General features: G+C 38.5%; 3 protein-coding genes across 3 annotated transcripts; 1 reads left to right on the forward strand and 2 right to left on the reverse strand.

Annotated features, from left to right (window-relative positions):
• Positions 1 to 5,130: 5,130 nt before the first annotated feature.
• LOC104452101 lies at positions 5,131 to 22,159 on the forward strand. The gene is made up of 8 exons (XM_039314606.1): positions 5,131 to 5,272; positions 19,405 to 19,590; positions 19,993 to 20,049; positions 20,234 to 20,319; positions 20,557 to 20,628; positions 20,888 to 20,941; positions 21,379 to 21,526; positions 21,685 to 22,159. Exons 1-7 carry the CDS (start codon positions 5,131 to 5,133, stop codon positions 21,475 to 21,477), a joined length of 696 nt encoding a protein of 231 aa, XP_039170540.1. The 3' UTR covers positions 21,478 to 21,526; positions 21,685 to 22,159.
• A 17,487-nt stretch (positions 22,160 to 39,646) lies between these two features.
• LOC104452103 ((-)-germacrene D synthase) lies at positions 39,647 to 42,505 on the reverse strand. Its single transcript, XM_039315020.1, has 7 exons — positions 42,374 to 42,505; positions 41,628 to 41,916; positions 41,079 to 41,454; positions 40,595 to 40,813; positions 40,366 to 40,504; positions 40,032 to 40,280; positions 39,647 to 39,940 (listed from the first exon to the last, which is right to left on the reverse strand). The coding sequence occupies exons 1-7, from the start codon at positions 42,416 to 42,418 to the stop codon at positions 39,647 to 39,649; spliced, it is 1,611 nt and encodes a 536-aa protein (XP_039170954.1). The 5' UTR covers positions 42,419 to 42,505.
• A 20,804-nt stretch (positions 42,506 to 63,309) lies between these two features.
• On the reverse strand, positions 63,310 to 63,887 carry LOC104452104 ((-)-germacrene D synthase-like). Its single transcript, XM_039314607.1, has 2 exons — positions 63,641 to 63,887; positions 63,310 to 63,536 (listed from the first exon to the last, which is right to left on the reverse strand). Exons 1-2 carry the CDS (start codon positions 63,885 to 63,887, stop codon positions 63,310 to 63,312), a joined length of 474 nt encoding a protein of 157 aa, XP_039170541.1.
• Positions 63,888 to 72,089: the final 8,202 nt, after the last annotated feature.

Genomic DNA, 72,089 nt, shown 5'->3' on the forward strand with positions numbered 1-72,089 from the left:
TACCAACTCGATCATTTGCATTTTTTAGTATAAAACATTTGCATCCAAATACATGAAAGTATGAAACAATAGGCTTCTTTTTTTTTGAATAGTTCATAGGGGGTTTTTTTTTCCAGAATAGGCCTTAGAAAAACTCTATTTATAATGTAACATGCTGTAGAAACTGCTTCAGCCCAAAAACGTGAAGAGATGTTACTTTCAATTAAAAGAGTTCTAGCCATTTCTTGAAGTGATCTATTATTTCTTTCCACAACTCCATTTTGCTCTGGAGTATATGGAGAGGAGAATACATGCTGAAAACCAGATTCATCATAGAATTTTGTAAAAGCATGATTTTCAAATTCACCTCCATGATCTGTTCTTATACTCGAGATAACATACCATTTTTCATTTTGAACATTTTTAGCAAACTTTTCAAAGTAAGAGAAAGTTTCAGACTTACTTGTCAAGAAATATACCCAAGTAAATCATGAGTAATCATCCACAATTACTAGGCAGTATTTCTTACCTCCAATGCTTTGTGTTCTGGTTGGTCCAAAAAGATCCATATGCAGAAGCTGCAGTACACGGTTAGTGGAAACTTGATTTATTGGTTTAAAGGAATTTCTTACCCGTTTTCCCAATATACATGGTGTACATAGATCAGACTTTTGGTATGATAAATTGGGTAGACCACGAACAAGCTTCTTTGCTGAGATTTTGGCTATTTGCTTCATATTGACGTGCCCAAGCTTTCGTGCCATAAGTTTGCTTCGTCTTGGATTGAGATTAGACATTGTGATTCATCTGGTTTCACATCCAAGAGGTAGATATTTCCATGTCTTCGACCCATGAATGACCGAGTAGAATCTTTACTAATTCCTGAACATATTCCCTTTGAAAGTTGATTTTGAAACCAAAAGTATCACATAGCTGACTTATACTTTTGAGCAAATTGTAATTAAGCCCTTCCACTAAGGAAACATTGCTGATTGTGAGGTTTCCAATCTTTACTGATTCCAAATCCAACAATTTTTCCTTTGCTGTTTTCTCCAAAAGAGACTTTTCCACCATTTACTCAAACAAGCTTTATGAAGTAATTTGAGTCTCCTGTCATGTGTCTTGAGCATCCACTATCCATATATCATTTTACATTTTTCTTGATAGTGACCTGCATTTAAAAAAGAAACTCAAACCTTCTTTGGTACCCATATTTTCTTGGGTCCATTGGTGTTAGTATGATATGTGGTTTTTGTCCATACCTTTTTAACAGGTTTCCAAATCATAGGACATTCTTTTTCAAAATGATCTGCACTATTGCACTTTGAGCATCTGAGAGCATTGCGACTTACTGGTTTTACAAAGATCATTTTAAAATGATTTTTGTAAGCATCTCTTGTGGGTCTTTGTTTGATTCTTTCCTTCACTTTAGGAAAATCAATTAATTCAGCAGTCATTCCCAAACCAGATTTATTGAAATAAGGTCTTTGAACAAAGAGAATTTTTTCCAGTTTCTCAGATCCTATAGAAAATCTTTTGGAAATATTTGAGATATCACTTTTCAAGAATGCATTTTCTTTTAAAAGATTATCTTCACTTTCTTTAAGAGAAGAAACATTCTTGTCTAAACATTTCACTTTTTCTTTCAAAATATTTTCCTGTTGTTTTAGAGCAGAATTTTCCTTCTTGAGTTCGGAAATTCTTTTAAGAGAAGTCTTAAGACTAAAACACAATTCATCAATGTATTTTGAAACTTTAATAGGGATTTTGAAGTTACTTACCTCAAATTCGCTTTACGAATCAATCTGTCTCGGAATTTGAATCTGAATCCGATTGTGCCATCGGACATATATTGGCATAATCATCATCACTCTCTTCACACTCGTATCACTCCAGGGTTTCAGCTTTAAGAGCTTTTCGGTACTTTTCAGTCTTTCCTTTCTTCTTCCTCGAAGAGGACAGGTTGGAGTCCGATGTGTCCCTTTTTCTTACATTCAAAGCAGACTACATCTTTGTTTGATTCATCATCCTCAACGAGACTTAGTTTGTTGCTTTTGAAAACTTTGTTTCTTTGGATTGAATCTTCTTTCTTTTCTTTCAGCTTTCTGAATCTTCTTATCATGAGAGCAAGTTCCTCATCATCCATATCGTCTTCAGAATCTGTAACATCAGAATCATCATTAGATTTTAATGCAATGTATTTCTTACTTTTATGGTCTTCGTCTTCATTGATTCGTTCTACTTCATAAGATTGAAGAGTCCCAACCAACTCATCTACAGATAGTGGCATGATTCTTTGGGTCTCTCTGATTGAGGTCTTTATGTGATTCCAATTCTTTGGGTCTCTCTGAAGAGTCCACGCAGTAGCTTGTTTACTTTCATGGGATCAGAAATTGGTTGACCTTGATTTTCAAGACCATTCACGATTTCGTAAAACGACTAAACATATCGCTTATAGATTCTCCTGGTTTCATTTTGAAGGCTTCATATTGATCGAGGAGAATGTTGATTCTAGTCTCTTTCACTCGATCGGTTCCTTCATAGGTAATATGTAATCTATCCCAGACTTCTTTAGCTGTAACACAAGAAGATATTCTGTTATATTTAGTAGGGGATAAATCACAATATAAGGAATAAATTGCTTTTGCATCAAGAGCTTGTCTCTTGATTATCTCTTCCTGAGTCATTTCGCTAGACTCAACAGCATATTTTCCTCTTTCTAAGACAGATGCAGCTTTAGGAATGATTCCTTTTTCTACAACGTCCCATTCCAAAGGATCCTTTGATCTTAGGAATGCTTTCATCTTGTTTTTCCATATGTTGTAATCATTTCCATCAAAGTAAGGTGGTCTGGTATTGCTTTGCCCTTCTACTAGCCCTGGAGCCAACATACTAGCCATGGATCTTTAACTCTGAAGTAAAACACTTCAAACAAAGTGAGATACACAGGCTCTGATACCAATTGAGATAGCTAGTATAAGCACCTAGAGGGGGGTGAATAGGTGCACAAACAATTTCTCGAGATACGGAAGCGATTCTAGGCAAACGATAGAAAAGAAAATACGATCAAAGTAAAGTAAAGGTTAGGGAAGAGAAAATTGAACACGAGATTTATAGTGGTTTGGCTTATTCCAAGCCTACGTCCACTCTTCCGCACCGACAGCCCACCGGCTGGATTTCACTATGAACAAAAGAGAAGTTACAAAGATAGCTTTTCCTTGATTCCACAAAGTGTAGATGTTCTACCACACTTCCTCAAGGTTTTTCACGAATATAGACTCTCTTTTGTTTACAAGATTTTGCTCAACAAATGAATTGACTAAGAACAAGGAGCTTCAGACTTTGGAATTCCTCTATCGTGCACACACTCGAACAACTGGAACGTCTTCCTTATATACTCCTTCATGCCATCATACCCGTTGGCACTTACCAAATGAATTCCTCAAATCTACCCGTTGGACGGAATCAATTAGGAAGATCATTCGAGCTATTAAAGGAACATGTCGATAGCCCATCAATCATGTTCGCCCATACAATCAGGATCTCTCGGTTTCCATAAGTAGAACATTCCAAGTATACTTTGCCAATCATCAGATCCTTAATCTTCGAATCAATTATGATCAAATAAAGGATTCCGTTATGTCATATCCAGCCAAGAGATCTTCTCCAGTCGATAAGGCCACATCCTTAATGAAACATCCAGTTTTGGATAGCCTTTCTTCAATGGATCAGAAACTGTCAATGAGGATAGACTTTGAGTCTTGAGTCTGGCTGTCCGGAGGTCTTTAGACTTTAAATAGCAGAGTCTACAAGCCTTCAGACTAGACTGATGGAAACGTTTTGTCAACTTCAAAACACTTCAAGAGGATTTCTCCAACATGGGCGAAAAAATAAAGGCCATAAGCTAGAGTTGGTTCATATTAATGTATGGGGACCTGCTCAAGAACTCTCTTATGGTGATAAGAGATATTTTGTCACCTTCATTGATGATGCGATAAGGAAGACTTGGGTATATGCTCTTAGAGAAAAGTTAGAAGTTTTCGAGATGTTCAGAATGTGGAAGACTATGGTAGAAAAAGAGACAAGTTATTAAATTAAAGCTCTGAAGTCTAGTAATGGTAGTGAATACACGAGTAAGGAATTTGTAGAATATATGAGTTGAGAAGGCATACACGGGCTAAAGACCGTTCGTAGAATTCCTCAAAAGAACGGTGTAGCTGAAAGGATGAACATGACTATTCTAGAACGTGCGAGATGCATGAGGCTACACGTGGGTCTCCCGCTACACTTATGGGATGCCACAGTTGATGTAGCTGTTTATCTTATCAACAGAAGTCCATCTAGTACGTTGGATGGAGAAATAGTACAAGAGCAGTGGTTAGGTAAAAATATTAATTATTCACATCTAAAGGTGTTTGGTTATATTGCATATGCTTTGATTGACAAGGAGGATAGGAAAAAGCTTGATGCTAAGTCCTAGAAGTGCGTCTTTATTGGATATGGTGGCGACGAGTATGGCTATAGGCTTTGGGATTATGAGAATAACAAAGTCATCCACAGTCGCAATGTGGTGTTCCATGAAGAAAAGATGTACAAGGATTGTTAAACAAAGCATGAGAAGGTAATAGAACAAAAATATGTTGAATTGACAAAATGCCCGTGAAAATGTTTCCAGTAAATCAAAGTGCACTTGAAAGAGAGGTTCAAGATGAGCCTATTATCAGTGATGAGGTAGTTTAAGAGGAACATACTGATTCGGAGCAAATTAACGAGCTTGAAGTACTTGTATTGACGAGGTCTACGTGTGTGAGAAAGCCAAAAGTAATTTTTTATCCATCAGCTAATATTGTTCTGAGCCATGTCTTATAAATAGATTCGGCGGAACCGGAGACTTACGATGAGGCAAAGGCAGACATGTCTCACTTGCAGTAGGAGTGTGCTATGAAAGACGAGATGAGCTCATTACTTTAGAACAAAACTTGGGAGTTGACCAAGTTACCCACAGGTAAAAAAGCTTTATTAAACAAATGAGTGTACAAGATTAAGAGTGAAGCAAATGATAGTATTAGACACAAGGTGAGACTTGTAGTCAAGGGCTTTTCTAAAAAAGAAGGGATTGACTACTCTGATATATTTTCACCTGTAGTGAAAATGACATCAATTAGAGTTCTACTGAGTATAGTTGTAGTGGAGGATCTTCATCTTGAGCAGTTAGACATAAAAATAGCATTTTTACATGGTGAATTAGATGAAGAACTATACATAGCACAACTTAAGGGTTTTGAAGTCAAAGGTAAGAAGCACATGGTATGTCGCTTGAAGACAATCTTGTATGGCTTGAAACAAACTCCGCGGCAATGGTACCTAAAATTTGATGGTTTCATGAAAGAACAAGGATTTGTACACTAATCACTGTGTTTATTTTTGTAAGTATGTTGATGGTGACATTGTGTATCTCTCTTTATATGTGGATGACAGGTTGGTGGCTAGTTCCAATATGAAGAGAATCGTAGAAGTGAAAAAGATGTTATCATCATAGTTTGCTATGAAAGACTTGGGAGAGGCGAAGAATATTTTAGGCATGAAAATCATCAGGGAAAGGAAAAATAAGAAATTATGGCTATCGCAGGAAGATTATGTGAACAAGGTGTTAAAAAGATTTAACATGGACAAGGCAAAATCGGTTGCAACTCCTCTAGCGAGTCACTTCAAACTTTCCAAGGATATGTGTCTGAGCACTTAGGCTTTGAAAGATGAGACGGGGGTAGTTCCATATACATCAGCAGTGGGGAGTTTGATGTATGCCATGGTGAGCACGAGACTAGACATTGCACATGCAGTGGGAGCTCTGAGTTGACATATGCAGAACCCAGGCAGAGAGCATTGGAATGTAATAAAATGGATATTGAGATATCTAGCAGGTACTTCCAATTACTCACTTTGTTATGGTGGTACATATCTAAAATTGCAGGGTTATGTAGATGCAAATCATTTGGGTGATCGAGACAGTGGTAAGAGTATCACTGGATATGTCCTTACAGTTGCACGTACATCAATGAGTTGGGTATCTCAACTACAAAAAGTAGCGGCTTTATTGACGACAGAGGCATAATACGTGGCGATTACAGAAGCCTCCAAGGAAATCATATGGTTACAAGATTACATGGATGAGCTACATCGAAAATAGCTAGTCAGTACACTATGGAGTGATAGTCAAAGTGCAGTGTACTTAGCAAATAATGCAGCTTATCACTCAAGGACTAGACAAATCAAGAAGCATTATCACTTTATTAGATTAGCATTGAAAGATAATGAGTTAAAGTTACAGAAGATTGATGGCTCGAAGAATCCAGTTGACATGTTGACCAAGGTAGTAGATAGAGAGAAGCATATTTTTGTACTACTACCATTGGTGTTACTCCATATTGATTGATGAGGAGTATTGTAGAGACACAAGTTTTTCAACTACTATTTTTTTGAAGAAGATGGATGCAAAGTTGCTTGGTGCTTAGGTATATTTGTCTTCAAGTGAGAGATTGTTATAGATAAAGCAAACTATTTGTTTTAAGGGCTTTTTTTGTCTTTTCTATCATATTTACTTTTATGTTAAAAGTGATATCTTTATATTAGCGATGGTAAGACGCTAGCCGTCAAGACATTGGAAAAGAAAATAAAGAGACAAGAAAAAGAGAGAAGAAAAAAGTGAGTTTTTTCTTTACAAGAGTTCTTAATCTCTTTGTGCCATGATCTTTAGAGAAGATCATTGTTGTATTTCAACTTTTTTCGAAGTCTAGTGGATTCGCAGAGTGCCTCTGCGCGGAGAAATAGGCTAGGTTTAGGTGAACTTCGATAACAAATTTTCTGGCGTGTTCTTCTGATTCTGTTATTTTATTATTATATTATGCCTGGTGAATTGTTTGCGAGCGTTATTTTTCTGGAATCGATGTGCGATTTCGTAACAGATAGTAGTTCTCTGAAATTTTAAAGAGGTAATGATATTTTCCCTCATACATCCCAGAAAAATTAAGATTTCAAAGGCATAATTAATAGACTATTGATTCACAGTGACCAAATTTGTGTGACAACGTTTGGTCCAAACTTCACATCGGCAAGGGACTAACGAAGAGCAACGTCACATAATATTTGAGCTTGGTTTCAGAATGGGTGTAATTATCTCCATCGCTATATAATACATCCATCACCCACGAAAAATTTAGCATTCGCGTGAGAATCGGCATTAGGACTGCGGTTAGACAAAGAAACTCTTCATTAATGTCCTTCCATGCATCAATGACTCCTTTCTGTAGTTCCTCCCCAGCTTCTTGCTCTAAGACGCCATGGTATTTCATGAGCAACTCCACCGCAGATACTACATGCCCCCTCTTTTGCTCAAACTGTATGTCAAACAACATTGGTGTTTCTAGATTAAGTGGTGGTCGATCAAACTGTATCATATTTTTGGAGGATAATTATGTTTTCTTAACTTGGTGAGAGGCAATGTCATCCATGAGCCTACAGATGGTTTGTGCAGTCTTTACTATCTTGCAATCACCGATTGACCATTCAAGAGCATGTTCAGTGACCACATCGCCCATTCTCACAAGTGACGTAGTTGCTAACATTCCATAGCCGGTCGTTATCAGTTGAAGGGACATGTACTCCTCTAGTGTTGGTACGTAGTTGGTATGGAACCATTTGGCTTCCTGAAAGTATGCTCTTGCTAGCTTCTTCATCTGACGATGGAAACATAAACAAGAATGTTGGGTTTCTAACTAAAGATTGCCTTCGATGTATGTAAAGTGTACCAATGATGCTTACAACTTCTTTGGCATAGACAAGGCAGTATGATCTTTCTTTTGTGGCTAATTCATTCCCAATGTATTCATAGAGCTGGAGAAGCTCCTTATAATAAGCTTGCATATACACTGGCAATCCATCCATGGCATCAACTTCCCACTTGAATTCAAGTCCCAAAAAATGACACACTTGACTCTATGCAAGATTGATCAACTTCAAAAGTGTGAGAAAGAGAATGCGGATTCCATACTTCTAGATTGCTTCAGTGAGGAGCGCAAGTTCTTCCAATGTGCCGTAGACGTCATAGATATCATTGAGAATTGAAGTCAAGGAGATCACTTTGGTTAGTATATTTTTGGCCATGACAAATTCAAGCTCAAAATATAGTCCCGAGATCCAGAAGAACAACTCCACAATCCTGTCTCTAGCGAATGGGAACTTCCTTGGAACATCAATCTCCTTCCACCACCTATGATTATACGAACATGAGTGTAACTGAAAGGACTTTAGGCCGATAACTTCGCATATATAATACTTTTTTTTTCACTTGTAAAAGACTTTGGAAAACACTATTTAGAAGGGTAAATTGAAACTAGATGAATTAACCTTTGGAAAACACAATGAGAATAATTGATAGCTTGGGTGTTATAACATTATCGATAGTTCGGTATTGTTAAAACATAGTCTAGAAGCTAATTTTAGATTATGCTATCACACGAAGTTAATGAACCTAGTAATCTTGCCAAGTTCCTTCTGGTGTTGCTCTTGTAGTAAGTTGAAATCTAGTTTAGCCAAGGTGAACAAAACTTCATCGTGTGAAAGCTCCACTTGGTAGAGTGAAATATAATGCCTTGCCTCCAGCCTTGGCAATCCCTTGCAAAGTGGCTGCTCTAGGGCATGACTCACTTGTTTCAAGAGACTAGTGCTCATTTTTCTTTCATCAATTGATTCAAGGTGAGTTGTAGCAAAAGGAAGTGCTTCATCCAAGATAGAATCACCGCGACACCTTAAATGGCAAGCTTCATATAGGCTTAGCAATCCGCGTGCATCGGTGACAAGCGATTCTCGGAAATTCCCTTCACTATCCTCGAATTTGTTAAAGATCTCCGTGCAACCAACCAACCTGTAAAAAAGATGCAATCAATTAGAAATTAGGAAGGGGATATGCGTGATTAACGTTGTAGATTTTCTTGTATGTGTTTCTCCTGAAATTCGACAAAGCAATAGAAGTATCTTAATACGTATCTTATCGGATTGGTTCATTACATTTAAGACGTACCTGAAGAAACATTGTAACCTTGTTGTTGTAGCAATTGAAAGATAAGAGCGGCCATGTGAAGGTCATCTACCTTGAAATCTTCAAGATGAAGTTGAGAGTAACTTTTGTTGATTTGTTCTAATTGCTCATCTACTTCATGTTCAAAATGGTAGTCAATTCCCAAATGTTGGATCTGATCAATCAAGTGAAGCATTTGTGAAGGCTTATCCATGACGCCAGCCAGCATCTTCCTCACCTTTCCTTTCAGTTTCTTGATTTGTTCCTCCACTCTTTTAAGGAATTTGAACATCTGCAAATTGTACGCTATTTTCAATTTAAAGCAAGCATGAAATACTTATATTTTACAAAATAAACTTAGTTTTGATGGCCCCGTCTGTGAAACCTATTTAGGTTTTTCGATGTTCTACGCTCATTCAGATGACATGTGAAATTGGATCCATGAGAACAACGAGCATCCCAGAGGAGGGAGTCGATGCCATAATGAGATGTTTCTTGCAGCAGAGGACATACGGTGGTCGATGAAGCTTTAAGAGTGTTCTTTGGACTGAATAATTATTGTTGTTTTCCAAACTTCTTTATGTTGTCAGGATTTTCGACTGCATCTTTTTGTGCGGAGAAGGGAACATGTACATTTATGAGACCAATATAAATCATATATGCGATGTGGAGGAATTGAAGGAAATCGAAGTCTACAAAATGCAGTCTACAAAATGCAATTGCGAGAAAACAAAAGTAGAAGATAACAGAAGAATTAGTAACTGCTAAGTTGGAGTGGAAAGCATATTTAAGGAAGTAATCCCCCATATGCTCGGATGATAACCCGCGGATCGACGTTCAATCACATGGTTTGTTCCTTTATTTGGAGAAGAACGTAAAATTGCTGAAACCTGCGAGTCTAGTTAATTTTATAAAGAAATTTTAATATGCTCAATATCATAGACAGGCGTGGACAAGAATTTTTAGGCTCAAATTCACTCATTGATAAGGTCTATTATAGATTGAGAAAGCCTTGACTAGGCTTTAGACCATAGGTAATTGAGGCAATTTATATATACTTTTTTTGGAATTTCATATTTTATCTTTTCTCTATCAAACTCGGGTAATAATGCTTTCATATTCCTTACTATTTACCTGGCAAGGAACATGAAAGCAAAATATTGAAATCAAATAATGCTCTTTTATTCGGTGCAATATTCTCCCCGCTTTTGAGCGTCAATGTTAAATTTATAGCGGGAATGTCAAAATTTCCCTAAAAGCAATGTTTAATTACGTGGGGAAATTTTGTGTTATTCTAGATGAAGTGCATAGAGGGAAATGCATTTTTCACTTGCTATGCCACTGCTATTCACGAAATATGTATACATATATATAGTTAAGTCAGAAGCAATGTATTAAATTCCGACCATTGAGTAGGAGCTAGAGGCATATTTGAGGAAGTCATCCCCCATGTGCTTGGATGAAAATCTACTGACTGGCGTTCGACCACATGGCTTTTTTCTTGAGCTGGAGGAACAGATGGAATTGTTGAAATCTGATGAGACATTCTCTTCTTTTCTTTTTTTGGCTATCTCTAATGAGATTCTGGTGTCTGACCAATAGATAAAGAGCACGAGAGGCTTTTCCCCGAGTGCCAAAGACCTTATTGATGGGTATTTATAGGCAAGGAACGGCTTAGCAATCCTAGTAATTGCACCATTTGGGTATGTTATTTTGGGATTGTAGTTCCCCAAAATAACAATATGTGCCTAATGCTAGTGGCCTAGGTTATGCACCCGAGTACAGATGCATCATCATTGCGTTCTATCGGGCCAGTTAATAGACAACGTTTGACATGTGCACTATGGACAATGTTGGAAAGGTACTTTAACCTACGAATGGTGCTGATTGTCGGACATAACATGCATTCTGTGTTTCACTTCTCCACCGTTCATTTTCCTATTAGAATTTGGTCTTCCTCGTTTTCGTTTGTTGCGGACGTCTACTGACATTTTTCTCTCTTTTTTTTTTTTTGGCTATCTCTAATTAGATTTTGGTGTTTGACCAATTGATAAAGAGCACGAGAGGCTTTTTCGTGAATGCCAAGGACTTTATTGATGGATATTTATAGGCAAGAAATGGCTAAGCAATTCCAATAATTGCACTGTTATTTTGGGATTTTTCGTGCCGAATGCTAGTGGCCCAAGTTATGCACCTGAGCACGGTTGACTTTTAGTAAATGCATCATCGTGGGGGTTCTATCAGGCCGGTTGATGTACGGCGTTTAACACGTGTACTGTACAGAATTTTGGAAATGCTTTTTAACCTGCGAATGGTGCAGACTGTCGGGAGATATATTGGAAGCTGCGTTTTGCTTCTCCACCGTTCATTTTCCCATCGGAATCTAGTCTTCCTTGTCTTCGCTAGCTGTGGACTAGAACGTTCTGTACTGCATATTCTCTATTATTGCACTAAGATCAACTACCAGCCTGAGTGATGTGAGTGATTTACCAACACCTTTTCGCTTTCACGGCCCCATGCGGTGCTGCAACCTCGTTAAGAATGGAGATATTTACCGCGTTGTGTGGATCCTGACTTGATTCTGAATTAAAATGTGAAGATCGTTCCTATGAACGTCTACATCACTTGTGGTCCACGTGCGCGCTCAACCTTACCTAGTTTATCCTAGGCAGCAATACTTCATTTTATGTGGTCGTGGATTGGCTCGTTGTTCTTGGTCAAGTCATTCACGTGATCCTCCCTTTATCTATTTCGCACTCGAGAAAGTTGCCTCTAAATTAGTAGTTTTACGTCTTCCAATTGATTTTCACGTTGCTTTTAAACAGTTTGGCCCTATTTGATGATATTTTTATTTATTTATTTTTTTATTCCTTTTTTCCTTAGATCAGAAAAAGAACAAAAATCTATTTAGTAATGCCAACCAAATTTTCTGTTCCCCGAAACAAATTAGTAGCCAGAAAATAAATTTGAAATAAAAATAAGAAGTAGAAAAAAAAAATCCACGTCTTTGTTCTTGGAAACACAAAAAAAGAGAGGTTATTTTAGAAAAATAAACTCAACATAACCTAATATTTGTATTTACACAATCGACATAATGTTCAATCTCCTGACCTGATATGAGTTCCCATTTTTCGGAATAAAAAACAAAATAAAGAAAATAAAAATTCAAAAATTTAGGAAAAAATTTAGAAATTAGATGTTGAGTAGTTTTTTTACTAGATTTTAATGTTAACTTTCGTTTAGAAATAGTTTAGCATAAAAAATGTAAAAAAAAAAAAAAATTGATAAAAATTGGATTCAAGATTGAATAAGTTTTTAGGGCTTTACTATTGGATTTTGAATGTCGTTTTCCTTTAGAGACAATGCTAGATCATGAAAGCTTGGTGGCTCCAAGCAACTTTTACTATTCTTTTCAAAAGATCCATACACCTGTTTTATTGTAATGTTCAAAGATTTACCATCAATCTCCTCATATTATAAGTTATAAACCAACATAACTCTCTATTACTATTTTCGGCTATTCATCATTGACTAATTATTATGTTGGATTTTCTTAGGTTATTTTATAATATCTTGATCAACTAAATCATTACAAAAGCCTAGTATTATCCAAACAAGAAATGTTAAGTCTCTTTATAATTAAATAAAAAAATTGGGATTAGAAATTTTTAGGTCCATGTCAAATGCATTTTTGTTCTTTCTCTATTTCGGGAATATAAATTTCATGCAGTTAACAAACATGTTTTTCTTCTTAGAAATTCATCCAGAGAATAAAAATAAAAATAAAAATAAAAATATTTATGAATAGAAATTATTCTCAAGAATAGAGATATTATTAAACACACCATAAATGCCAATCAAGAGGCTAAACTCTAGAAAGTTCATTTGAATGTGTGGAGAGATACAGTTACGGGGACTACATAGACCTCAAGGCCATCATAGCCATGGAAGAAGCTGGTCCTTATCTTAAATGAGGGATTCCCTTGTTACGCTAATAATGAATTCTACATGGCCAAGTCCTTATGGGAAGAGCTTTCATAGGGCCCTCCGACCTAGTAGCATCGCTCTCTCGGAATTAAAATCACAATGAATGACAATAGAGGAAGATGACTTTAAGTATGTGGTTGAGAAAAAAATGTGTTAGCACACCAGCCCTTGTAGGTGTACCTAAAGTTATAGAAAAAGATGTTCGAGCAATATCTCCTCTACTTCATCCTTGACCTTTACCTTGATAGTGACCTTGGCCTCAATCTCGACCACAATCTTGATTAGTCTTTCGAATTTGCATGGGATCTCTACTTTGCTCCTTCTCATCTCGTATGGTCAACTAAGTTTGGAGCACTTCCTCCACTTGCTCATGCTTGTTTGTTTTGAATTTTACTTCATGGCTTGACAATAAAATCTAGAAAATCAGCGTTCGTCATTGCATCTAAGTTTTTGGACTATTTGGATGCGTTTGGTAATGATTATGTTTTCGGAAACAATTTCTAATCATAAATGATTCTTTTTTTTTATTATGTTCCCGGGAATAATTTCTAAGCATTTTAAGCCATTTGGTAACTATCCAATATTTCTAATTTTGAAATAGAATTGCGTGTAGTATCGCTTCAAAATTTCTACTCCAAATTATTTTCTTTTAATTTTAAAATATATTTTTTTACATTTTTACTTTTTCTTTTCTTTTCTTTTCTTTTCTTTTTCCTTTCTCTCTCTTATTCTTCTTCTTTAAGTGCAACGACCGGCCGGATGAGGGACCTCACTGGAGCGTCACCGGCCCTCAGCGAGGCCGGCCCTTGTCAGCTGATTCTCGCTGGTGACCAAGAAGGCCTCGTTGGGGTTGGGTGAGGCTCGCCTAGCCATCAGCGAGGCTCGCCTCGCTAGATTGCAAGGCTTGCCCAGCCCGTGCGAAGCTCACCCAGCCCCACTGAGGCTGTTTGGCCACCGGCGGGATGGGCGAGCCTCGTCGGTGGCTAGGCTTGTCTTCGGCGAGCTCGTCGGATCGATTGCCGGCGATCGGTGGCGGTGGGCAGCGAACGGCGGACGGTGGACGGCGGTGGTTGGTAACCGCGGTGGTGGCAGTAGATGAATAAGAAGAAAATGGAAGAAGAAGAAGAAGAGAAAATATGGGCTTGATTCTTAGATTTGTTCCTAGGAACAAAAATCAACTTTTTTTTTTATTCTTGATTATATTCCAAATCTATTTCTGGGAATAAAAAAATAGAAATTTGTTCTTTGTTCCTAGGAATAAAAATTGTATCAAATGCGATTCTGTTCCGAAATTACTTCCGGGAACAAAAAAATAGAATCTAGCACTGTTGGGATGGTTACCAAATAGGCCCTTTGATTACAACACTAATATGATTGTACTTCTTGTCTAAGGACCATAAAATCTTCTCAACAACTCAAATGTCTAGAACATTTTCATCATTTTTTTCAATCTGGTTAACAATTGCAAGAACTTTTGTGAAATAATCAAGAATCAATTCATATTTTTTCATATGGATTACTTCAAATTCGCCTCTCAAAATTTGAAGGCGTATGTTCTTGAAGTTGTTAAGGGTCTCCAATGCCTCCTAAGAAGTAGTACCGTTCGACAAATTCTCGAACATCAAATCATCTAAAGTTTAATAGATGATTAATAGGGCATATTAATCTTTTGCTTGAAACCTTCTTCTGATTTTGACTAAAAGTAGCCTTGTCCTTTACTTCATGATAGCTTGTGTTGACAAGTTCCCATACACCATGGGTGTCCGGTAGCGCTTTCATTCTAACAACCTAATTACCATAACTTTTTTTTGGTAAGATGAGGGTATTGATGTGACATCCGGATTTTTCGCTCAACAAAATAGCAAGTCCTTGATGCCTAATGATGCACGCCACGTTAACAAGCTTGTTGTCGGACTATGCTATTCACATTACATCAAGTCGTCATCGAGCAACACCATATCCATCTCATTTAAGAACGCGTCTACGTCACCGAACTATCGCCACTACTCATCATCAACAACTCCGACGTCCGTTTTCATTGAGCGTTGTCACACCGCTCTCCAGTCAACATTTTCTTTGGCAATTGCGAGAATCGCTTGACTGCCTGCTCAGACGGTTAGCAAATTCATTGAACTTTTCTTTGTGGCACAAAGACCACAATCGGCGTGGGAACAAATTCCCTTTCTTTCATTCTCCTCCTCCCCGTAAAACATTGAAGCCGTCGCCACGTCTCTCCTCCGTCACACGAAGATTCCTGAACTTCTCCCCTCGCTGCCGCATCTGCTGCGAACAAGTGACACATTTCCATAGTTAGCAAGAAATTATGAAGACCGTTGACCACCCCACTGTTGGGAAAATATGGCTTTGAATTGGATAGAATAATGAAGTTGGATTGAGTAATCAAGTCAGACTTTGAGGTGTGATATTACTTTCTTGAAGGATTTATTTACCCCACAAAGTTGCTAATAGTCACCGGAAAATTTTCTTCAGAATACAACAAAATTTCAAATGAGAATACTAGATAGTAATTCTAGTATTTCTCTAGGGTCTCTCATAGAAAACAATTGGAAACAATGACTGTAATTTCTTTCGAAAGAAAACGAAAAAATGAAAGAAGATATGTGTTTGATCTCAAAATAAACGTACTTATCTTTTTCTTTTGAATAAATGCAACTCTTCAAAAGGTTGCAAAAAAAAGAACAAAGGCAACCTTTCGAGAAAGGTTGCAAAATGAACAAGTACGTCTCAAAGATTACATTAAAAAGACATAAAAAAATGATCGTCGATTAGTGCCAAATCTCGTTCACGTGTGCACTCACATCTTTTTGATGTGGGATAAGGCACACTCTTCATTTGTTTTATAAACAAACTACCAACAATCCTCCACTTTTGTTTATAAAACAAAAACAAGAAATAAAACGTTAGAAATATACATCTAAAATTTTCATGAGATTAATATACATGCATAAAGGTTTCTTTCTAGTTAAACCTTTAGTTAGTGCAAGTATTTCAAAGCTCTATCAAAGTGACAAGTGTTGGAGAAAACTTCCTTGCGTGTTTTGAAGCTGACAAAACGTTTCCATCAGTCTAGTCTGAAGACTTGCAGACTCTTTAGTCAAAGTATGAAGACCACTGGACCGCCAGACTCAAGATTTAAATTCTATCCTCATTGACAGTTTCTAGACTGTCGAAGAAGACTTATCTAGAACTGGGTATTTTGTTAAGGATTTGATTCTATCGATTGAAGAAGATCTCTCGGCTGGATATAACATCTTGGAATCTATTATTCGTTTTGATTTCAATTCGGGTAATTTAGATCTGTTGATTGATGAAGCATGCTTGGAAGGTTCTACTTATGGAAACTTAGATCCTGATTGTATAGGCAAGCATGATTGATGTGCTATCGTCATATTCCTTAAATAACTCGAGATCTTCCTAATTGATTATGTTTAACGGGTAGATTGGAAGAGCTCATTTGATAAGTGCCAACGAGTATGAATGCATGGAGGAGTATATAAGGAAGACGTTCTAGTTATTGAAGTGTGTGCATGATAGAAGAATTCTAAAGTCTGAAGTTTCTTGTTCTTTGTCAATTCAATTGTTGAGCGAAAACTTGTACTCAAAAGAGTGTTTATACTTCTGTGAGACCTTGAGAAAGTGTAGCAGAGTCTCTACACTGTGGAATCAAGGAAGAGCTATATTGTAACAACTCTTTTGATTCTTAGTGAAATCCAGTCGGTGGGCTGTTAGTGCGGAAGAATGGATGTAGGCTTGGATTAAGCCAAACCACTATAAACCTTGTGTTTTTATTCTCTTCCCTAAGCTCTTTTACTTTGATCGTAAATCTATTTGATTATTAGAGTCTAATTTCATTTTCATAATCTATTGTTAAATAGAGTTGGTTTAAAAGCAAAATTATATACTTTACTCTGCAAAATTTATTTTCGCACCTATTCACCCCCTCTAGGTGCTCGTACTAGCTTTCACAATACATACATCAAAATAGAAAACCAATGCAATTCTACTCTCTTGGCTCATTTCTTCTATTCCATAGAATCAAATATATGAGGGGCAATGACAGAAAAAAGAACACATTAGAACCAAATAAGGGACACCCAAAAAACCCAATTCGGTATCTCTAGATTGCCTCCATAAATAGAGCACTACATATCAGCCCATTCATGTAACAACACTCTCTAACAATTCAGTTGATGGATTTTTCCTTTTGATGGGCCTAAGTTGGCCCGTCCGCCCATGTTGGGCCCAAAGGCCCCGCCCGTGAGTTGAGGGCCCATGGAGGAAGTTATAATAGATATGGGAAAATCAGAGAGGCGGTTATCGGGGTGAAGTTACGTATTTTTGAGAATGAGAGTTTACGTTCTCTCTAAAAGTTACGTCTTTTGACATTGCTTTCTCCCGAAAAACAAAAGAACAGGATCATCCTTTGAAGAACAGTGTGGTTTCTTCCTCTTATCGCAACATCAGTGTTTAGTCTATGGAAACAAAGTATGCTCGATTATATGATGTGCCTTAGGATCGGTGATTCATGTTTTACTGGGCTTGCTTCTGCTTCGTTGTTTCTATTAGGGTTCGATTCTGTGTCGAATCATTGTTTTGGGAATTCCATTTTCCAAAATTCGTCAACATTGGTATCAGAGCCTCTCGATCATGTTTTCCGATTACTGTTTATGTTTATAAACAAGTTTTGATTGATTATTCTTTGAAACATCACTGTTGATCGATAAAGGGACGGAAAAAATCCTGACACCGTACTATTCCCCATAGTTTTTTGTTGTTGTTGTTTTTTTGTAGATTGAAGTGTGTTTCTGATTGCTTAGGGTTGAAGTGCTCATCGATACGAGAATTTCGAGTGGTGGCTTGCCGCTGGACATCGCCGGACGTGCCACCACGCATGGCCGAAGTGTTCGGCTTCGTCGACATGTGCAACGCAGGCGCCGAGGCGGTTTCCAGGCGCGTGCAACGCACGCGCGAGCGGAGGAAACTGCAGGTGTAAGCAACGCACGCCAGCGGTAACCGCACACCCGTGCGTGGCACGCGTGTGGTAACTCGCACGCGCCAGCTAACGTCATCTTGACATTGGCCGGCGGTTGCCCATGCACGCGCATGGCATGTGCCTAATGTCTATATGCCATGCAATTTGATTATAATTATTTTCAATTAACCCCTAAAATTTTATGCAATTAATGAATGATTATATGGGTCGTCAAATTGATTATAATTATTTTCAATTAACCCCTAAAATTTTATGCAATTAATGAATGATTATATGGGTCGTCAAAATTAAGGTGTCAATACTACTTCGATCACTCAACTGGTAATTCCTCTTTACCTTCCACCATTCTATTCCAACAAAAAGTTGTTATCCAAACTCATTCTGTGAAAGTGATTTACTTATTCATTAAGAAGAGATTGAATGAACAGATTTATTCTATTATTTAATTTATGTTTTAGGATCTTGCCAATAGTGATTACCCTGCATATCTGATAAAGTATGTGAATTATCTTTGTTTTTTCTGTTCATAGTAGATATTAATGATTCTCATATAATAGAAGTTCACCTAAATTCTAGCATCTGTAGCATGATTTGTCGAACAACTATATTATCACGATATGCAAAAGGCAGCAAATTCTACTTTATATCCGGCAGTCTGGCCTAGGAAAGACATGTTATGCCATTTTATGGATGGTCAAAGCTGTCTTCAGAGTGCCTCTTCAGGGACGGCTCGCATTAAAGGCGACGTCCTTGTGTTGCCGAAGGGCTTGCTCCCATGGCAATGAGCGAAGGGGGAAGATTTGCCTGGGAGCTTTGGCGACGGAAATTAGCGGTCCCTAAAAGCCAACCCCAAAATTCGCCGGAGACTGTTTTCTAGGCTTTTAGGGAGCCGCTTGGGTAGTCGCCCGTTTTCTTTCTTTCTTGTAGTATGGTTGAGAAAATTAAGCATGCATTAGCGATCAGTCAAACCCCAGTCTCGACTAAAATCTAAGAACTTTTGCCAAAGATAGGAAAAAGTCAACGTTCCTAGTTCCACAAATTCAACAACTTATGTGTTCAGTCGAGTCTTCAAGTCCATTGGAAAAAAGTTCGAGATCACTGGATTCGAGCTTGGAAGAAGGCGATCAAAAGCAAGCGCGGCAAATAAAAAATAAGGGTGTGCATGGAAACGTTTCTTAGAAATGTTTCCGGAACACTTCTGTACAGAAAGTGTTCCCGGGAATAAAAAAGGAATAGAAACGCGTTTAGTTGCGTTTCTGTTCTTTTTTTGTTTTTTGTTCCCAAAACAAAATAAGAACAAAAAAAAGAAACATAAAGAAGTTGTTTCTTTTGAAAAGAAACACTTTGGAAGGAAGGCAAAAACCAAAAGAACAAAAGAACAAAATCGGAACAAAGGCGAAGCTCTTCTCCTTCGTGCGTGCTCATCGCTCCTCTCGTCGGCTGAAGCTTCGTTCTTCCTTTTCCGGCGTCTCTCCCATCTCTCCGGCGGCACCCACTCGGCTGACTCTCCGGCGACTCCTCACTCCAGCGACTCCAGGTACTTTTCTAGTGCTCCTCCTTCTCCGGTCAGCGTTGCTCCCCGTTCGGCGCTCCTCCTCCGGTCAGCGTCGCTCCCCTTCGGCGCTCCTTCTCCGGTCAGCACTGCTCCCCCTTCGGCGCGACAGATCTGGGACGGCTCGCTCGAGCCTCGAGCGAGCATTGCTCGCCCAGATCTGCCGCGCCGAAGGGGGAGCAACGCTCGCTCGAGCTCGAGCCGCAGCTCGCTCGAGCTGCAGCATCTCGAGTGAGCTGCAGCTCGCTGGCTGGTTTTGGCATTATGATAAACCAGATGTTGAGCTTACAATCTGAAAGTAACCCTTGAAGTTTGCAGCTGAAACGATGTTAAAAAGACCTTTCTTTAGGGTGATGTTTTTTAACTTTATTCTTGGTTGGTGTGTAGGGATCTCATATGAGTATAAAGCAGTGGATCTCAGGAAAGAAAAGCAATATACTGCTGGTAATTTCAGATCCTTCGTTTTAGTCATAGATCAAATTGTTCTCGAGATTTCAGTAGGTAGGCCTCGAAATGGCAATGGAAAGATTTTGTATGCATAATACCCGCTGGCACGATTACCTCAAGTCTGTGAAATCTAGTGAAGTATTCTCTAGCTCTGATCGAAGTTGTGTGCTTGATTTTGCAGAATTTGACAAGTTAAATCCTATGCATTTGGTTCCAGTGTTAGTGGACGGAGATTTCGTGGTTTCAGATTCTTATGCAATTTTGCTGGTGGGTGTTATTTAGGCTATGCAGCAGAGTTTGCAATAGATAAGAGTTGGATGGACGCGTAACTTAAAATACCAATACGTATGAGGTCATCATTTAGGAGCCTTAAATAGAAGCTCTCTAGCTCCTTTTTCAACTCAATGCATAGTTTCTGGCCCCTTTGCTTGATTTGATCAGTTTGATTGGTTTGAGTGCATTTCGATTTTGATTTTTGCTAAAGCACGTGTTATCTTTGTTCAGTATTTGGAAGAAAAGTATCCTCAGAAGGCTTTGTTACCTCGTGATCCTCGATTGAAAGCTCTCAACCTCCAGGTCTCTTTTTTTCTTTTCTTTTTTTGCACTTTCCATTCCTTTAAAGCTGAAGTTTCCCGCAGATTTTGATGATCATTTACATGAAATTTCTGAGTTTTTGCTGAATTACGCATGATCAAAACTGATTAGATGAGATCTTCCATTGTAGTGCTCTTCATTCCCTATCCTCTCTGCTTTGTCACTTCACAACAGACTCTAGGTTCAATTTGGTGGGTGTTTTCAGTAGAAAAACAACTGGCGTTGTCATTTGTTTTGGCAGGCTGCAAGTATAATCAGCTCGAGCATACAGCCTCTTCAGATGCTGACTGTGCTGGTATAGTCCTGTTCATAATGCTTTCTCTTTAGAAGATCTTGTTTTTTGGGGATAGTTGTCTCGCTGGGAGAACTTTCACATTGCAATTACCAAATAGGGGTATTAAGATCTTCAGATGAGAGGCCCTTTACTTCTCAATTTACAGTTCATCGTATGCAAACCTGCTGCCATGTATCGTAACTATAGATATGTCTCGTGAGCAAAAACATATGAAAATGTATTCATGGTGCACCTCGAGTCCGGGACATCTCTATGGTATAGCACTGCATGAGGGCTTTTGAATGATGCACATTCTGTATTGGAATGGTTAACGTCGGAGCTTTGTGATTCTCGAAACCCATCATTGGTGCCGCACTCGTGGATCGAGCATCCATGCATGTTGTCTTTACTTTCATGCTTGAGTAGCCTAGCTGAGTCCGTATTCTTCTTCGTCGCAGGCCAAGTTCCCTACTTTGAGGAGGATCCATGAATCGTACAAGACTTTGCCTAAATACGAAGCATCATCACCGGAACGTCAACCCGATGCCATGATCTGACATGGGTATCTCCTCTCCAATCTCAAAGTTGGAAGCCGAAATGTCTCAGGTATCAGGCCGTGTGATGATTCTCATGGTCGAAAGTTCAACAAATTGCCAGCCCCGCGAGGGTCGTTCTCTCACTTTTTGTTGCCCCGTCCGTGCCATGTCATGTGAGTCGACTGTAATCATCTGTAATAGTGACTTACCATTTTTGATGCCTCAAAGGTATGCACGGTGCAGTGCAGCAACACGACAACGAGGGCGAGGGGATCTCTTTCGGAGATATGAGCGAAGATGAGTGGGTACTGTTCCTTGAAATCTTCGAGAAGCTCTTGCCCGAGGTCACGGAGAACGCTAGATGCAACAGCTCGAAGCAGAGGTTGGGAACTTCTTGCGACTTCTGAGGAATCACCAAAGCAATAGACGATTTAAAGATCAGCAAAAAGATAGAAAGAAGCTCGGACACAGATCGCTTGTAATTATTGTGGACTAATTTTCCTTTTCTGTTTCCCAAATGACTTGCTAGTATAGATTGTAGATAATGACCATTTGGGGCCCGACGTGAGAGGAAAAGCGATCGGCAAGTCGCCGTCCTTTCCTTTTTCTACTGTCTCACGCGGTTTCGTCCTCATTTTGTAACTATCACCATGCAATTATATCAGTGTGTATTGTATTGTGTATAAGCTCATTGCCCCGTTTACATCAATGTGTGTATGTTCACTCTGATCTGCACAATCAAATTTGAGGGGTTTGGTTTTCTGGAGCATGGCAGTAAAGCTACTCCAAAAGTCCTGTCAACTGGTGTTGGTGCATCTCTAGCCCTGTTTTGACTTTAGAATGGCAAACCAACTAGACAGTAGCTGATGAAAACATCGAATGTTTTTGCTTCCTTACCAGGTTACGGCGCACGTACGGGATAATTTTTGTCGTATTAAGAATAAATTAAATAGATGACTACAGAAAATTAATGAGCATTTCATAAGAATGAGCATTCAATATCAATTTTAAACTTTATTAAAAGAAAAATTTTAAAAAATTAAATTAAAAAAAAAAAAAAACAGAAATTTTTTTGTCGTTTAAAACGTGTTTCTATTCTTTTTCTATTCTGGAACATAAATTGACTGCGATTCTAAACATGTTTCTATTCTTTTTTATTCCAAGAACAGTTTTTTTTTTTATTCCAAGAACAGTTTTTTTTTTATACTTACAAAACGCGTTCTTTTGTTCAAAAACTGTTCCCCGGAACAGAAACACATTTTTTTGTTTATGTTCCCAGGAACAAAAAAGAAACAGAAGTGTTTCCATGCGCACCCTAAATAAATAGGAAACGAAACCGTTTAAGTGACTCAACCAATTTCCCTTAAAAAATGAGAGGTGCAAGAATGTTGAGCCTTAGATCCGAGTAGCCATAATAACAATCTGTATTTAGTTGTTGGTAATTTGAGCTCTTGAGTAGCTTTGGGCCTCACACATTTGTTCTTAGGTTGGAAGTGCGACCACCTGTAAGTTTTTATACAAGTGATTAGTGATTTTTGACTTCTCTTCAAAACTAACTCAAAGGGTAAGGTTTTTCCTCACATTTATGAACTGATCGCTAATCCCCTTCATAATTGATGTGGCATAACTCTAGTGAATCATCACTACCCTGAAAAATGACGGCGCGGCACCATCCGCCTCTCATTTTCCTATTCACATGTGATGCATACTCTCAATAGCTAATGCCTGCTTTTGATGGCTTCTTCCTAATATATTTTGCAAGAAGAGGCTCTGGCTCTTGTTTTCGTTTGTTGTCTCCGGTGTTGTTAACTAATTAATTAGTTAGTGATATTGTAAGTGCTCTACCAACAAATGTTTCCTCCAAAATGAAAGTGCAAGTGTTAGATGCATTATTAATAAATGGTCGAGTACCAACAAAAACCCTAAATTACATCTACAGTGACATTAATGCCTTAAATAATTTTTAAATCACAAATAACTCCAAACTTGTATCAGTATAACAAAAACAACATTTGGCCATTAAAAATATGATGTGGCGGCTTACATAGATAATAGTTAGCAAATGAAACTGACATAAATCTAAAAGATTCCACCGAAGCCTAAACTTTGTTGGACGTAACACCATTACTCCAAACTTTGGCGTCTTGAAAAGCGTTCTTGTATCATGCCATCTCGAGAACCATTACCCGATTCATAATCATATCCATTCTAATCCCTACATTAAATTGTAATTCAATTTGTCTTTTTCCATTTGACATCAAAATCAAAATCAGAAGAGATTAATAAATTTCTTTTTCAAACTCTGCAAAAGTTGAAAGTTTGCAAATCAGATTATTATATGGTTCTTGATACTTAAATTGTTTCATACATCAAAATCACAAATATATCATACGCGCCATTTTTTACCAACATCTATCATCTAAAACATGGGCATAGTTAACTCAGATGTGTGTAAGTCTACTAGTCTTTTCACATGGTATGTCTGACATTAACAAAATTTTGTGACTTTGATTTTGTTGGCGCTATCGCCATCAATGTATGTCTCTAAGATACATTTCATGTACAAATTAAATTTCTTGAATCTTTTGTCTGGTTTCGTAGCCATGTTCGCTTTCCATCTAAAATTGCGATAGAAAAGAAAATGTCCTCACGGCTAAAACAAGCATCTTAATTTCTCAATGATTATTTTTTTCCCTTTTGATTAGTGTCTAATCACTATCTGGGAGCTAATCAATCAGTATCTTACCCAATGTTCTCGCATGGTACAAACGACGACATGGCGTTTCAGTCCAAGCCCTCCTACCAATTGTAAAACTTGTCCAATATTATGCTTTAACCCCTGGCAAGCGAAAAAAACATTACAACTACATCCTTAACTTTGGTCCCCCAAATCATTACTTAAATGCGAATTATTTTTGTTTCCAACTTGAGTAACGGCATATTTTCCTTACTATGGAGATATATAATTGGTAATTGCTGGTAGCTGGAATTTTGGGAATGTAAAGTATCCATTAAAAGTTTGCACTTATTGGCACCTATATGAGATTCAAGAAAACCAATGAGCCACAGGAGATCCCTAGTAACAAGATTATAAGGTAGTGCCTATTTAGGAGATAAATTTATATACGAATTAAATTTCCTGAATATTTTTTCTGATTCATTGCTAACTTAGCTTTCTGTGTAAAATTACAATGGAAAATGCCCTAACAATTACATTTGATTGTTTGGATTTCTAATCAGGATATGACTGGATATGATATAATATAAAACTCAGAGATTTTGTTATATCATATCTATCGTTTGGTAAATCACAATAATAAAGTTGAATATATTCACATCATATAATGTATATTTTTTTGGTATAAATTGCATATCAATATAAATGAACCTAAAAATCCGCAAATGCAAATGGTAAAAATTTCTTGCGAAACTATTGCCAAATTTACTTTTATTTGCTTATTTTATTTTATTTTCCTCTCTTTTTTAATTATTTTATTTTTTTATATCTTTTTCCCTTTCCATCGTTCTCTAATAAAATTTTATCAAATAGAAAACTATATTAATATACCTAAAGTATATAATAGATATTGTTGACATCCAAAATTACCCCTACTATCATGTGCTAGTCATGAGGGATGAAAACATTCAAAATCATCTTCGTTGTTATGTGCAGGCTGTGATTTACATTGACGCAGCCCATGTTAGTCATGAAAACAAAGGATAGCCAAGGATTTCAAGAGCCTTGAGGCTAGATTTCAACGGGCCTACAAGTGAAGATACAAGATTTGACGATAAAGTAGTTGATTGCCATGTGTTCAATTTCAAGAGCCTTGAGGCTAGATTTCGACGGGCCTACAAGTGAAGATACAAGATTTGACGATAAAGTAGTTGATTGCCACGTGTCCAAGCCAAGAGACGCTTTTGAAGACATAGAATTAAGATGGAATTGATGGCAAGATTTAGGCGGGAATGGTTAATGCTTAAAAGGGTGTGAAAATCAAAAGAGCGATTAATACTTGATGAACAAGTCAAGTGAGCATCGTCAAACAGACTAGAATGAAAAAAAATATAGATAAAGTGGTTTAGCAAAAAACGTGGAGTGACTTTTAAGAAGGAAGCAACCACCCACCAACATTACCAAATTGGCCTATAAATACCACAAGCAATCTAATAGAGAGTCCCTCGAACAACACACAAAATTATTTTATCTTACCCTTTTAGTTATCTTAGCCTAGTTTAGCTTAACTATAGCTTTAGATTCCCGTTGTAAATTCAATTCCAAGGAGTGTCTATATCATAAGTAGTGTTGTCGATTAGATTCCAGTGCTATCCTACTGTCCAACGCTGTTGATAATATTCTGACGTTGTGTCCTCATATCCATATATGAGCAATGTCTACTAGGTATTGTTTCCACCATCCAATGTCGTCAATTAAATTCCAACATTGTGTCCTTATATCTATCTAAGAGCAATTTCTACTATGTGTTGTTTCCACTGTCTAGCATTGTCAATTAGATTTCGAAGTTGTGTCCTTGAACTCAATGAGAAGCAGTACTTTCTCGGTATTGTTGACAATGTCCAGTGTTGTCGAATTAGTTTCGATATTGTACAAACCACTTTGATTTTAATGAGCTTTCATTATTATATTAAAGTGAGTTTGGATGAAACTCAATCCACAGTAAAGAAAGGCAAAGAGGATAGATTTTGGACAATGGGAAAAGATCAAAGTATACTAATCGTCTATTTTGTGGCTGAGTAACTAAAAACAAAAAAGGGGGACTCAGCATATTAAATTCGGTGGCCTTGTTGTTGCAACAATCGAAAGAGGAGGGCGGCCGTGTAGAGGTCGTCGATATACCGATCTTCATTGTTGCAAACAAAACATGTCTCCTTTAGTTGTTTCCACACGTGATCAATGTCGCTTGCAAAGTGGTATGCAATGCCTAATCGTTGCATCTGATCAATCATGTCCAGTTTCAGGGACAGCTCGTCCGCATCAGCGTATAGCAACCTCTTCACCTCATCCTTCAGCTTCTGGATTTCTTGTTCCATCTGCTGATCATGGTCATTATCCTACGCATTGACAGAGAAAGACATGTCAATTTCTCTCTGATACTAAGTGCATGGGAAGTTCATTGGCCCAACATGAAGGACGAGAGAGGCTTTTGTTGGTGTCAATTTCTCTCCGATAGAAAAGACTACAATGGACCGGGTCAAAATCGAGTTCCCAAGCCCGAGTTGACTAGTCATCTTGCAAAACGACCATTTCTTTTACAATACACTGCATTTTTCAAATAATTGCGTTCCAATCTCCATTATCCAAAAACTACAGATTCTCTATTAATTTAATATGCTTTGAACTTTTAATTGAGTACAGGTCAGTCTAGTCAAACTATTCTTTGGATTGAATCTTAAGCATCCGTAGATAATATACAACTTTTGTGATTTAAATGCACCTCCAAAAAATAGTTGATTTAGTTTGACATATATCTTTTTTTCTCAAAATATACATTATTCACATTTTTGTGTGTACTTTTTTTTTTTTTTTTGCTAAAGAAATTCATAACCTAATTAGGTAATGGAAATCTGACAAAAAAAAAAAGGCAATGGAATTATGCGTTTTCAAGAATTTAGCCTTTAGAGTTGCTCCTTCTGACACCGATACGCATTTCCCCCTTGTAATTTGCCATAATTATCTTTTTATTATGGCTTCTGGACTCTGAGAGACAACTGCGGCCATCCTCTTCTCTTGTCCTATCTTAGCTTTGTGCATCTAACTACAGCACGTGAATATTTAATGTTGCTCTCACTCACACAAGGGCTCTCTCTCTCTCTCTCTCTCTCTCTCTCTCACCATTGCTGTGCTAGTTAGGGGTGAGCAGCGGTCTAGGGTCGACCTGGACCGACCTGACCGGCCCAACCACGCCGGTCTCTCCCAAGGGGATTGGGTCGGTCCTTGGTCTCTCTCTATCAATAGCACTAATAGTAATTTCAATTTAAAACTTTTGTTGAGTATTCATTATGTGTCGTTTGTTTTGTTTTCAGGTGTTTAGAAGTTCAAGTGAATTAACAAGATGTGAAGTTATATATTCATGGTTTATATTAAGTATTTTGAACTTTTTATGGTTTAATTGTATTTTACTAATGAATTTCAGCTGCACTTTGCTTTTCAATTTGTGTCAAATGGTAGAAGTTTTTGAAGAGTAGAGTAGTATTGTAGTTGCTACGGTGATTTGCTACATGATCAAATGCAGGAAAAGCTTTTGCATATGGTGTTATGAATATTAAAAATAGATAATTACAAGAACTTTCCATCTTGTCCCATATCTCGATGAGCGGTTAGTAGGTACGAAATTTCTATTATTGTGTCATATTAAATTTGCTAAATATGTATTGGTATTTATAGTTTAGTTGCACAATGCCACATTGTCGATGGATGTGTAATTTGAATATGTAGGTTTGCTTTTTTAGGGAGTATAAAAAATAAGACGAAAAAAATTATCGATCGGTCTCGGGTTGACTCTCCTTGGTCCCAGGCTCAATAGGGTCGGTCCTCGGTCCTAAAAATTGAGGACCGACACTCGGGTTAGTCTCACCATTGCTCACCCCTAGTGCTAGTCTTGCAGCCTCCAGCGTCGTTAACATCCGCTACTCCACTGTCGTCGCCGCTCTATAGCAAGCTCCCCCTTCTCTCTCTCTGCGCGATGTCGATTTCGAAGTCGATGGTGGAGCATAAGCGGTCTCATGATCTCTTCCGGCCTGTGAGATGTGGGTTCCCATCTATAGCTTTGTGTGTTCTTTTATTACTCTCGGTTTTAACTTTTTATTGGAGTTTCAGCATTAATCATAACAAAAAATTTGGTGGCTTCCCCTATTTTTGAATTTGCTAAAGAATGATAGTAGTTCTCTGAAAGAATATACAGGTAATGATATTTCCCTCGTACATCCTGGAAAAATTAAGATTTCAAAGGAATAATCAATAGACTATTGATTTACAATTACCAAATTGGCGTGACAACGTTTGGTCCGACCTTCACATCATCAAGGGACTAACGAAGAGCAATGTCACGTAATCTTTGAGTTTGATTCTAGAATGGCTGTAATTATCTCCATCGCTGTATAACACATCAATCACCCATGAAAAATTGAGTATTCGTGTGAGAATTGGCATTGGAACCGTGGTTGGATGAAGAAACTCTTCATTAGCGTCCTTCCATGTATCAATGACTCCTTTCAGAGTTCCTCCCTAGCTTCCTGCTCCAACACACCATGGTATTTCACGAGCAACTCCACCATAGATGCTCCGTGCCCCCCCCTCTTTGCTCAAACAATATGTCAAATTACATTGGTGTTTCTAGATGAACTGATGGTCGATCTAGCTGTATCATATTTCTAGAGGATAATAATGTTTTTATTATACCTGGTGAGAGGCAATGTCATCCATGAGCCTACAGATGGTTTGTGTAGCCTTCACAATCTTGCAATCATCAACCAACCATTCAAGAGCATGTTATGTGACCACATCGCCCATTCCCACAAGTGATGTAGTCGCTAATATTCCATAACCAGTTGTTATTAGTTGAAGGGACATGTACTTCTCTAGTGTTGGTACATAGTTGGTACAAAACCATTTGGCTTCCTAAAAGTATGCTCTCGCTGGCGTCTTCATTGACAATGGAAACATAAACAAGAACATTAGGTTTCTAACTAAAGATTGCCTTTGATGTATGTAAACTGTACCCACAATGCTTACAACTTCTTTTGGGTAGACAAGGCGGTACAATATCCCTTATGTGGCCAATTCATTGCCATTATATTCATAGAGCTGGAGAAGCTTCTTGTAATAAGCTTGCATATACTCTGGCAATCCATCAATGGCATTAACATTGCACCTAAATTCAAATCCTAGAAAATGACACACTTGACTTTCTACAAAATTGATCAAATTTAGAAGTTTGAGAAAGAGAATGCAGATTATGTACTTCTGATTGCTTTGATGAGGAGTGCAAGTTCTTCCAATGTGCCATAGACATTGTAGATATCATCGAAAATGGAAGTCGGGGACATCACTTTGGTTAGTATATTTCTAGCCATGGAAAATTTTGGTGAGAAATATATTCTTGTGGTCTAGAAGAACAACTCCACAATCCTGTCTCTAGCGAATGGGAACTTGCTTGAAGCATCAATCTCCTTCCACCACCTATGATTAAACCAACATGAGTGTAACTGAAAATCCTTTAAGCCAATAACTTGTTATAGATAATACTTATTTTTTTGCTTGTAAAGGACTTTGAAAAGCACTATTTAGAAGGGTAAATTAAAACTAGATGAGTTAACTTTTGGGAAACACGACAAGAATAATTGATAGCTTGGCAATTGTTAAAACATTATTGATCGTTTGGGCATTGGTTTGGGCATTGTGTGAACATAGTCTACAAGCTAATTTTAGATTATGCTATGACATGAAATTAATGAACCTAGTAACCTTGCCAACTTCCTTCTGGTGTTGCTCTTGCAGTAAGTTGAAATCTAGTTGAGCCAAGGTGAACAAAACTTCATCATGTTAAGGCTCCTCTTGGTAGAGTGGAATATAACTCCTTGCCTCAAGCCTCGGCAATCCCTTGCGAAGTGGTTGCTTTAGGGCATGACTCACTTGTTTCACAAGGCGAGTGCTCACTTTGCTTTCATCAATCGATTCAAGGTGAGTTGTAGCAAAAGGAAGTGCTTCGTCCAAGATAGAATCGCCATGACACCTTAAATGACATGTTTCATATAGGCTTAGCAATCCCCACGCATCAGTGACAAGCAATTCCCGAAAATTCCCTTCACTATCCTTGAATTTGTTAAAGATCTCTGTGCAACCAACCAACATGGAAAAAAGATGTAATCAATTAGAAATTAGGAAGGGGATACGCCTTGTTAATGTTGTAGATTTTCTCGTACATGTTTCTCCTGAAATTCAATAGAGCAATATGAGGATTTTAATACGTATCTTATCGGATTGGTTCATTACATTTAAGATGTACTCAATGAAACATTGTAATCTTGTTATTGCAGCAATCGAAACATAAGAGCGAACATGTAAAGGTCATCCACCTTAAAATCTTCATGATGAAGTTAAGAGTAACTTTTGTGAATTTGTTATAATTGCTCATCTACTTCGCATTAAAAAAGGTAGTCAATTCCCAAGTTTTGTATTTGATCAGTCAAGTGAAGCATCCGTGAAGGCTTATCCATGACACCAGCTAGCATCTTCCTCACCTCTCCTTTCAGTTCCTCAATTTGTTCCTCCACTCTTCCAAGGAATTTGAACTTTTGCAAATTGTACGCTATTTTAAATTAAAGTGAGCATGAACTACTTATATGTGGCATCCCAAAATTTCATGGCAACCTCTAGATGCATTACGACCTATGAAAAGGTGATGTAAGTGTTATTGATTTATGTTATGGCCTTTACACCAAAGAATTTTAATAGATTAATGCCGAGTATTTTAATGGAGAATTATTTGGGTAGAAATACATCTTATGTTAAAGGATGATCAAGGTTCGTGCTATAGGACAATTTGATAAAGAAGACTTTGTTCTTGACTATGCACTTTATAGATTTGATTTTATGGATTAATGTCACAAAGTCTTTTGGTCATTTTATGATGCAATTAGGTATTTATTTAAATGAGGATTAAGATGTATTATTAAAAATAAACTTGGGCCATTTAAGTTTGGACTTTAGGCCCAAGAGTGTTGGCCTAAAGTGGGCCAAGAGGCCCGGCCCAAGGAGCCCATGAAGTGGTCGACCAAAGGCTGGCCCAAGCCCAGCCAAATGAAGGCCCATAATGTGCATGGCAAAAATGCCAAGTGGCAAGAAAAGCTTGCCAAGTGTTGCCCCTTTTGTAGCCAAGTGTCCCTCCATGCAAGAAGAAAAGCATGCAAGGGTTTTAATTCAACTAAAAGGAAAAGGGGGAGGGGGATTTCGACCAGAAGAGAGAGAAGAGAGAGAGAGTACCGTCCAAAGAAAGAAGAGAGAAAGGGAGGAAGAGAGAAAGAGAGGAAGAGAGGAAGAGAGGAAGAGGAGACACCGTCGAGCCCGCCTAGACCCGCCGTCGTTCTTGCTGTGTTTTCCTTCTATTTAAGGCAAGTAGAGTCCTAAAACCCTTTGCTTGCTGTAAAGTGTGTGTAGAAGATGATAAATCTTGGTTGTGGTAAGTGGTGAACTTTCGGAGCTTTGGGGAGAGGTTTGTTGGCCTTGCATGCTGTTTCTGGAAAACAACCAGCCTGACTCTGTTCATGAGTTTGGGCATTGCATGTGACTTTTTATTTGGAATTTCACTTCTACCTCTTCATGAAAGTTGTATAGAAAATATTGAAGTATAACATAATAAAATTTGAGACAAAATGGACAAGTATTGAGGGGTGAAGCCCTTTTTCTACGAAAACATTAGATCTGGAAACTGTTTTGTTGACCTCTTGGTGATTTCGTGTGTTGCATGTGACTTTTTATTTGGAATTTCACTTTGACCTATTCATGAAAGTTATATAGAATATATTGAAGAATAACATACTGAAATTTTAGATAAAACGAACAATTATTTCTTAGTGAAATTATTTTTCTTTGGAGAGACTAGATCTGGAATTCGTCGTGATGACCTTCAGTGGTTTCGTGGTCTGTAAAGTAACATTATTGTGAAAATAATACTTTTATCTCTTAACGAAAGTTGTAGTATACTTCTTGAGGTAGAACATATAAAAAATTTAGAGAAAAAAAACAAGAGTAGGTAGGTGAAATTGTGGTTTTTCGGAGATGGTTAGATCTGGAAATTTCGGTACTAGGAACAGAAGTTTTAACCACCTATATTTAATTACCTAGGACGAATCTGACTTCGATGTCTTCATGAAGTATTTACCTTATGGTCTTGGCTATCACATAGTACAATTTTATAATTTTTAAATGTCATTTTGGTATTTATTCAAAATTTGTTTTAAAACTGTGCGATCTGATGTGTTCGGACTTGGTAATGTTGCAATGAATGGTCTATAATGTTTTGTATGAGATTATTTTGGAAAAGTGATCTGCATGAAATATATTTATTTATGTCTTCTCTACAACATATTCAAATTTAGTAATTTTTGAAGTTCATTTTCTTATTTAACCAAAAATGTTTCAAAAACTGTGCAAGTGGAACGGACAGAATTAGTAGTACTGTGATGCGTGGTCTGTATTGAACTATATGGGGATCTTTTGGTGTAGTGTTCTTCATGAAATATCTGCCTTTATGTCTTGGCTATCACATGTTTGAATTTCATAATTTTTTAAGGTCATTTGGGTATTTAATTAAAATGTTTCTAAAACTGTGCAAGCTAGATTGTACGAATTTCAAAAGCTGTAATGCATGGACTATTCTGTTTTGTATGAAATTATGGTGGTGTTGTGTTCTTCATGAAAAAATGCCTCTAGATCTCGTCTATGATGTGTCAAATTTTCAGAATTTATTAATGCCATTTACTAATTTTTCTGGAATTTTAATTGGAGGGATGCATTCTGATTTATTCGAAAAAATTGATGTGTTGTGAAAAACAAATGAATTTATCCATGTGATGGAATACCTTGAGTGGTTGATTTTGCTGCATATGTGATGGCATATGGCATGTTATATGGCATGAAAAGTTGGTTGAGACTCTTGATATTGATGCATCAAATGCCATGTTGAAATTGAAATACATGTATAAATGTAAATGGAGATAGTAACAAGACCATCGGAGATGTGAGTCGACGATGCCTCGGGAGTGTCAGGATGCCCGGAATGTGGGGGGCCGGATGCCCAGTGGCCTAGTGTGTAATTCCGGAGGGTCCTCGGGAGTTTCGAGATACCCGAAGGTATACGATACGTAATTCCAGGGGGAGTGCCTAGTGGTATGTTGGTACATAATCCCGGAAGCCCTGGAGGTGTGTGCCCGGGGCGGGGGGGGGGATTCCTCGTGATGCTAGTTGGGATGCGAGATGCCCGGAATGTGGGGGTGCCTGATGCCTAGTTGTATTTTGAATACATGCCCGAAGGTTCCTTGCGATGCCTAGTTGTATGCGAGCGATAAATTGTGGGATGCAAACATTGGTCCATGGAAAAAAAAAACTGATGAGATCCTTGTGAAAGATAAGAATTGAAAATGAATCATATGCATTGGTGTATGCATATGGCATGATGCATGATCTGCTTATGAAAGTAAATTAATGCTATTTGATATTGAAAATGCGATCATGAAAGCATGAATGAATCTCATGGTGATGTATGCTTGATAGCATGGATGATATGAATCATGATGGTATGTGCACATATGGCATGGTGATATATGCATAAATGCTTGATGATGAGTGCATGGTGGTATGTGCACATATGGCATGGTGATATATGCATGAATGCTTGATGATGAGTGCATGATGGTATATGCACATATGGTATGATGACATATGCATGGCTGCAAGGTAAGTTATGCTTGAATGCATGAATGATACGTGCTTTGTTATGATTAGCGGTGAGCAGCAGTCCAGGGTCGACCTTGGACCAACCTTGGACCGGCCCAACCCTGCTGGTCCTAGTCCGGTTTCCAAGGGGATCGGGTCGGTCCTCGGTCCTAAGATTCCAGGATCGGTACTGTGCGGGTTGGTCCTCGGTCCTAGAGGTTTAGGGTTGGTCCAACCCGGACCAACCCTGATAATATATATATATATATATATATATATATATATATATATAAAAGGAAATATATTTATATATAATATATTTTAGATATTTAATATATAATATTTTTTAATGTTTTTCTTATAAATAGCAAACCCAGTCACGTTCTTCACGCCGTGAAATGGGTGAATAGTGTTGTGAAATGGCTTAAAATGTCCTTAGCCTCTTGTCTTATTCTTCTTATGGTTTAATTGTTTAGTTGCACTTTGCTTTTGAGTTTGTGTCAAATGGAAGAAGTTTTTGAATAGTAGTATTGCCGTTGTTATGATGATGTGCCTATCAAGTGGTGTGAAGCTTAATTATTGGTTGATTAGACTTTGCTTGATTGAATGTATGAATCATTTTTGCATATAGTGTTACAAGTATTATTAATAGATGATTGCAGGAGAAGATGCCTAGAAAACATTTTTTGGCCTAGAATTCTTTTCTCTTAAACTTCCCATCTCATCCCATCTCCTGAAGGGAAGAATGATTCAATGACAAATCAAAAACAAGAAAATTATAGTATGCTTTAGCGATGGAAACACTTTATCTCTATTAGCAATCTCGATCATTTATATAGTTTGTTGTTTTTAACTAGTGTGAACTTTTTATGATAACCCTGTCTTAAATTTATGTTGAATATGTACTTATATTTTATAGTTTGGTTTGATATGTAATTTGAATTAATGAGTTTTACTTTTTAAGGAATAAAAAATGAAATAAAAAAAAAATTATCGGCTGGTCCCGGGTTGACCCTGGGATCGGATCGAACCCATAGGGTTGGTCCGGTCCTCGGTCCCAGACTCGACCGGGTCGGTCCTCGGTCCCAAAAATTGGGGATCAACACTATACGGGTTGGTCCTAGGGTTAGGCATCGGACCGGCCCAACTCGGACCATGATCACCCCTAGTTATGATGCCTTGATTGTTCTGTGTGACGCAATGAGTAGTTTGCTGGATCTTTACTGCTGAGTGGTTGTACTCACCCCTTTTGGGGATTAACATTTTAGACTAGATAAGATACCTTTGCTGCCACTGCCATCGGTAGATGGATCAAGTGGTTGGATATGACCGCAAGGAGGAGGATGGCAAAGGAAGGAACTTTTGGACGCCAACACTGATCGATGGATTTTAAGTATATGACTATTGGAGGAGATTTCGGTCATCTTTTGAAGTATAACTAAGTATAGAAAACTATGGCATTTTGATGTACCGATGAATGATATCCGTCTGGTTTAAGTAAATAAAAGTGTTTGGCTTTTACCTATAAATGTTTAGTTGGTGTGCGTCGATTTCTGAATCTAAGGGAAGGGAGTTGTTGGAAATGCTTCTGTTATATGAATTGTGCAAGGGACCGATAAAAAAAAAAAAAAATGTAAACCCCCAGGTTGTATGGACCCGTTGGAAAATTTAATGGTATCAGAGTGACATGTTATTAGGGAAAGTGAAAGGTAAGCGAACTGTGGCGACCCTAACGGATCGGGGACCGTCAAGGGGTGTCACATTATACTTTACAAAATAAACTTAATTTTGATGGCCCCGCCTGTGTACCATGTTTAGGTATTTCGAATTTATACGCTCATTCACATGTTATATGAAATTGGATCCATGATAACAACGACCGTATGAAAGTCGGGAGTTAATGCCATAATGAGATGTTTTTTTTGCAGCAGAGGACATGCAGTGGTCAAAGAAGCTTTAAGAGTGTTCTTTGGACTGAATAACAAGTATTATTGTTGTTTTCCAACCTTCTTTATGTTTTCAGGATTTTCGACTGCATCTTTTTGTGCGGAGAAGGGAACATGTACATGTGTGAGACCAATTGGAATCATATAATCGATGTGGAGGAACGCAAGGAAATCGAAGTAAGTCTACAAAATGCAATTGCATGAAAACAAAAGTAGAAGATAACAGAAGAATTAATAACTACTGAATTAGAGGGAGAACCATATTTAAGGAAGTAATCCCCCCATATGCTCGGACGATAACCTGCCGACCAACATTCAATCATGTGGTCTGTTCCTTTATTTGGAGCAGAACATGGAATTGCTAAAACTTTTAAGTCCGGTTAATTTTATAAAGAAAATTTAATATTTCCAGCATCACAGACAGGTGTGGACAAGGATTTTTAGGCTCAAATTCACTTGTTGATAAGGTCTATTGTAGATCAAGAAAGCTTTGGCCGGGCTTCAGACCATAGGTACTTGAGGCAACTTATATATAATTTTTTTTGGAATTTCATGCTTTGTCTTTTCTCTGCTGAACTCAGGTAACACTGCTTTCATGTTACTTACTATTTACCTGGTAAGGAACATGAAAGAAAAATATTTAATTAAAAAAAATGTTCTTTTATTTGATCTAATATTTTTGGAGCTTTCGAGCACAAATGTTAAATTTATAACAGGAATGTCAAAATTTTCCTAGAAGTAATGTTTGACCACGTGATGAAGTTTTGTGTTATTCTAGATGAAGTGCATAAAAGGAAATGTATTTTCACGTGCTATACCACTACTATTGTTACTATTCACGAAACATGCATGCATATATATAGTTGAGTCTGAAGCAATGTATTAAATTCCTACCGTTGAGCAGGATCGAGAGGCATATATGAGGAAGTCATCCCCCATATGCTTGGATGAAAATCTGCTGACTGGCGTTCGAACACACGGTTTTTTTCTTGAGCTGGAGGAGAAGATGGAATTTGCTTAAATTGATGAGACATTCCTCTCTCTCTGTTTTTTTTTTTAGGCGAGGAACGACTTAGCAATTCTAGAAATTGCACGGTCATCTTGGGATTTTTCGTCTCCCAAAATAACAATTCGTGCCAAATGCCAGTGGCCAAGGTCATGCACCTGAGTACGGTTTTAGTAAATGCATCATCGTCGGGTTCTATCGGGCAGGTCGATGGACAGCGTTTAACATGTGTACCGTACAGGATTTTGGAAAGAATCTTTAAGCTGCAAATTCATGCTGTGTTTTGCTTCTTCACCTTCATTTTCCTATCAGAATTTGGTCTTCCTTTGCGGTCGCTTGCTGCGGACGAGAAGGTTCTACATATTTTCTATTATTACAGTGCGCAGTAACCTTCTAACTGAGTGACGAGAGTGTCATGCCCAGGCCTTTTCGCTTTCACGGCCTCATAAAGTGCTGCCACCTCGTTAAGCATGGGGAGATTCCTATCGCATTGTGTGGTTCCTGATTTGATTCTGAGTTAAAACATGAAGATGTTTCTGTGAACTTGTGCACTTGTGGTCTACATCCACGCCCAACCATACCTGGTCTAACCAGGGCAGCAGCACTTCATTTCATGTGGATATGGATTGGCCTCGCCGTTCTTGGTCAGGTCATTCACAACTTCCTCCCTCTAATTCTTTCGTGGCGTGTTCTTAGCTCATCGCGTTCCGACCATCCTGCCTCTCAAACAGTCAAGAAAGCTGCCTCTAAATTATCGATTTCTAGCCTTCCAATTGATTTTCACGTTGATTTTAGACAGTAGAATTTTGGAAAGGCTATTTAACCTGCGAATGGTGCAGACTGTCAGACATATCATGCATGCTGTGTTTCGCTTCTCCACCATTCATTTTCCTATCAGAATTTGGTCTTCCTCGTTTTCGCTTGCTGCGGACAAGAAGGTTCTACATATTTTCTGTTATTACAGTGCGGTCAACTACTAACTGAGTTCCAACCAAGGTCAAAAAAAAAAAAAAAAAAAAAAAAACTACTAACTGAGCGATGTGAGCGTTGTCCTCATACCTTTTCGTTTTCACGGCCCATGCGATGCTGCAACCTCGTTAAGAATGGAGATATCTACCGAGTTGTGTGGTTCCTGATTTGATTCTGAATTAAAACGTGAAGATCGTTCCTGTGAACGTGTGCAGCGCTTGTGGTCCACATCCGCACCCAACCTCACGTAGTTTATCCAAGGCAGTAGTACTTCATTTTATGAATCATGTCTAGTTACAGGGACGGCTTGTCCGCATCAGCGTATAGCAACCTCTTCATCTCGTCCTTCAGCTTCTGGATTTCTTGTTCCGGCTTCTGCTCATGGCCATTATCCTACGCATAAACAGAGAAAAACATATGTCAATTTCTCTCTGATACTAAGTGCATGAGGAGTTCATTGGCCCAAATGAAGGGCGAGAGAGGCTTTTTTTTTAGTGTCAATTTCTCTCTGATACTAAAGACTGCAGTGGACCGGGTCAAGATCGAGTTCCCAAACCCGACTTGACTAGTCATCTTGCTAAACGGCCATTTCTTTTACGTCCAATTTCCATTGCCCAAAAACTGCAGATTCTCTATTAATTTTATATGCTTTGAACTTTTAATTGATTACATGTCAGTCTAACCCAACTTTTCTTTGGATTGAATCTTAAACATCCATAGATAAGTACAACTTTGTGATTTAAATGCACCTCCGAAATACAGTTGATTTATTTTGACATTCCTTATCTTTTTTTTTTCTCAAAATATACATATTTGTATATGTGTGTACTTTTTTTTTTTTGCCAAAGAGACTCATAACTTTTTTTTTTCGGTCTTACTCTACTTTTACTCTAACTCTCACTCTTAGAATTTTGCCCTACCTTCTTATAGAGTATAGAAGTCGAAACCCATATTTGAAACTAAATTATCTTCACTCGAACCCCCGAGAAAATGGAGATTCGACCCTCCCACCTTTCTCTTCTCACGCGAGAAGGGTGGCCCCGAGACAAATCCCAGTGGTTAAACTCATAATTTAATTAGGCAATAGAATTTTGACATAAAAAAAGGCAATGGAATTATGCGTTTTCTAGAATTTAGCCTTTAGAACTGCTCCTTGTGACATTGATATGCATTTTCCCTTGTAATTCGCCATAATTATCGCTTTATTATGGCTAAGCTTGAATCCTAGGAACTATATCTGGTTCTGGTCCTTCAGGACTCTGAGAGACAACTGCGGCCATCCTCTTCTCTTGTCATATCTATAGCTTGTGCATCAAATTTCAGCACGTGGATATTTTATGTTACTCTCACTCACACAAGGGCTCTCTCTTTCACCATCGCTGCCCTAGTCTTGCAGCCTCCAGTGTCAACATCCGCTACTCCACTGTCGTCACCGCCCCTATAGCAAGCTCCCCCTTCTCCCCCTTCTCGCTCTCTCTGCGCTCGATGTCGATGTCGATGTCGATGGTGGAGCTCAAGCGTTCTCATGACCTATTCCGGCCTGTGAGAGGTGGCCTCCTATCTATAGCTTTGTGTGTTCTTTTATTATTCTTTGTTTTAATTTTCATTGCAGTTTCCGCATTAATCATAACAAAAATATTTGATGGCTTACCATATTTTTGAATTTGCTAAAAAAATACAGTAGTTCTCTGAAATTTTAAAGAGGTAATGATATTTTCCCTCATACATCCTGGAATAATTAAGATTTCAAAGGCATAATTAATAGATTATTGATTCACAATGACCAAATTGGTGTGACAACGTTTGGTCCAAACTTCACATCAGCAAGGGACTAATGAAGAGCGATGTCACATAATCTTTGAGCTTGGTTTCAGAATGGGTGTAATTATCTCCATCGCTATATAACACATCTATCACCCGCGAAAAATTTAGCATTCGTGTGAGAATTGGCATTGGGACTGCGGTTGGATGAAGAAACTCTTCATTAATGTCCTTCCATGCATCAGTGACTCCTTTATGGAGTTCCTCCCCAGCTTCTTGCTCCGAGATGCCATGGTATTTCATGAGCAACTCCACCGCAGATAATACGTGCCCCCTCTTTTGCTCAAACTGTATGTCAAACAACATTGGTGTTTCTAGATTAAGTGGTTGTCGATCAAACTATATCATATTTCTGGAGGATAATTATGTTTTGTTATACCTGGTGAGAGGCAATGTCATCCATGAGCCTACAAATGGTTTGTGCAACCTTTACAATCTTGCAATCACCGACTGACCATTCAAGAGCATGTTCAGTGACCACATCGGCCATTCCCACAAGTGATGTAGTCGCTAACATTCCATAGCCAGTCGTTATTAGTTGAAGGGACATGTACTCCTCTATTGTTGGTACGTAGTTGGTATGGAACCATTTGGCTTCCTGAAAGTATGCTCTTGCTAGCTTCTTCATCTGACGATGGAAACATAAACAAGAACGTTGGGTTTCTAACTAAAGATTGCCTTCGATGTATGTAAAGTGTACCAATGATGCTTACAACTTCTTTGGCGTAGACAAGGCGGTATGATCTTTCTTTTGTGGCTAATTCATTCCCAATGTATTCATAGAGTTGGAGAAGCTCCTTATAATAAGCTTGCATATACACTGGCAATCCATCCATGGCATCAACATCCCACCTGAATTCAAGTCCCGGAAAATGACACATTTGACTCTACGCAAGATTGATCAAATTCAAAAGTGTGAGAAAGAGAATGCGGATTCCATACTTCTGGATTTCTTCGGTGAGGAGTGCAAGTTCTTCCAATGTGCCATAGACATCATAGATATCATCGAGAATTGAAGTCAAGGAGATCACTTTGGTTAGTATATTTCTGGCCATGGCAAATTCAGGCTCGAAATATATTCCCAAGATCCAGAAGAACAACTCCACAATCCTGTCTCTAGCGAATGGGAACTTCCTTGGAACATCAATCTCCTTCCACCACCTATGATTAAATGAACATGAGTGTAACTGAAAGGACTTTAGGTTGATAACTTCGCATATATAATACTCCTTTTTTTCACTTGCAAAGGACTTTGAAAAACACTATTTAGAAGGGTAAATTGAAATTAGATGAGTTAACCTTTGGAAAACACAATGAGAATAATTGATAGCTTGGGAATTGTTATAACATTATCGATAGTTCGGTATTGTTAAAACATAGTCTAGAAGCTAATTTTAGATTATGCTATCACATAAAGTTAATGAACCTAGTAATCTCGCCAAGTTCCTTCTGGTGTTGCTCTTGTAGTAAGTTGAAATCTAGTTTAGCCAAGGCGAGCAAAACTTCATCATGTGAAGGCTCCTCTTGGTAGAGTGGAATATAATGCCTTGCCTCCAACCTTGACAATCCCTTGCGAAGTGGCTGCTCTAGGGCATGACTCACTTGTTTCGCGAGACTAGTGCTCACTTTGCTTTCATCGATTGATTCAAGGTGAGTTGTAGCAAAAGGAAGTGCTTCATCCAAGATAGAATCGCTATGACACCTTAAATGGCAAGCTTCATATAGGCTTAGCAATCCGCGTGCATCGATGACAAGCGATTCCCGGAAATTCCCTTCACTATCCTTGAATTTGTTAAAGATCTCTATGCAACCAACCAACATGGAAAAAAGATGCAATCAATTAGAAATTAGGAAGGGGATATGCGTGGTTAACGTTGTAGATTTTCTTGTACGCATTTCTCTTGAAATTCGACAAAGCAATAGAAGTATCTTAATACATATTTTATCGGATTGGTTCATTACATTTAAGACATACCTGAAGACACATTGTAACCTTGTTGTCGTAGCAATTGAAAGATAAGAGCAACCATGTGAAGGTCATCTACCTTGAAATCTTCAAGATGAAGTTGAGAGTAACTTTTGTGGATTTGTTCTAGTTGCTCAACTACTTCATGTTCAAAATGGTAGTCAATTCCCAAACGTTGGATTTGATCAATCAAGTGAAGCATTTGTGAAGGCTTATCCACGGCGCCAGCCAACATCTTCCTCACCTTTCCTTTCAGTTCCTCGATTTGTTCCTCCACTCTTCCAAGGAATTTGAACATCTGCAAATTGTACGCTATTTTCAAATTAAAGCAAGCATGAAATACTTATACTTTACAAAATAAACTTAGTTTTGATGGCCCCGTTTGTGAAACCTATTTAGGTAGTTCAATGCTCTACGCTCATTCAGATGACATGTGAAATTGGATCCATGAGAACAATGAGCATACCAGAGGAGGGAGTCGATGCCATAATGAGATGTTTCTTGCAGCAGAGGACATACAGTGGTCAATGAAGCTTTAAGAGTGTTCTTTGGACTGAATAATTATTGTTGTTTTTCAACCTTCTTTATGCTTTCAGGATTTTTAACTGCATCTTTTTGTGCGGAGAAGGGAACATTTACATGTATGAGACCAATAGAAATCATATATGCGATGTGGAGGAACTCAAGGAAATCGAAGTAATTCTACAAAATGCAATTGCGAGAAAACAAAAGTAGGAGATAACAGAAGTACTAACCACTAAGCTGGAGGGGAAAGCATATTTAAGGAAGAAATCCCCCATATGCTCGGATGATAACCCGCTGATCGACGTTCAATCACATGGTATGTTCCTTTATTTGGAGAAAGAACGTGGAATTGCTGAAACCTGCAAGTCCGGTTAATTTTATAAATAAATTTTAACATTTTCAATATCATTGACAGGCGTGGACAAGGATTTTTAGGCTCAAATTCACTCATTGATAAGGTCTATTATAGATCGAGAAAGCCTTGGCTGGGCTTTAGACCATAGGTAATCGAGGCAATTTATATATACTTTTTTTGGAATTTCATATTTTATCTTTTTCTCTACCAAACTTGAGTAACAATGCTTTCATATTCCTTACTATTTACCTGGCAAGGAACATGAAAGCAAAATATTGAAATCAAATAATGCTCTTTTATTCGATGCAACATTTTCCCTACTTTTGAGCATGAATGTTAAATTTATAACAGGAATGTCATAATTTTCCTAGCAGCAATGTTTAACTACGTGGGGAAGCTTTGTGTCATTTTAGATGAAGTGCGTGAAGGGAAATGTATTTTCACTTGCTATGCCACTACTATTCACAAAATATGTACACATATATAGTTAAGTCAGAAGCAATGTATTAAATTCCTACCATTGAGTAGGAGCTAGAGGCATATTTGAGGAAGTCATCCCCCCATATGCTCGGATGAAAATCTGTTGACTGGCGTTCGACCACATGGCTTTTTTCTTGAGTTGGAGGAGAAGACGGAATTGTTGAAATCTGATGAGACATTCTTTTCTTTTCTGTTTTTGGCTATCTCTAATGAGATTCTGGTGTTTGACCAATAGATAAAGAGCATGAGAGGCTTTTCTGTGAGTGCCAAAGACCCTATTGATGGGAATTTATAGGCAAGGAATAATTGCATCTTTTGGGTCTGTTATTCCCCAAAATAACAATATGTGCCAAATGCGAGTGGCTCAGGTTATGCACCAGAGTATGGATGCATCATCGTCGGGTTCTATCGGGCTAGTTGATGGACGAATTTGACATGTGCACTATAGACATTTTTGGAAAGGTTCATTAACCTGCAAATGGTGCAGACTGTCGAATAGTGCGAATATCTACTAATTGAGGGACATTTTTCTCTCTCTCTGTTTTTTTTTTTTTTTTTTTTGGCTATCTATAATGAGATTCTAGAGTTTGACCAATTGATAATGAGCACGAGAGGCTTTTTCGTGAGTGCCAAAGGCTTTACCGATGGATATTTATAGGCAAGGAACGGCTTAGCAATTCTAGTAATTGCACTGTTATTTTGGGATTTTTCGTGCCGAATGCCAGTGGCCCAGGTTATGCACCTGAGCACGGTTGATAATTAGTAAATGCATTATCGTGGGATTCTATCAGGCCGGTTGATGTGCGGCGTTTAACACGTGTACCGTACAGAATGTTGGAAAGGCTTTTTAATCTGCGAATGGTGCAGACTGTCGGAGATATCTTGGAAGCTGTGTTTTGCTTCTCCACCATTCATTTTCCCATCGGAATCTAGTCTTCCTTGCCTTCGCCTGCTGCGGACTTAGAAGGGTCTGTTCTGCATATTCTCTATTATTGCACCGTGATCAACTACTAGCCTGAGTGATGTGAGTGTTGTACCAATACCTTTTCGCTTTCACGGCCCCATGCGGTGCTGCAACCTCTTTAAGAATGGAGATATTTACCGCGTTGTGTGGTTCCTGATTTGATTCTGAATTAAAATGTTAAAGATTGTTCCTGTGAACGTGTGCAGCACTTGTGGTCCACATGCGCGCCCTGCCTAACCTAGTTAATCCAAGGTAGTAGTACTTCATTTTATGTGGTTGTGGATTGGTCTCCGCGTTCTTGGTCAGGTCATTCACAAGGTCCTCCTCCTTTTTTTTGTGCGGTGTGTTCTTAACTCATTACCTTCTGACTAGCCTGCCTCTCAAAGCACTCGAGAAGGCTGCCTCTAAATTAGCAGTTTCGCATCTTTCAATTGATTTTTAGTTCAGTTCTATTTGAGAGAGAGAGAGAGAGATTATTTTAATGTTTGGTCTCCGGACTTGATATAAGTTCTCATTTTTCCAAATAAAATAAAAAAATGCAAAAATTTAGGAAAATAAATTTAGAAATTAGATGTTGAATAGTCTTACGGGATTTTTATGTTAACTTTAGTTTAGAATTAGTTTAACATAAAAATGTGAAAATATTTGGATAAAAATTGGATTCAAGATTGAATAAGCTTTTAGGGCTTTACTATATAGATTTTGAATGTCTTTTTCTTTTAGGGTCCGTTCATTTCGCGGAAAATATCGTATTTTAAAAATATTTTCCACCATTCGTTAGCTCATTTAATTGTTTGGCAAAAATTATCAAAAATTGAATTTTAATATTTTTAATTGACCAAAAAATTTATTCTATTTATTTATATTTTTTTAAAATGATTTTTTAATTATTTATATTTTTAAAAATCGAAATTTTTATTATTTATTATTTATTATTTCTTTTTCTTTTCCTTCCTCCTTCCTCCTCCTTCTTCCTCCTCCTTCCTACCTGACGATGGTTAGCTGCCCAGCGGCCGACCAAGACCCGGTGGCCAGATCCGGCAAGCTCGAGGCTTGGCCAATCTCACCCGAGCTCGCCGGATTTGGCGACAGAGCTCGAGCTTGCTTGGATCGGGAGCCCGAGCTCTGCCGCTAGATCCGGCAAGCCGCAAGCTCCGCCGCCAGATCCGACGAGCTCACGGCTCGCCAGAGCTTGGCGAAAAACGACAACTTGGCAAGAAAAATCCAACGCACTCGAACACAGAACACTACTAGCACCACGCCTGGACGCACGCGACCTCATCGCATCACCCCAAACAAGCATAACCAAATCCCCAAAACAGAGCAACGAACGAACACACGAGCAAGCACGCGAAGGGCTAAAAAAAAATCCCAAGGAAAGGAATCAGGGGCAATCACCCGTCCACCGGAAGCCCTGCACCGCACGACGAGCGGCCTGGACGGCGGGCTCCCCGCGAGCCTCCCGATGCCGCTGCGGTGCTCCCTCTTGAGCCGGATCCTCCCGAGCGGCTTCGAGCTGCCGGGGAAGCGGAGCGCGGCGGCGGCGGTGCCCCGGCCGGAGCAGGCGGGCAGGAGCGGCTGGGAAGGGCGGAGGCTGATCCTGGAGAAGGACGTCGTCGAAGCCATTGCAGCAGGGAGAGCAAGAGAGAGAGAGAGAGAGAGAGAGAGAACGAGAACTGAAGGGAGGAGGAGATTCATCGATCATCGGTGTTGAAGGAGGAGGAGGAGATCAGAAACCCTAAGGTTTTGTGAGAGAGTGCAGAAATGAGGAAGGAAAAAGCAGCGCGAGAGCTCGTGCGAGAGGCCGGGAAAATGATTTCCTCTTTTCAAAAGAGGAAATCATTTTCCACTATGTCAAGAGGGGATTCTCCGTTGACCGGAAAATGTTTTCTTTGACCGTGTATTTTCCGCCCACCCGAACACCGGAAATTTCAGAAAATATTTTCTTGGAAGTTGTTTTCCGCGAAACGAATGGAGCATTAGAGACAATACTAGATCGTGAAAGCTTGATGACTCCAAGTAACCATTTTTTTCAAAAGATCTATACACCTATTTATCGTAATGCTAAAAAAATTACTATCAACTTCCTCATATTATAAGTTATAAATCAACGAAACTCTTTGTTACTATTTCCAATCATCCATTTTTGACTAATTATTATGAAGATGGAATTGCTGAAACATGATGAGACATTCCTCTCTCTCTCTCTATAGTAATTGCATGGTCATTTTGGGATTTAAGGCAAGGAACGGCTTAGCAATTCTAGTAATTGCATGGTCATTTTGGGATTTTTCGTCTCCCACAATAACAATACTTGCCAAATGCCAGTGGCCCAGGTTATGCACCTGAGTACGGTTGATTTTTAGTAAATGCATTATCATCGGGTTCTATCAGGCCGGTCGATGGACGGCGTTTAACATGGGTACCGTGCAGGATTTTGGAAAGACTCTTTAACCTTTGAGTTCATGCTGTGTTTAGCTTCTTCACGTTCATTTTCCTATCAGAATTTGGTCTTCCTTTGCGGTTGCTTGCTGCGGACGAGAAGGTTCTACATATTTTCTATTATTACAGTGCGCGGTAATCTTCTGAGTGATGAGAGTGTCGTGCCCATGCCTTTTCGCTTTCACGGCCTCATAAAGTGCTGCCACCTCGTCAAGAATGGAGATTCCTTTAGCGTTATGTGGTTCCTGATTTGATTCTGAATTAAAACGTGAAGATGTTTCTGTGAACTTGTGCACTTGTGGTCTACATCCACGCCCAACCATACCTGGTCTAACCAGGGCAGCAGCACTTCATTTCATGTGGATGTGGATTGGCCTCGCCGTTCTTGGTCAGGTCATTCACAACTTCCTCCCTCTTTCTCTTTGGTGGCGCATTCTTAGCTCATCGCGTTTGGACCATCCTGCCTCTCAAAGCACTCAAGAAAGCTGCCTCTAAATTATCGATTTCTAGCCTTCCAATTGATTTTCACGTTGATTTTAGACAGTAGAATTTTGGAAGGGCCCTTTAACCAGCGAATGGTGCAGACTGTAACATATCATGCATGCTGTGTTTCGCTTCTCCACCATTCATTTTCCTATCAGAATTTGGTCTTCTTCGTTTTCGCTTGCGGCGGGCAAGAAGGCTCTACATATTTTCCGTTATTACAGTGCGGTCAACTACTAACTGAGTTCCGACCAAGGTAAAAAAAACTACTGAGTGATGTGAGCGTTGTGCCCACACCTTTTCGCTTTCACGGCCCATGCGGTGCTGCAACCTCGTTAAGAATGGAGATATCTACCGCGCTGTGTGGTTCCAGATTTGAATCTTAATTAAAACGTGAAGATCGTTCCTGTGAACGTGTGCAGCGCTTGTGGTCCACATCTGCACCCAACCTCACGTAGTTTATTCAAGGCAGTGGTACTTCATTTTATGTGTGTGGCACCCCTCGACGGCCCCCGATTCGATTAGGGTCGCCACAGTTCACTTACTATTCACTTTTCCTAATAACATGTCACTCTGATACCATTTCAATTGCAGCGGGTCCATACAACCTGGGGGTTTAATTTTTTTTTTTTTGATCGGTCCCTTGCGCAATTCATATAGCAGAAGCACATCCATTAACTCCCTTCCCTATATACAGAAAACGATGCACACCTACTAAACATTTATAGATAAAAGCCAAACACTCTTATTTACTTAGACCAGATGGACATCATTCATTAGTACATCAAAATGCCGTAGTCTTCTATACTCAGCTATACTTCCAAAGATAACCGACATCTTCTCCAACAGTCGTATACTTTGGAGTCCATTGATTAGTATCGGCGTCCAAAAGTTCCTTCCCTTGCTATCCTCCTCCTCGTGGTCATATCCAATCACTTGATCCATCTACTGGTAGTAGTGGCAGCAGAGGTATCTTATCTAGTCTGAAATGTTGGTCCCCGAATGGGTGAATACAGCCACTCAGCAAGTAAAGGACCAATAAACCACTCAATGCATCATGCCACACAATCATCACAATCATATCATTACATGTCATTGAAGTATTGTTGACACCTATTTTAAAATTTAATTTATTTTTTAGAAAATAATAATATAGCATTTGGTTGTAGAGGGAAATTTTGAAAAAAAAATTGAATTCAAAATAATTCAACGGCCAGATTTTGGAGCCATTTCTTTGTTGAAGAGGTTGAGTGAATATCGCGGATCTTCAACAATTTCAAGTTTTTCTTCTATAAAAGAGAAGCCGAGGCTTCGGTTTGAGGGGGTTCTCTTGATTGTTCGTCGAAGAAAAAGGGAGAAAGGAAAAACTAAAGAAGAAGAGGAGAAAAGTCAAAAGAAAAAGGTGGAGAGAAGAGAAGATACAGAGAGAAGTGACGTGAGGGAAAGCAAAAAGTGAGAGTGAGAGGGACATCTGAGGGATCGGCAGAGAGAGAGACAGGTGAGAAAAAGTGTCAGGTGAGAGAAAGTAAAAAAAATGGGCAAAAAGATGGACTACTGTTCATCTTCCTCGTAAGTTTCTGTCCCTGCTGCCCATTTCTTCCCCGCTGCCAAGACTGCTGCCGCCGCTCCTGCGCCCCCACATCGCCGCCGGTCCAAGATCCTCCGCTCGCACCGCCGCTCAACTCCACCAGCATCTGCCGCCGGAACTCCACCAGCATTTGCCGCCGGAACTCCACAGCCGCGAGCACCCTCACGACGACCCCACACTCCTCGCTGCTGCAAATCGCGATCCCAACGATCACCGCCGTCCACTTCGCCCGGTAGCCTGCGCTACTCCGCCTCAGTCCGGTGCCCGACGCCCCTGCATCACCTCGATGTCCCCGTAGCCAAAGTTCACCGCACCTGCTGCTCGTCGCAACGCCAGCAGCCGCGGCGCCTGACGCCGAACCGACGCCTCCGACGCACCAGCCCGCGAGCCCTCCTCGCTGACCCAGCCGCCAGACGTCTCGCCGCAACGCCGCTGCAACCCGACGCTGCTGCTTCCATCCGCCTGCCCTCAACGACGCTCGCACCCGAGCTCCGTCGTTGGCCCCGCATCGCCGCGATCCGCAGCACCGCTGCCGCTACCACAGCTCGCATCCTCACCTCTACAGCAACCGACGCCGGCTCCACGCCCGAACAGGACCATTTGTTGCCTCCTCTGTTTTGCTGCAGGTCTGGTGACTTCCGAACCTCGCCGGAGCTCCGACGGACAGCCCTTGTTCCGAACGGCGAGCCACCATCGCAGTTCAGCCATTACTGCTTCCTCGCCATTTCTTCAAGTCCCACCGTGAGTTAGACTAGGTAAATTTTTAGGTATTTGGTTTCATAGTTTTTTTTATTATTATTTGCTTATTATTTTTATTCTAACTTGATTTGTTTTGATTTATTATCCAATTGGAAAATTTGTCATATTTAGTTATGATAATCAAAAATATTAAGCCGCGAGACGTCGGGTTAGATTTTTGATTATTTCAATCTTTTATGACAAATTTATGGTTTGCTTTGCATTATTGACTTGCATTAAGATATATGTCATTGATATACATTGATGAATTATATTTTGGTGCATCATCATTATTTGCTTCTCACATATTATGCATATCTAGAATTTAAGTACTTAGGTCCATATGCATTTCATATTTAAAGCTTTTGCATTTTGTAAGATTCATTTAGAATTAGGATGATTTTCCTTTAAAAAAATATTAAAAAACAAAAACAAAAAATGTTATTTAGGTTATATAGATTTTATAATGCACATATTACATGTTGCATTTTAATTAGAAGGTTATAGGTTAATGTTTTAACATTCTCATCATGTAGTATTTTTTTTATAATAAAAATAAAAATGCCAAAAATTAGCATTGCATCATTATGTCACCTTTTTTAAATGAAAATTACTAGGTCATTTCAAATAAAAAAAGAAAACACAAAAGTCTTTTACCCGGTTAATTAACAGGTTAGTTCATAATTAATCCAATGTCATGTCATCATTGTTTAATATAGGTTGCATATGTGTAATAAAAAAATCACAAAAAGAACATGCATATAGAATTATTATGTCATTCATCTCATGTCATGAAACACATGCATATTTAGGATTATATAAATTAGATTGCATACATATAGTAATAAGTTTAAGTCATACCATATGAATTGCATCTCACATATCATTAAAGTAAAATCCATGCATATCAAATTTAGATTAAGATTGCATATAATTAACATTTAAAAAAGAAAAAGAAAAATTAGGTGTCATGTCATTTAGAAAATCATGTTTAGGGCATGCATTTTTATTAACATTTTTTATTGAATGTTATTTTATTGATTGTGCACCCGCATGATCACCATTTGCATGTTAGTAGTTTAGGTTTAAATTAATCAACATTGCCTGCTAAATATTTTTGAAATTAAAATAAAAGGTACCGAAAGGGCGTTAGATTAATCTAGCGTAATCATGTCCCCGGACCTATTGAATCTCTGGTTCGCAATAGTAAAGTATTCTCCCATACTTTACTTGGGTTTCTAACCAGCCCTAATTGGTTAGTGGCGGCTCCAAATTGAAATTGCATGTTTAAATGAATTAATTTCTATCAAGTCGCGATTGGTAAGACTTGGGAGGGTCCGCGCCAAGTCTTCGGACTTAGTAATCCATTAACCTAAACTTTTAGGATCGCCCTGAAAATTTTAGGTCGCGACAGCTTGGCGACTCCGCTGGGGACAGAGTTAAAACTCATAGTGGACATAGGCCTGTTTTATTTTTTTTAAGAAAAATATTTTTTGTTTGGCAGCATGGAAACAAGGTATGCTCCTAACATGAAGTGTTAAATGTTTTTGCAGATGGGAGGTATAAGGGGAGTAGTCTTTGCTAACCCTTGTTTTGCAGGTTGGAGTTAAGGATGAATGGTTGAACTATAGAAGTGTTGTTTGCAATTAAACTGTTGTGCATGTTTTATTGTTTTTATCACTACACTATAGCACACACAACTTGCTGCCGGACACAGGCTGCGATAGATTCTTAGGATGGTGTTGAGAATGATACTTCCTCTAAAGCGAGACCGCTATATAGAGGTTGACCTTCTCTTCCCGAAAGTTCTTCATGGTGTCGAATGTGTTTGTCCATATCCGCGAGACTGCGTGATATTAGACATTTCATTCGACGAGCGGGTTAGGAGGACTCGACATGTTAATGCGAGACCGCAACGGTCGATCATCCTCTTAGCTCCATTTTGTTAAGCCATCTAGATAGAAATCGAGCCTCACGTCTCATGCGTGTGTCTATGTGATTGTCATCTCTTCCCAGTAAAAGTAAGTTGTTTAAATTCTCGCTATTGCAATTTACTTACTTGCAATTTCGTTGGTCCATGACATTAGGTTTCGTCGTCGGTCTTATTTTATATGCAATGGGAGATCCGATGTTCAATTCGTTCCAACTCCCAAGATTGAGCTCAGAGGGTGGTGGAACAATTTAAATAAAGAAGGTCAAGAATATGTGGAGTCGATACTGGGACGGCTCATCCCCCTTTTGGATATCGGAGTCCATAGTGGTGTTTTGCAAGCTATATCACACTTTTGGTGTCCCGAGACGGCTACATTTATTTTCGGTAAGAATGAGCTAACTCCAACATTGGAAGAGTATAGCGTCATCATAGGAATGCCCCTTGAGACTGAACTTGTTAGGCCACCTCTTGGTATGGAACCCACATCAATTTTATCTCAATTTTTAAGAATTAAAACTGATGAGGTTAAGAAAGTTTTGAAAGCTAATTGTAATGCATGCCCTTTCTCCTTTTTGGCTAATCATTTTTTAAATCAGTCTTCAATGCGCCAAAAGGGTAGGATATTCATCTTAGCATTCTTTGGACTTATAATATTTCCTCATCGAAGAAATGCTATTAATCCTTCGATTGCATGGGTGGTCAAACAAGCATGTGCTGGCATGAATTTTATAAACATGATCTTAGCTGAGACATTTTTATCCCTCAACCGTTTTAAACAAAATGGAGAAAAAGTCATGAATGCCTCTCCCGAGCTTTTACAGATTTGGTTTCTTTCTCACATGAAGGAGTTTGGTCATTTCATGCGTCGAGGTGAAATTGATGATTCTAGTTACCCAATAAAGAGATTTTCAATCTTAGAAAAAAAGTATACCGGAAAATCATTTTCCGATTGGGTGACTTTTCTTAAAAATCCAGATCTCAAGGGCTTCCTATGGTATGCTAAATGGTTCCATGTTAGCCTGGCTTGTTTCTCTCACAAGACAGATAATCCAATTCCACTGATGTGAATTACTGGTGCAACATCTTACTATCCTTATAGAGTGGCCCGCCAGTATCGAGTGCTTCAAGATATCCCACCTCCTCTCCGAGTGGATCTGTTTCAAGCCCGCTTCGTGCACAAGGATCACAAATACCTCGATGAGATCGAGCATCTTGAAAATGCATGGAAGGAATGCCATCCGGAAAAGATAGTGGTGCCTAGAAGATTGAAAGGAAATGAGAAGATTTTTCATACCTCGGATTATTATATCCATCATCACGAGATCCCTCAAGCTCTACTTCCCGTGATACCTGAAGTGACCATGAAGCCCACTCGTAAAGCACAAATTGAAAATCTTGAAGAAACGGTGGAAAGGAAAGAAGCTCGTATTTCGAGTTGGTTCGACAGAACAAGAAGCTTCGAAAGACTATGATCTCCCAATTGTATATAGAAAAGAGTCGCTAGATTTAAGAGTTTAATTCAAGCTTTATGATGTTATTTCAATTTCTTAGATTGATGTTTTAGGAATTTAATTTCCTAGGGAGTTATGTTAGCATTTTAAGTTGATGTCTTTGGAATTTGATTTCACTTAATAAATGAAGCGATTGACCGTTGTCATGGACCAATCTCATTTGTTATGATACTTACTGCATTATTTTACATTGATAGGTGACAACACGGCTAATCCAAGATCACCAATCCGTACTTGTTCTAGGACAACAATGGTTGGCAACACTGAACAAACACGTGTTGCTGAACAAGCTCGTGTTGCTCTTGAATCAGAGATGAAGCAAGTCCTGAATGTTCTTGAGCAGCTCTCTAAGCAAATCGACTCTCTCCAAGCAAACATTGCCCCACAAGCTCCGCAAGTTGAAGTGGTGTTACCACAACATACTCCCCGTGGTCGATTTGAGAGATAAAGAAGTGATGGACACCCAGGGCAACCAAGTGGCAAATTTGATTATTATGTAAAGTATTCAGCTCCTCCCAGCTCCTACTTCGACCCACGGATATCATCCCGATGGATAGGGTGGCATAGATGATCCCGCACCTCCAAAGATTGAGAGCTCTGATGATGCACTCAAGGGAATGACTAAACTATTCAAAGAGAATTTAGTGTTTGTCATCGACAAAGCTTGAGAGTAGGAAAATATTAATTATTTGCACACTCCTCTGCGCAGAGTCTTTATTGCTTTCCATATTTGCATATTTGCATTTTCAATTCTAGCATTTCCCTTATTTCAATAATGTAATTTGCTTTTCATCCAATAAAATGCATGGAGATTTTTCATGTTTTAAGGGCATGTTGAAGTACACCAAACTAGCCCTGTGATGAAATCCTACCAAAAAGAAAAAGGCAAGGAGCTAATTCTGAAGGCTGGGCTTCTTCATGTTCCCTTGAAAAAAATTTCAAAATAAAATCATCTTCCGGCATGCATCTAATTTACCATGTTTGTTTCATTTAATTATTTGCTTTATGTTTCAGGTGCAGCTCTGCGCACATTTAAGGAATCTCTGTGAACTCCCTGGCAAAGAGGGGCAAGACACAGACACTTAACATTTTTGACTTTATCTTTTGATGTGCAAGAATAGAGTATGGCATTTTTATCATTATAGAATGCTTTCACATGATATTGAACAATTCATCAATTCCACTTGAAATTTATCAAAATGGATAATTCAGTGAAGGATGTTGAGTTACTTGAACATGTTAAATGATGCTAAATGCGGCGTGAAAGGCAAGCCTAATCCCATACACAGTCCCTTGTCTATACATTGTGAGGTGAGTATAGAAACATTTTGTGTTTCAAGATGAAGAGTTTTCTTGCATGAAGTACGACAACTAAAATGATGAGGGGCAGTTCATTTCTCTACAATGAACCCTTGTTTAACCCCTTTTGAGCCCAAATACTTAAAGAATTTCTTTCATACTACCCCTGTCAAGAACCACCCCACATCGGGGCAAATGGAGGTAAGTTGACATTGAAGGAGAGTGAAATGGATGGAAATTTTCTTGCTCTCACTTGCATCAATCTTCAAGTTATGCTTTTACATTGAATTCATGTGATAATTTAAGTGCCTTAGGACGACGAAGAGCGTTTCTTTCACTATCCTACACACTTATATCCTTTGCATAGCCCACTTGAGCCTGTGATTTCGTTTCTTTTAAACCCAGTTGGTGATCATCCCCCACACTGGGGCAAGGCAAGAGACAGATGAAGACCCTTGAAGGTTCGAGTGTCATTTAAAGTATACTCGACACACGCATTGTGCGCAAGAACTGAAATCAAAATAGAACTAAGGGGCATGAAAAAGTAGTGTGCCTGGTAAAAGCAAAGCCAGTGCCTATGAAAAGAAGAGAGAAATGATTGATGAATTGGGGGCATAATAAAAAAGAGCAGTGTGCTTGATCGATGCCCATCATCAAAGAAAATGATTTTGAGAAAAGATCTCCAGTTGAACAATCATTGGCATCAATGATAAACTCTTGAGCCAATAAAGAAATTTGTCAAGAAGACAATCCGTGGCGAAGAAAGCTAGTGGTAATGTCAAGATGATCACCAACTCTTACCCATTACACACATCTTTGAGCCTAACGATCCTTTCGTTTCTCAAACCCAAGAACCAAGCCTATGTTACGTCCCTTACAAAGTCTTTTCAGATTAAGGCACTTGAATTAACATAGGAATCCATATGTTTTAAGCATTGCTCGAAGAAGTGCGAGCAAGATTATTTCTTTCTCATTTTGCAGGGTTCTTGACTTGTAAACCCGGAGATGATTACAGAATTGTTCTTTCAATAGCCTTGACTCAAAGAGTCTCTTTTGCTAAGCCATTGACCAAACCCACATTACAATCCTTGTCAAAGACCTCTCAGATTGGTAAGGTCGTACTGATTGCAAGAAAATTCGAACTCTTGTCGACAAGATGATAATAAGATTGAGTGATATATTCCCGCATCAATGGTCGGGACAAATAACCCCTCCTAAATGAGAGCGAGTGAAAAAGCCTTTTTCACACCAAAAGTGTCTCATTTAGCATGTTCAAGAGATTCACACTATAACTGTAAATTGTCCTTGTGATAATTTTTCCAGTAGAAGCTTGATAAAGCCATCATGCATGGACCTTCATTGAATTTTTCCTCAAAGACAAAAAAAAAATTGTCTTTGAAACCCTGAGTTTGTTCAGTCATCTTGGTGCTTGATGAGAATTCCAAGTACCCATTTATAAAATGTTTTCAAATGTCTAGTTTGAGTTCCGATGTTTGAACCTTTAAACACTTGATGTGATTTCCAAGTGCTTGTCTTTTCAAACATCGATGTGATTTCCAGATGTTTAGTAAAATATTTTCAAATGTCTAGTGTGAACCCCAAATATTTGAACCCTTAAATGCTTGATGTGATACCAAGTGTTTATCTTTCCAAACGTTTGATGTGACTTCCAGATGTTTAGTAAAAACCCCAGATATTTGAACCATTAAATGCTTGATGTGATACCAAGTGTTTGTCTTTCCAAACATCTGATGTGACTTCTAGATGTTTAGTAAAAACCCCAGATATTTGAACCCTTAAACGCTTGATGTGATACCAAGTGTTTGTCTTTCCAAACGTCTGATGTGACTTCCAGATGTTTAGTAAAAACCCAAGATATTTGAACCCTTAAACACTTGATGTGATACCAAGTGTTTGTCCTTCTAAAACGTCTGATGTGATTTCCAGATGTTTAGTAAATGTTTTCAAATGTCCAGCATGAATTCCAGAATTTGAATATTTAAATGCTCGATGTGACTTCCAAGTATTTGTATTTTCAAACATCTGAATGTGATTTCCAAGTGCTTAGGATCTGATGAGAGTTCCAGATCTCTAAAGACTTTGAGCCTTTCAATTATCTGAAGAGATTTCCAGATGTTGGTTAGGTCTTATAGGAATCATTTCACACCTAATAATACTTTTCTGAATCTCCAGATAAGTATGACAGGTACGTGTTCATTTTGCATTTGCATTGAGCATAGACACATTGAGATCTACGTTCTTAACCAAATCATTGCATTTACATTGCATTATTGCATGACCTGCATTTCAAAAAGAATTAAATTTATTTGAAAAAGAGGTCACTAACATTTGCATATGCATTTCATATTCATTTTGCATTTGCATTTCATTGAGCATAGACAAATTGAGATCTACGTTCTTGACCAAATCATTGCATTATTGCATAACCTTGCATTTCAAAAAGAATTAAATTTATTTGAAAAAGAGGTCATTAACATTTGCATATGCATTTCATATTCATTTTGCATTCATTCTGCATGGTCTAAATTTAGGTGTCATTTATCTTTGATGGAAACCTCTACGAGCTTCCCTTCAAAGAGGGGCAACTGTTGACACCTATTTTAAAATTTAATTTATTTTTTAGAAAATAATAATATAGCATTTGGTTGTAGAGGGAAATTTTGAAAAAAAAAAAATTGAATTCAAAATAATTCAACGGCCGGATTTTGGAGCCATTTCTTTGTTGAAGAGGTTGAGTGAATATCGCCGGATCTTCAACAATTTCAAGTTTTTCTTCTATAAAAGAGAAGCCGAGGCTTCGGTTTGAGGGGGGTTCTCTTGATTGTTCGTCGAAGAAAAAGGGAGAAAGGAAAAACTAAAGAAGAAGAGGAGAAAAGTCAAAAGAAAAAGGTGGAGAGAAGAGAAGATACAGAGAGAAGTGACGTGAGGGAAAGCAAAAAGTGAGAGTGAGAGGGACATCTGAGGGATCGGCAGAGAGAGAGAGACAGGTGAGAAAAAGTGTCAGGTGAGAGAAAGTAAAAAAAATGGGCAAAAAGATGGACTACTGTTCATCTTCCTCGTGAGTTTTTGTCCCTGCTGCCCATTTCTTCCCCGCTGCCAAGACAAGACGCTGCCGCCGCTCCTGCGCCCCACATCGCCGCCGGTCCAAGATCCTCCGCTCGCACCGCCGCTCAACTCCACCAGCATCTACCGCTGGAACTCCACCAGCATTTGCCGCCGGAACTCCACAGCCGCGAGCACCCTCATGACGACCCCACACTCCTCGCTGTTGCAAATCGCGATCCCGACGATCACCGCCGTCCACTTCGCCCGGTAGCCCGCGCTACTCCGCCTCGCCCGGTGCCCGACGCCCCGCATCACCTCGATGTCCCCGTAGCCAAAGTTCACCGCACCTGCTGCTCGTCGCAACGCCAGAAACCGCGGCGCCCGACGCCGAACCGACGCCTCCGACGCACCAGCCCGCGAGCCCTCCTCACCGACCCAGCCCGCCAAACGTCTCGCCGCAACGCCGCTGCAACCCGACGCTGCTGCTTCCATCCGCCTGCCTTCAACGACGCTCGCACCCGAGCTCCGTCGTTGGCCCCGCATCTCCGCGATCCGCAGCATCGCTGCCGCTACCACAGCTCGCATCCTCACCTCTGCAGCAACCGACGCCGGCTCCACGCCCGAACAGGACCATTTGTTGCCTCCTCTGTTTTGCTGCAGGTCTGGTGACTTCCGAACCTCGCCGGAGCTCCGACGGACAGCCCTTGTTCCGAACGGCGAGCCACCATCGCAGTTCAGCCATTCACGCTTCCTCGCCATTTCTTCAAGTCCCACCGTGAGTTAGACTAGGTAAATTTTTAGGTATTTGGTTTCATAGTTTTTTTTATTATTATTTGCTTATTATTTTTATTCTAACTTGATTTGTTTTGATTTATTATCCAATTGGAAAATTTGTCATATTTAGTTATGATAATCAAAATATTAAGCCGCGAGACGTCGGGTTAGATTTTTGATTATTTCAATCTTTTATGACAAATTTATGGTTTGCTTTGCATTATTGACTTGCATTAAGATATATGTCATTGATATACATTGATGAATTATATTTTGGTGCATCATCATTATTTGCTTCTCACTTATTATGCATATCTAGAATTTAAGTACTTAGGTCCATATGCATTTCATATTTAAAGCTTTTGCATTTTGTAAGATTCATTTAGAATTAGGATGATTTTCCTTTAAAAAATATTAAAAAAAAAAACAAAAAATGTTATTTAGGTTATATAGATTTTATAATGCACATATTACATGTTGCATTTTAATTAGAAGGTTATAGGTTAATGTTTTAACATTCTCATCATGTAGTATTTTTTTTATAATAAAAATAAAAATGCCAAAAATTAGCATTGCATCATTATGTCACCTTTTTTAAATGAAAATTACTAGGTCATTTCAAATAAAAAAAGAAAACACAAAAGTCTTTTACCCGGTTAATTAACAGGTTAGTTCATAATTAATCCAATGTCATGTCATCATTGTTTAATATAGGTTGCATATGTGTAATAAAAAAAATCACAAAAAGAACATGCATATAGAATTATTATGTCATTCATCTCATGTCATGAAACACATGCATATTTAGGATTATATAAATTAGATTGCATACATATAGTAATAAGTTTAAGTCATACCATATGAATTGCATCTCACATATCATTAAAGTAAAATCCATGCATATCAAATTTAGATTAAGATTGCATATAATTAACATTTAAAAAGAAAAAGAAAAATTAGGTGTCATGTCATTTAGAAAATCATGTTTAGGGCATGCATTTTTATTAACATTTTTTATTGAATGTTATTTTATTGATTGTGCACCCGCATGATCACCATTTGCATGTTAGTAGTTTAGGTTTAAATTAATCAACATTGCCTGCTAAATATTTTTGAAATTAAAATAAAAGGTACCGAAAGGGCGTTAGATTAATCTAGCGTAATCATGTCCCCCGGACCTATTGAATCTCTGTTCGCAATAGTAAAGTATTCTCCCATACTTTACTTGGGTTTCTAACCAGCCATAATTGGTTAGTGGCGGCTCCAAATTGAAATTGCATGTTTAAATGAATTAATTTCTATCAAGTCGCGATTGGGAGGACTTGGGAGGGTCCGCGCCAAGTCTTCGGACTTAGTAATCCATTAACCTAAACTTTTAGGATCGCCCTGAAAATTTTAGGTCGCGACAAGTATCCATGCACAATTTACCTTGATATCATGCACATGTCATCATACCTCATGTACATACATCATCATATAGTCATCACCATCATGTCATACATTTACCATCATCATTACCATGCATCCATGCACTCATCATCATATCACATGTACCATCATCATTACCATGCATCTATCACTATGTCATAGGTGCATATACAACCATGATTCATATCATCCATGCTATCAAGCATACATCACCATGAGATCCATTCATGCCTTCATGATCGCATTTTCAATACCAAATAGCATCAATTTATTTTCATAAGTCGATCATGCATCATGCCATATGCATACACCCATGCACATGATTCATTTTCAATTCTTATCGTTCACAAGGATCTCATCAGTTTTTCTTTCCAGGGACCAATGTTTGCATCCCACAATTCATTGCTCGCATCCAACCAATCATTGCGAGTAACCTCCGGGCATGTATCCAAGATATAACTGGGCATCTGGCACCCCCACATTCCAGGCATCTCGTATCCCAACTGGCATCACGAGGAACCTCTGGGCATGTATCCAAGATACAACTGGGCATCCGGCATTTACACTCCCTGGCCGGGCATCTCGCATCCCAACTAGCATCGCGAGGCAGCCCCCTGGGCACAAACCTCCAGGGCTTCCGGAATTACGTACCGACATACCACCAGGATTTCCCCCTCCTCTGGAATTACGTACCGTATACCACCGGGCATCTCGAAACTCCCAAGAAAATCTCCGGGGCTCGCCATGAAAATGGTTTCCCCTACCCTCCGGAATTACGTACCGACATACCACCAGGCCTCCCCTGGAATTACGTACCGTATACCATCGGGCATCCCGACACTCCCGGGCATCATCGGCTCACACCTCCGACAGCCTTCTCATTTATCTCAATTCTCATCTTCAATTATAGCTCAATTTTAATCATGGCATGTCATGTGATGGCATTCAAGATCATATTCATCATTAAATTCATACATGCATCTCAATTCACTATCATGCATGCATCAAGACACCATCATCCAATCAATACAATTCATGGAGTCCATGCAATTTAAAATGGTCCATATTTCATGCCCTTTTTACAAAATTCCAGCATGTACCATTTTTAGAAAATATTTAAATTAAATATCCATAAGCTTCTGAAAAATCATGAAATCAAGGCACGTGATAGATAAGACAATAAGATAACAATTCCATGAAAAACACATGCCCAATAGAGTTCCACACAAGAAGATACAATTCTCACAAAACAGCATGCAATCTCGGATAGAAACAGAATGCACAGTTTCCGAAATGATTCGATTAAAATATCCGAACGACCTTCGAAAATTATGAAATTTTACCAGGTTGTATTTAAGACGCTAAAGTAGATTTTTCATGAAGACTTCTAGGCCAGATTCGTTTTAGATCATTTTCTACAGTCGTACGAAGCTTCTGGATCTATCACCGAAATGTCCAGTGTATGTATCTCCGAAATACCGAGTTTTTACCCACTTATTCTTCTTCGTTTCCCCTGAAATTTGGATATGTTTTACCTCAAGAGGTCCCCTAAAACTTTCATTACGGAATATAGGTCAAATTTCCAGAGTATAGTCATCATATGGGTCCATGAAGTCTCGGGTGTCCTGTACCGCGTCTCCAGATTTACCGTCTTCAAGAGTAAGTCGATTCACTAGGCTACACTTGTTAATTTTACTTAAAATTTTATTATGTTAGTATTTAAGATGTTCTCTACAAGTTTCATGAAGAAGTCGAAGAGAGATTCTTGATAAAAATCGACATGCAACCACAGATCTACCAAAAGGTCAGCAAAATCGTTCCAGATCTAGTGTCTTCGTAGGATGAGGGTTTTACCCCTCAAATATCCATCATTTTGTATAAAATTTTAGTATGTTTCATTTTAAGATGTTGGCTACAACTTTTATGAATAAATAAAAGTCAAAATCGAACTCAAAATATGCATGCAAACTCTCACAAGATTCTGGTTCAGGCGGTTCATACGAAAACATTCCAGATCTAGTATCTCCGTAGGATGAGAGTTTGACCCCTTAAATCTCCATCATTTTGCACCAAATTTTAATATGTTGTAGTTTAAGATGTTGGATACAACTTTCATGAAGAAATAAAAGTCAAAATCGAACTCAAAACATGCATGCAAGCTCTCACAAGATTCTGGTTCAGGCGGTTCATGCGAAAACATTCCAGATCTAGTATCTCCGTAGGATGAGAGTTTGACCCCTTAAATCTCCATAATTTTGCACAAAATTTTAATATGTTGTATTTTAAGATGTTAGCTACAACTTTCCTAAAGAAATAAAAGTCAAAATCGAACTCAAAACATGCATGCAAGCTCTCACAAGATTCTGGTTCAGGCGGTTCATGCGAAAACATTCCAGATCTAGTATCTCCGTAAGATGAGAGTTTGACCCCTTAAATCTCCATAATTTTGCACAAAATTTTAGTATGTTGTAGTTTAAGATGTTTGCTACAACTTTCATGAAGGAATCAAAGTCAAAATTGAACTCAAAACATGCATTCAAGCTCTCACAAGATTCTGGGTCAGGCGGTTCATACGAAAACAACATGCAAACTCAAGAACAAGTCACATTCTAGCTTCGGTTTTGCCTACTCTAACATCCGAAATCTACCACCAACAAATCACACATGCAAGGCACACATGCAAGAGCGGAAATCAGTCCCAACTTGCCTCCAAAACCGAGCAAACGAGGCACACCGGCGACGGACGGATGGCGTGCGGGCGGCGACGGGTGGACTCCTTCTCTTGGCTTCCCCTTCTCTCTCGCCACTCCCTCTCTCTCGCATCCTCCTCTCTCTCCCTTTGGCCGAATTCTCCACCAGCCTCTCTCTCTCTCTCTCTCTCTCTCTCTCTCTCTCTCTTTGGTTGTATATATATATGCATGCATTCTTAGTTTGCATGAGGGACACTTGTCCCCAAGGAGGAGACAAGTGTCTCCCTTGCCGAAGACACTTGGAGGCCATGCAGCTCCTCCTTCTCCCCCTCCATGCGCCGACATGGGCCGGGCTTATGGCCCACTTTAGGCCCATCTCACTTGGGCCTAAAGCCCAAACTTAAATGGCCCAAGTTTATTTTTTTAATAATACATCTTAATCTTCAATTTAAATAAATACCTAATTGCATAATAAAAGGCCAAAAGACTTTGCAACATAGTTTAATAAAATCCAACTTATAAAATTCATGGCCAAATACGTAATTTCCTCATCAAATAAAATCCTTGGTCTCACATGAACATAGGATGCGTTTCCAACAACAATAATTATCCATTTATATAAATACCAGATCATTCTTATTCACTTAGCCATAAATCTTGAAATCATAATTCAATAAACTCCTACTTATAAAACACATGGCCGTGAGTTATTTTTGGGATGCCACAATGTGGGTGTGGATTGGCCTCGTTGTTCTTGGTCAAGTCACTCGCAAGTTCCTCCCTTTTTCTATTTTGCAGTGTGCTTTTAGCTCATCACATTAGACCATCCCGCCTCTCAACGCACTCAAGAAAGCTACCTACCTCTAAATTAGTAGTTTCGCATCTTCCAATTGATTTTCACAATTCTTTTAGACAGTAAAATACCCGTTAAGAGTGCCAAACTCTGGAAAGCTCATTTGAATGTGTTGAGAGCTACAGTTACAGGGACTATTTAGGCCTAGAGGCCATCGTAACCATGGCAGAAGCCAGATCGCTATCTCAAATGTGGGATTCTCCTGTTGCACTAAAAATGAATTCTACATGGCCCAGTCCCTGTAGGTGGGCTTTCATTCTGTGCTAATAGTAGATCTCATTCTCTTCTTTCCATACTCCATACCAATCAAATCAATTGGTTTTATAACCATACCATTCTAAATCGCATCCTTTGAAATTCGAAATGAAAATAGCTCATCCAAAGCTTGATTAATCCTTTTTGGACAGATAAATTATACACTTCATTCTTCAATGAAAAAACCACATCTTGTTGCCACTCACTAACACAGTACGCATGCATAGATGCATCATCTTTTGAACAATGGGTCCAGTTTTTTAATGTCCAGCTGATGAACTTCTAGTTCACTAATTGCATATCATAACTATTGCACTGGGTCTATGAGCACCGAATGTATGTAATCTTTCAGTGCAATATGAGGACTGGTATAATGATCTCCGCCATCCTTGTACAACACATCCATCACTCGTGAGAGGTTGAGAATTCCCACGAGAAGCGGCATTGCGACAGCAGTCGGGTGAAGACACTCCTCATTGATGTCCTTCCACGAGTCATTCACTTGCTTGCGCAGGTTGTTTTCCGCTTCTTGTTCTGTGACACCATATTGCTTCATGTAACATTGCACGGCCGAGTCCACATGTCCTCTTGATTATTCGAACTGCAAAGATATGTATAACAAGACATTTAAACAAGACCGTCTATATTCCATAGGAGTTGGGTTGGGTCTATATCTTTATGGAACACTTGCAAGAACGAAAAGTTATGTGTCGCCAAATCATTCATGAGCCTGCAGATGATTGTTGAAGCCTTGAGGATCTTTGGGTCGTTGAACAACCAATCTAGATCGTCTTTTGTGACGATATCAGGCATTCCCACGAAGGACGTGACAGCTAACAATGGGTAACCACTTGATACTAGTGCAATGGACATGTACTCATCCATGGTGGGCTTGTGCTGTTGGTTCCCATTTTGCTTCAGCAAAATAGAATCTCGCCTGCCTCTTCATATGAGAATGAAAAATATTATATTTCTATCAATCGAGAATGACAGAACTAAGATTGTAGAATATAGTAGAGGTGGTACGATCTTACTGCTTCTACCGCATAGCAGAGGCAGTATGATTTTCCTGTGCATGGCTGTATTTCTTCAATTTCGACATAGATATTTTTATTTTATTTTTTTCTTTTCTTCTTCTTCCTTGCCGCTCGCCGCCCATTTCTTGTTCCTAGAATAATTTCTAGAAATAAATTATTTTTACTTTTCTAGGTGGCGAGTGGCGTAAAAGAAAAAGATAAGAAAAAGAAAAGAAATTAAAAAAAATTAAACATTACAAAAGAAATTGTAGATTATACTAAACATATTCCTATTATTTTTCTATCTCGAGAATAAAAATTTTGTATAGTTAATAAACGTGTTCTTTTACTTAAAAATTATTTTAGGAATAAAAAATAGAAAAAAAAATTATTTCTAAAAGAAATGAAATAAAAATATTATCAAACACACTCTTAATAATTTTAGTAATTGTACTGTTATTTTCGGATTCATCGTTTCCCAAAATAACGATTTGTGCTAAATGCTAGTGGCCCAGATTTTTTCTTCTTTTTTTTTTGGTCAGAATAGCGGCCCAGGTTTTTTCCTTTTTTTCTTTTTGGTCAGAATAGTGACCCAGGTTATGCACCTGAGTACGTGGGATTCTATCGGGCCGGTTGATGTACGGCGTTTAACACGTGTATCGTATAGAATTTCGGAAAGGCTTTTTAACCTGCGAATGGTAGTGGATGTTGGAGATACCTTGCAAATTGTGTTTTGCTTCTCCACCGTTCATTTTCCAATCAGAATCTAGTCTTCCTTGTCTTCGCTTGCTGCGTACTAGAAGATTCTGTTCTGCATGTTCTCTATTATTGTACCATGGTCGACTACTGACCTGAGTGGTGTGAGTGTTGTGCCAATACCTTCTCGCCATTACAGCCTCATGCGGTGCTACCGCCTCGTTAAGAATGGAAATATCTTCCGCGGTGTGTGGTTCCTGATTTGATTCTGAATTAAATGTGAAGATACGTGTGCAGCACTTGTGGTCTGCATCTGCGCCCAACCTTACCTAGTCCCATCTAGGCAGTAGTACATCATTTTTTGTGGGTGTGGATTTGGCCTTGTCGTTCTTGGTCAGGTCATTCACAAGTTCCTCCCTCTTTCTTCGTGGTGTGTTCTTAGCTCATCACATTCGGATCATCCCGCCTCTCAAAGCACTCGAGAAAGTTGCCTCTAAGTAAGCAGTTTCGCATCTTCTAATTAATTTTCACAATGCTTTTAGACAGCTTGGTCCTGTTTGATAACATTTTCATTTCTCTCTGATCTTTTATTCTTTGAAATAAAATAGAATAAAAATCCATTTTTTCTATTCCCCAAAAGATATTAGTAGCAATGGAATAAATTTGGAACATAAACAAAAAAAAAAAACTTACTTATTTATTTCCGAAAACACAAAAAAAAATGTCATTCTAGAAAAACAAGCTCAACATAACCTAATGTTCATCTTTACATAATCAATACAAGGTTCAATTTCCGAACTGATTCGAGTTCCCTTTTTTCAAAATAAAAAAATAAAATAAAATAAGAATTCAAAAAATTAGGAAAAAATTTAAAAATTAGATTTTGAGTAGTTTTACTAGATTTTAATGTTAATTTTAGTTTAGAATTAGTTTAGCATAAAAATGTGAAAATATTTTGATGAAAATTGAATTCAAAATTGAATAAGCTTTTAAGGCTTTACTATATGGATTTTTAATTGTCATTTTTTTAGAGACAATGTTAGATCGCAAAAGCTTGGTGACTCCAAGCAACTTTTGCTTTCCTTCTCAAAAGATCTATAGACCTGTTTATTATAATGCTCAAAGATGTACTATCAATCTCCTCATATTGTGAGTTATAAATCCAACAAGACTCTCTGTTACCATTTCCAACTATTTATCTTTAACTAACTATTATGTTGGATTTTCTTAGGTTATTTTAGAATATCTTGATCAATTAAATCATTATAAAAGTCCAGTATTATCTAAACTTGAAATGTTAAGTCTCTTTATAATTAAATAAAAAAATGGGATTACAAATTTTTAGGATAATACAAAATGCATTTTTGTTCTTTTTCTATTCCAAGAATATAAATTTTGTGCAATTATCAAATACGTTTTTCTGTTTAGAATCTTGTCCGGGTAAAATTATTTCTAAATAGAAATTATTCTTGAAAACAAAAATGTTATTAAACACACCCTAAATACCAGTCAAGAGGTCAAACTCTAGAAAGTTCATTTAAATGAGAGAGCTACAGTTATGGGAACGATATAGGTCCTAACGCCATCGTAGCCATGGAAGAAGCATCCCTATCTCAAATGCAGGATTCCTCTGTTACACTAATAATGAATTCTACATGGCCAAGTCCCTATAGGAAGAGCCTTCATAGTGCCCTCCTGATTCAGTAGCATCGCTTTCTTTGAATTAAAATTACAATGAATGGCATTAGAGGAAGATGACTTAGGTATGTGGCCAAGAAAAAAATGTGTTTGCACACCGGCCCTTGTAGTTGTACTTGGAGTTACAGAAAAAGAAGTTCGAGTAATATCTCCTCCACTTCATCCTCGACCTCTACCTTGATAGTGACCTTGACCTTAACCTCGACCACAATCTTGATTAGTCTCTCAGATTGCATAGGATCTCTACTTTGCTCCTTCTCATCTTCGATGGTCAAACCAAGTTTGGAGTACTTCCTCCACCAGCTCATGCTCATTTCTTTTGAATTTGACTTCATAGGTTTGCAATGAATTATAGAAAATCATTGTTCGTCATGGCATCCCAGTTTTTGGACACTTCGATTACAACGCCAATGTGATCGTACTTCTTGTCTAATGACCGAAGAATCTTCTCAACAATTCAAACATCTAGAACATTTTCATCATTTCTTTCAATCTCGTTAACAATCACGAGAACTATTGTGAAATAATTAGGATACAATTCAGATTTTTTTCATATGGATTACCTCAAATTCAACTCTCAAAGTTTGAAGGCATATGTTCTTGAGTTTTTGTACTCCTCAATGTGTTATGATGGGTCTCCCATGCCTCCTTGGAAGTAGTACCATCTGACATATTCTCGAACATCGAATCATCTAAAGTTTGATAGATGATTACTAGGGCATATTGTGTGAAAGCTAGTATGAGCACCTAGAGGGGGGTGAATAGGTGCAGAAACAATTTTGTGAGATATGTGCAGTGCTAATCAATAATAGATTATGAAAAGGAGATTCTCTCTTGTAAACAAAACGAGTTACGATCAAAGTAAAAGAGTGTAGAGAAGAGAATATGAACACTGAGATTATAGAGGTTCGGCTTAATCCAAGCCTACGTCAATTCTTCCGCACTGACAGCCCACTGGCTGGATTTCACTATGAACAAAAGAGTTGTTACAGTTAGGCTCTTCCTTGATTCCACAGTGTAGAGACTCTACTACACTTCCTCAAGGTCTCTCAATGATATAGACTCTCTTTTGCGTACAAGATTTCACTCAACGCTTAATTGACTAAGAACAAGGAGCTTCGACTTTGGAATTCTTCTATCGTGCACACACTCGAACAACTGGAACGTCTTCCTTATATACTCCTTTATGCCATCATACCCGTTGGCACTTACCAAAGGAATTCTTCCAATCTACCCGTTGGACAAAATCAAGTAGGAAGATCTTCAAGCTATTTAAGGAACATGACGATAGCCCATCAATCCTGCTCGCCCATACAATCAGGATCTTGGTTTTCATAAGTAGAACCTTCAAAGTATACTTCGCCAATCAACGGATCCACAATTCCCAAATCAATCTTGATTAGAATAAAGGATTCCGACATGCTTTATCCAGCCAAGAGATCTTCTACAGTTGATAAAGTCAAATCCTTGATGAAACATCTAGTTTTGGATAAGTCTTCTTCGACGGACTAGAAACTATCAATGAGGATAGACTTTGAGTTTTGAGTCTGGCAGTCCGAAGGTCTTCAGACTTTGATGGAAGAGTCTGCAAGTCTTCACACTAGACTGATGGAAACGTTTTATCATCTTCAAAACACTCAAGGAAGATTTCTCCAACATATTGATCTATTGCTCGAAACCTTCTCCAAGCCATTCTTTTGATTTTGACTCAAAGTGGCTTCGTCCTTTGGTTCATCATAACCTGTGTTAACAAACTCCCATACACCATAGGTAGCTGAGAGTTTGTTGAGACCATGATCATAAATCATATGCTCTAATACCATCTTGAAGGGATGATTTGAAGTTGAAATTATGCTCACAACTCATACAAATCAAAGAAGAAAATGAGACAAATAGGCTTTTTTTTTTCACCTTGTCACCTTATTGAAATGACCACAAGACTTGCCTTTATATAAGCTTGTTATATGAATCTTACTATTAAATGACTCATAAATATATTTAGCATTTCAAGGAGATAGGTTTTTGGGAATTTACAAAACATTAAACCAAACATAGACATAGAAATAGACATTTGAAAAATTATACTACAATAAGACTCTTAAATTTGTGCCCCAATCTTAAGACTTGAACAGGCATCAACATCAATCATTTGGGTAACTAATCAACAACCATTAAAATAGACAACTTGTCCACTGCATTGATAACCTCTTTGCAACATCAATAACTTCAACTTATTAAATTATAGCCAAGATTTGGTTTAATTACTAACAATAATGTCAAGTAAAGGAGAACCTTATTTACTTTCCAACAGCTACTACTCTAGTCATGTTATTTTGAATTTACGATTCCAAGTCATTCTAAAAGAGATTGCTGACAACACGAAGAACATCTCATTTTCACCAACATAAGAGTATAACCCACTTTAGTTGACAGAAAGTAAAAACCTCCTACAAGGAGCCTATGTACCAAGTGTGCATATATATACACTTTTTACCCTTATAAACTGCCAACTTGGATTCAACCAATGCATGAACTTACCCTAGTTCACGGTACACAATAAACAACCAAGATTGTGGTATACGATGATCTTGTATGGTGCAGCTTCAATCAATTATGAGGTTATCTTTCAACTCCATTTGTCGCGACCTCCTCGAGATGGAAAAAGATTCTCTTTGAAAATAAGTTTTGTCCCATCTACTAAAGCTTGAAGAATTCCCAAAGGACCGGTGTATTTGGGACTAATATATTGTTGTATTCCTACGGATATTTCTTTTTTGTTCGAAGGGGAAAAGACATAGGTTTAGGGGCATATCCTAAAAAGCAAGCCTATGGCCCTCGTTTTAAACGGGAGCTCTCCCAAGCCCATATCTCGCATACCATTAAGGTATTCAAATTGACGTAACAAGAACTTTCTAATGTAGAGTCGCCACTAGCCGATTAAGATCGGCTAAAAACCAAGTAAAGCATGAGAGTATGCCTCACTTCCTACGCAACTAGAGAATCTAGGGTCGAGAACTTGGTTACATTAATTAATCAAGTAGTGCTTCTTCGGTACCTAATCTTGTTCATTAAAGAAAATGTTTGTGAGGCAATTTGGATTGATTTTAAACCTATCTACAAATATGTGAGATGATCATGCGGGTGTGCAATTATTAAACAAACAACCAGCAACCAATGAAGCGTTAAATAAGTAGCAAAGAAAAACAAGAATCTAACCCTAAGAAATAAGACAAATGTCATTCTTTTTCCTAACTAGACTAAAAGAAAACCACAATTAACATATTAAAAGTGTGCAACCACATAATAGTTGAAATGAAAATGTGCAAACAATAGCCTAGTGTCACGGCCCGAAAGAAAGCCGATCTAAGAGGGTTCTAAGGGACGAGCGTGACACATCCGTAGAACAAGTGACCCTCGGCTTGTATCCCCGAGATCTAGGGTTTTTGTCGCGCCCCAATCCTTGAGCGCGCGCCTATCCCTCACCTGGTAGGGGTGTGCAATGGGAACCGCCCGAACCGGGAACCGACCGGACCGGACCGAACCGGTCGGTTTTGGGCGGTTCCCATGGTCGGCGGTCCGGTCCCCGGTTCCTAATCTTGGAACCGGTGGCCGGTTGGTCCGGTTCCCGGTTTCAAGGTGGGAACCGGACCGAACCGGACCGAACCGGACCGACCGGACCGAACCAAATTTTTTTATATATAATTTATATACATAGAATTAATAAAACATATAAACATGATAACTTATTGCAACCAAAGTTGCAATTTGAGGTAGCAACCTCTTATGTGGCCAAGAGACCATTAAAACCCTTTTTGTTACTCTTTTATTTATAGAAAAAATCTCTTTGTTAGTTTCGATGTGAGATTAAGACTTCAAGAGATCCTGTGAATCACACGAGTGAAGTTTGAATATTTTGCATTCAAACACGTGTGGTTAGTTTTGTTGAATTGCCCGAGAATCGAATTAGATTGATCGGTCAAGAGCGCAATCACTCTTTAGTTCTTTAGTGCAAAAAAGTAGAGTCGATTTTTTTGGACCAAACGGTCCGTCCGGTCCACGGTTCGCAATTTTGGGAACCGGTGCTCCCGGTCCGGTTCCCAGTTTCAAGGTGGAACCGGACCGAACCGAGAACCGATCACCCCTATCACCTGGTCGATTAATAGCGACTTCCCAGGATGCATCGCTGACCATTTTATTTTAATACGCATATGGAAGCAGATATAAAATCCCCAGACAATTAAATAATGTGATAGAAAAGTATGACCAATTTTTTTCACAAAAGACCTTTTATAAACACCCAGGTTTATACGCAGAAGTCTATAAAAAGGGAATCAACTTTCATCAAAAGAGAAATGTCCTAAGACTAACTAGTTGGACATGCTCGTCGATTCTTCGGACTTCACCTTCTAACTTTGGGCTTCGAGTCCTCTGCCAGTGAGACAATATTTCAGCGAGTTCTACCCCCTAAGACCCGATTAGGAAGCCTATACGCCTTAAGGGCTGCCTAAGCACAACATGAGCTAGAGGACTTACCTTGGCCTCAGTTTCATTATGCAAATCAGTATATTCCAAATATACACAAATCACATCAATTCACCCAATCAGATCGAATTATCGATTAATCGACTCAGTCGATTACATGTCATTACGACCTTTCCTTGGTCGGTACATTCAATACTATCTATAAAGTCCTATTAATCAAGGATTGCTCACCAAAAGCTAATAATAGACAGTATAGCTCGCCCAAAACTGATAATATAGTATACTGTATATATGCTCGCCCAAAACTGATTGATTAGGGCCCTTAGGCCATCATAGTATACTATATATGCTTACCCAAAGCTGATAATATGATATACTATTTATATGCTCACTCAAAGCTAATAATTTAAGGCCCCTAGGCCAATATAGTATACCATTTTCACTATATAACCATTAATCATTTTTATCATACCCGATAAAAAAATAGCCAAGTGTTGGTACACGGTCGGCCTTAGCCAAAATATAGCATTTTTACCCTTGAAAATTCCACCATTTATATTGTCCACCAAAATATTTTTGGCGTTGTAAACTGACGCTCGGTTAATTTTCAATCAATTAATGGAATAATTAATTTAGGAATAAAATTCTAAAAACATAATTAAATCAATTCAGCATAGATTACAGCTCAAATAAATAAATAAACTGCATAATAATTATCAGCATAAAATTTTGATTGTTGGCTATCCCAGCCTAATTTCCGAAATATAAATAAATAATTAAATAATTACGTAAAATATTAAATAAATGCAATAAATCCAACTTAGGCCCGTAATGCCTAATTGGACGCCGAAATAGACTTGAAAAATTTCCGAGATTCGTTCAATAAATACTAGAGACTATTCACTAGCTAATAGTACTAACCATTTGCTTAACATGCATTGATAAGACGCTAATTTAATTGCTCTACTCTAATATATCCACCTAATGACACTTATTAAATCTAAACAACCTCTAAGCATCATTAACCAACTAAGCGGGGTTTAGTGAGTAAAAACTCACTTGTTTAACGAGCGGTTCGGTGCAAAACGATGGGAACGTTGTGGGGCTCGAATTTCCTCAAGGCGGGCTTAGCAACCGAGGCTCAAGACCACCTTAAAACGGGCCTACAGCTTGCTGAAAAACCCACAAAATCAGC

The sequence above is a fragment of the Eucalyptus grandis genome, chromosome 6 (assembly GCF_016545825.1).
Source record: "Eucalyptus grandis isolate ANBG69807.140 chromosome 6, ASM1654582v1, whole genome shotgun sequence".
Lineage (NCBI taxonomy): Eukaryota > Viridiplantae > Streptophyta > Magnoliopsida > Myrtales > Myrtaceae > Eucalyptus > Eucalyptus grandis.

Excerpts from the sequence above, each read along its gene's own strand:
- LOC104452103 (XM_039315020.1), bottom strand. The coding sequence starts at position 42,418 with ATGGGGGATTTCTTCCTTAAATATGCTTTCCCCTCCAGCTTAGTG. Across the intron at positions 41,455-41,627 it reads AGGTTACAATGTGTCTTCAG|AGATCTTTAACAAATTCAAG; the intron begins GTATGTCTTAAA and ends TTGGTTGCATAG. Across the intron at positions 40,281-40,365 it reads TTGTCTACGCCAAAGAAGTT|ATGAAGAAGCTAGCAAGAGC; the intron begins GTAAGCATCATT and ends TTCCATCGTCAG.
- LOC104452101 (XM_039314606.1), top strand. The coding sequence starts at position 5,131 with ATGACATCAATTAGAGTTCTACTGAGTATAGTTGTAGTGGAGGATCTT. Across the intron at positions 19,591-19,992 it reads CCTCACTCCAGCGACTCCAG|GGATCTCATATGAGTATAAA; the intron begins GTACTTTTCTAG and ends GTTGGTGTGTAG. Across the intron at positions 20,942-21,378 it reads TTCAGATGCTGACTGTGCTG|GCCAAGTTCCCTACTTTGAG; the intron begins GTATAGTCCTGT and ends TCTTCGTCGCAG.
- LOC104452104 (XM_039314607.1), bottom strand. The coding sequence starts at position 63,887 with ATGGATGAGTACATGTCCATTGCACTAGTATCAAGTGGTTACCCATTG. Across the intron at positions 63,537-63,640 it reads ACTCCTATGGAATATAGACG|AACAAGAAGCGGAAAACAAC; the intron begins GTCTTGTTTAAA and ends ATGGTGTCACAG.